This window comes from Choloepus didactylus, chromosome 5 (genome assembly GCF_015220235.1).
Source record: "Choloepus didactylus isolate mChoDid1 chromosome 5, mChoDid1.pri, whole genome shotgun sequence".
Lineage (NCBI taxonomy): Eukaryota > Metazoa > Chordata > Mammalia > Pilosa > Megalonychidae > Choloepus > Choloepus didactylus.
The window spans coordinates 19,300,748-19,372,836 of record NC_051311.1 but is presented as its reverse complement, the minus strand read 5'-3'; positions in this window follow the sequence as shown (position 1 = coordinate 19,372,836).

The following is a 72,089-nucleotide window of genomic DNA, read 5'->3' as shown; positions in this document are numbered from 1 at the left end:
ATTTCACTGCCGATTAACTTGCACTCCCTTACTCCTTTGTAGGGCCAACCATACCCAATAAGTTGAGCTGAAGGCTGTCAGTGGGTTTGTCTTCTGAGAGAACCCTCCCTGTAAAATCTCCCACAACGTCTGTCACTGGTACCTCAATTTCCACCATTAGAGATTCACTCTTTTGGTTCTAGAGGCATTTTAGTCCCTGGGGGCCCTATTAAAATGCAAAAACTCTGAGAATAACAGCCCTGAAAGCTATTATTAACTGACAGCAAGGAGGCCTTTGGGAATTGGACACAGGATAGAGCCGGAGGAATGACTACAGGAAATCAGGGCTCAAGGAGAGAGAAGGTAAGATGGTAGCAAAAATATGAACTTTGTCTAAGCCAGCCGGCCCTACTTCCAGTGTTCCCTACACTAAGGGAATTCCATCCAAGACGGAATGACAGACACAATACAAGCAGTTTATTTTCAGTTGTGCTATCATAGAAAATAAGCAGGGACACACAATATGCAGAGCTCTGGCTTTAGTTGAATATGTCTAACTAGGATGTTGCCCCTGGACTTTCTCCTGCAAAGCATTGAAGTAGTCACCTGGGCTTGTCAGTAAGGTTGTATCGAAATCACATGTTTACATGGTTAGTGTTTGTCTTAGTTTGCCCGGACTACTATAACAAATACCACCCAGTGTGTTAGTTTAAAAGACAAGAAATTTATTGTCTCACATCGTATCGGCAGATCATGTTTTCTCCAAAGTCAGTAGCATTCAGGTGGTGATTCAATCTCTGCCTCTGTCACATGGCCATATGTCTCTTTCTGTCTCCAACTCTGACTTCTTCTGTCTGATTGCATCCAAATTTCCTCGGCTTCTAAGGACTTAGATTAATTAAGACCCACCCTGATTCTCTTTAGCCTCATCTAAATAGGATCCTCGAAGATCATATTCACAAATGAGTCTACACCCCCAGGACCCAGAGCTGGGGCTTGAACGCCTCTTTGTGGTTGACATGATTCGATCCACCACAGGGCTCTGCTTTTCTATTCCCTGACCCTCCCAGGAAAACACTAGAGGCAATGCTAACAGGAGGGAATTAGCAAGATGCACAGACTACTTCTCTCCTTTTGGAAACAGCAATGTGGGATCTTTTCTTTTTCGCTTGTTTTTAAAGTTTGTATATTTCACATACACCAGGAGTGTCCCTTTAGAAAACATAGAAGGGAGTGACTTAAACTAGTAAGGTAAATCTCTCCAGAAGAGAAGAGTTTGGAATCTACTAAAGGTAGCTTTCTGAATTTCAAAAAATCCTTTCTCCATGCCACAAATTGCTGATTTGTATCAGCAGGAAATGGCCCTGTAGCAAAGAGTAACTTGGGTGGTAAAGGTTTTAAAAAGAAAATGCCAGAAAAGATTCAAACTGTGTGTTGTTCTGTGGTTGTTGTCATTTCTGTTTATGTATGCATTTTGTTTCTATAGATGTGGATGTACAGAGGAAGAATCTATAGTAGGAGGTTGAATTCCCCACCCCCCACCCCCAAAGATAATTCAAAGTAATTAAAGGTGTTATGCCTAAAGGGGAAGAGGAATAGTTTGAGGCAATAGATTTGTATGCTTTTTTCATGTACCTACAGCAAAAAGAAGTGGGGTGGGGTTGTAGTATGTCGTCATTTCTGTTGCTGTTTTTGTAGTAAGCAGATGGAAATATTTGACCTAATCCCAAACCCACTTCAAAACATGGTCCAGGCCCTGCTGCGTCTTCAGAAACCAGGCTCAAATCAGGGAACCAGGATGACCAAAGGGCTCCTCCGCAGATAAGAGAGTTATGGCTGAGGAAATAAATCCCTAGGAAAATCTACTGAGTGAGCATTAAGAAAATAGCACATCTAAGAAGAAAGAATGTAGCCCCTCCCCCAGGATAATTACCATAGGAGAGCTGAGGGCTGAGCTGATTTTTTAAACTCACACAGTTACAGTAGCACTAACCCAGGTCAACCTGACAATGGCCATGATCTTAACCACTAGACCATACTATTTCCCAAACCCAAAATGTTTTCATCTTTACCCTGATCAGCACAACTATCCATTGCTCCAAAGACTTCTGGAACTCCTCTTTGACAATTATACCCACTGTCTGTAGCACATCTTTTTTAACCTCTTTGAACTGGGTACAATAAATCCCCAAAGAGAGTCCCTGGTACCTCAGCAATAAAATAATCTCAAGCAACTAAAATAAAAGTCAGAAAAACTTCAGCACAGTATCCCAGTGGAGAGCCATGTGCAGGGAAATATTTGGAGGTCATACAGGAGACAGTAATCTTTGTTTGGGGGCCAAAACACACTTCCCTAGCAGGGCTGCAGGATACACATAAATAATACAGCCTGGAGAAAGGTCACCTCGGAGGCTGGAGCCAGGGTTAGCAGCCACAGCTTGCAAACCAATTGCTCTGAAAATCTTCCACGAGTCTGACTAAGTACCACAGGGAGAGCGGTGCTGAAAGCAGATAAGACTCAACTCCTCTGCGGGATGAGCCAGCCTTTTGCTCCGTAGATTTTATTCAGCATCACGTGGCATTCCCTGCAGCAAAGGAACCACAGGGTCGACGAGCGTGCTCCTGGAGGGACAGGAAACGCAGGCAAGGGGGCATTTGGGGAGGTCAAAAGACCACGGTGCAGCAGGCAGGAATCAATAGACTGGAGCAGAGTCCAGAGGGATCAATGACCCTTAGACGGTGGCAGTTCAACAAACTTTATTATTAGTGCACGTGGGGTTAGCCCAGGGCTGTGCAGGCAATTGCCAGAGAATCAGAAGTGTAGTGCTGAACTACACAGCAAAACGCCTCTGTGGAAGGCAGTTCATAACCAGGAAAGCCCACAAAGGTGAACGTTTGGGCACTTTGAGAGGCCCCAGGAAGACGTTCTTTCCCAGTACCTCGGGGCCTGAAATGACCAAGATCTGTTCTCTGGGTTAAATTGCTTTTCCTCCCTCTGTTGCACTATTTTTAACTGTTTTATTATGAGAAATTTCAAATATATACCGAAGTGGAGAAAATAGTATAATAAATCCCATATACCCATCACCCAACTTCAACGTTCATTTTCTCCCTACCTTTTCCTCCCCTTTCCCCAACACCCCTGCCCACCCCCACTCCACTGGATTATTATGACACAGATCCCAGACATCATAATATGATTTCATCAGTAAATACTTCTGTTTGAACTTCTAAAAGCACTCCTTTTTTAAACACATTGCACTATTATCACACCAAAAACAAATAATAATTCCTCAGTATCAACAAAGATCTCATTACTAATTCAAATTTCATCAATTATCTCAAGTGATTTTTTTTACAGTTTGTTTTTTTTTTTTTAATCAGGATTTAAACCAGGACCATACACTACAAATGGTTATGTCTCAAGTCATTTTTAATCTGTTTATTTCCCTTTCCTCTCTTTATTTATCTTTGCAGTATATTTATTTTAAAAGCTGGGTCTATGTGCTGTAAAGTCATTCAAATTCTGGATATGCTGATGGAATCCACATGATGTCAGTTAACGTATTTCTCTGCCCGTGTATTTCCAGTAAACTGTGGAGATTTGATCAAATGTAGGTTCCATTTTTTGGCAAAAATACTTTCTTTGTGGTGGTGTGTACTCCCATCAAGAGGCATTTAATGGCTGGTCATCTCTCATTTTTAATGTTAGCAGACATGGATGATTATTGTCTAGAGCCATTACTTCATATGGGGGTTGCAAAATCACATTCTACGTCTATTATTTATCTTCTAGGTGGAACACTTTTCGTAGAGACAAGTGTCCTCTCATTGAGGATTTGGTTATCCAGAGGCACAGGATAATTGTGCCTCTGGGTAAACAAATGTGCTTGACTCTTTGCCTCAATTTACTGGTTTTTATAGTAATATATTTTACCATAAACCTTCAAAATGTGCTTTTATTAGTATTTTATGTTCTCATCAATTTATTCATATTTGATGTATTTCAATCAATTGCAATTATTCTTGTAGTTGCACAGCTTGTCTTTTCAATTATTAGAGGGAGCCTCTTCAAGTTGCTTCCCAGATCCTTTTGATACAACATTTTATATAACTTTTCATAGCTTACTTACTCACTCATCTTTCCTATTTCCTGCTCCAGACTGGACTCAGCAATTTGTTTAAGGAATGCTAATTCTCTTACATGAGAAATTTTGTTAGAAACAACAATCTGGCCACCATTGGTGCTCGTTGATAATGAGCCGATCAGTATTTCAAGATCTAGAACAGAACCAGAGTATACATTTTGTTTTCAAAGAGAAAATACTGCATGAGTTCATGGCAAGGGTGTCAATTAAAATGTAAGATAACAGGATTTTTACTTACTCCCTAAAATTTTATATTGTATACCTTTTCACTTATGCAGGGATTAGTTCTTTTAAAGGCAGTTTTATTGAGATATATTCACACACCATACAATCCATCTAAAGTGTATAATCACTGGTTTGCAATATAATCACAGAATTGCACATCATCACCACAATCAATTTTAGAACATTTTCATTACTCCAAAAAGAAAACCCCATACCTGTTATATCCCCCTATTACTGACACTTAGTAGTGGTGTGTTACCTTTGTTACAACTGATGAGAGAATATTAAAATATTACTGTTAACTCTAGTCCATAGTTTGCATTAGGTGTGTTTTTTCCCATATACCACCCTATTATTAACACCTTGTAATAGTTATGTATATTTGTTCTAGTTCATGAAAGAGCATTCTTATATTTGTACAATTAACAACAGTCATCATCCACAACAGGGTTCACTATATTATACAGCCCCAAATTTTATCCTCTAGCTTTCCTTCTGGCGACATATAAGACCCTAAATGTCCCCTTTCAACCACAGTCACACCCAAAATTCAGCACGGTTAATTATACTCACAAAAATACACCTCTGTTTGCAAACATTTACAATCAACCTAATTAAAACTTCTATACAAATTAGCATCAGTTCCTCATTCTCTACCCTCAGTCTACCTCCTGGTAGCCTATATACTAGATTTTAAATCTATGAGTTTGTTTATTATAGTTAGTTAATATTAAAGAGACTATACAATATTTGTCCTTTTGTGTCTGGCTTTTTTCACTCAACATAATGTCCTCAAGGTTCATCCTTGTTGCATGCATCAGGACTTCATTCCTACTTACAGCTGAAAAATATTACTTTGTATGTATATACCACATTTTGTTTATCCATTCATCAGTTGATAGACACTTGGGTTGCTTCCATCTTTTGGCAATTGTGAATATGCCACTATGTACATCAGTGTGTAAATGTCTGTTCAAGACCCTGCTTTCAGTTCTTCTGGATTTGAACCTAGTAGCAAGATTGCCATATCATATGGCAATTCTATAGCTCCCTGAGGAACCACCAAACTGCCTTCCACAGCATCTACATCATTTTACATTCCCACCAGCAGTGAATGAGTGTTCCTATTTCTCCACATTCTCTCCAACACTTGTAATTTTCTGGGTTTTTTTTAACAGCTGCCATTCAAGTAGGGGTGAAATGAGATCTCATTTTGGTTTTGATTTGCATTTCCATAATAGCTAGTTATGTTTAGCATATTTTCATGTGCATTTTAGTCATTAATATTTCCACTTTGGAAATAGATCTATTCCAATCTTTTGCCCATTTTTTAATTGGGTTGTTTGTCTTTTTATTGTTGAGTTGTAGGATTTCTTTATATGTTCTAGATATTAAACCCTTATCAGATATGTGGTTTCTAAATATTTTCTCCCATTGAGTAGGCTGCATTTTCAATTATGTGACAAAGTCCTTTGTAGCACAAATGTACTTAATTTGGAGAGATCCCATCTATCTAATTTTTCTTTTATTGCTTGCATTTTGGGTGTAAAGTCTAAGAAACTGTTGCGTGCCACAGAATCTTGAAGATGCTTCCCTACATTTTCTTCTACAAGTTTTGTGGTCCTGGATCTTATATTTAGGTCTTTGATCTATTTTGAGTTAATTTTTGTATAAAGAGTGAGATAGGGTCCTCTTTCATTCCTCTAGATATGGTACCCAGTTCTCCCAGCTCCATTTCTTGAAGAGACTGTTCTATCCCAATTAAGTGGACTTGGCAGCCTTGTCAAAAATCAGTTGACCATAGATGTGAGGGTGTACTTCTGAATTTTCAATTTGATTCCATTGGTCAATATATCTATGTTTATGCCAGTACCATGCTGTTTCGCCCTCTATAGCTTTGTTGTATGCTTTAAAGTTCAGGAAATATGAATCCTCCAACTTTGTTCTTCTTTTCCAAGATATTTTTGGCTCTTTGGGGCTCCTTATGCTTCCTAATAAATTTGGGAATTGGCTTTTCTGTTTTGGAATTTTGATTGGGATTGCATTGAATCTGTAAATTAATTTGGGCAGAACTGGCATCTAAAAGATACTTAGTCTTATAACCATGAACACTGAATGTCCTTCCATTTTACATAGATCTTCTTTGATTTCCTTTAGCAATATTTTGTAGTTTTCTGTATACAGTTCCTTTACATTCTTGGTTAAATTTATTCCTAGATACTTGATTCTTTTAGTTGCTATTATAAATGGAATTTTTTTCTTGATTTCCTCCTCAGATTGCTCATTAGTAGTGTATAGAAACACTACTGATTTTTGTGTGTTGATCTTGTATCCCAGCACATTGCTGAACTTGTTTATTAGCTCTGGTAGCTTTGTTGTAGATTGTTCAGGATTTTTTAAATGTACGGTCATGTCATCTGCAAATAGTGAAAGTTTTACTTCTTTCTTTCCAATGTCTTTTATTTCTTTTTCTTGCCTAACTGCTCTATCTAGAACTTCTAGCACAGTGTTGAATAACAGTGGTGACAGTGGGCATCCTTGTCTTGTTACTGATCTTAGAGGGAAAGATTTCAGTCTTTCACCATTGAGTACAATGTTAGCTGTGGAATTTTCATATATACCCTTTATCATATTTAGGAATTTCCTTCTATTTCTATCTTTCAAAGTTTTTTTTATCAAGAAAGAATGCTGGATTTTGTCAAATGCCTTTTCTGTGTCAATCAAGATGATCATGTGGTTTTCCCCTTCAATTTGTTGATGTAGTGTATTACATTAATTGATTTTCTTGTGTTGAACCACCCTTGCATAACCAGGATAAAATCCACTTGATCATGGTGTATAATTCTCTAAAGTGCTGTTGTATTCAATTTGCTAGTATTTTGTTGAGGATTTTTGCATCTATATTCATTAGAGAAATTGATCTGTAATTTTCTTTTCTTGTAGTATCTTTAACTGGCTTTGGTATTAGGGTGATTTGAGCTTCATTGAATGAGTTAGGTAGTGTTCCCCCTGCTTCGATTTTTTGGAAGACTTTGCACAGGATTGGTACTAATTCTTCTTGGAATGACTGATAGAATTCACCTGTGAAGCAATCCAGTCCTGGGCTTTTCTTTCTTTGGAGGTTTTTGATGACTGATTGAGTCTCTTTACTTGTAACTGGTCTTTTGAGATCTATTTCTTCTAGAGCCAGAGTAGGTTGTTTGTGTGTTTCTAGGAATTTGTCCATTTCATCAAAGTTGTCTAATTTGTTGACATACAGTTGTTCTTAGTATCCTCTTATGGTCCTTTTTATTTCTGTGGATCAGAAGTAATGTCCCCCCTCTCATTTATGATTTATTTATTTGCACCTTCTCTATTTTTTTCTCTATCAGTCTAACTAAGGGTTTGTCAATTTTATTGGTCTACCCAAAGAACCAGCTTTTCATGGTGTTGATTCTCTTTTGGTTTTTTATTCTCAATTTCATTTATTTCTGTTCTGATCTTTGTTATTTCTTTCCTTATGCTTGCTTTGGGATTAGTTTGCTGCTCTTTTCCTAGGTCTTCCAGGAGGGTAGTTAGATCTTTCATTTTAGCTCCTTCTTCTTTCATAATGTAAGCATTTAGGGCATAAATTTTCCTCTGAGGACTGCCCTTCCTGTGTCCTATAAGTTTTTCGTATGTTGTGTTCTTATTTTCATTCATCTCAAGATATTTACTGATTTCCCTTATGATTTCTTCTTTTACTGACTGTTTAAGAGTGTGTTATTTAAAATTTCATGTATTTGTGGATCTTCTATTTCTCTGTCTATTATTGTTTCCATCTGCATTCCATTATGGTCAGACAAATGCTTTATATAATTTCAATCTTTTTTAATTTATTGAGACTTGTTTTGTGACCCAACATGTTGTCTCTCCTGGAGAATGATCCATGAGCACTTGAGAAGAATGTACATCCTGCTGTTTTGGGGTGCAATAGTCTGTACATATCTGTTACATCTAGTTCATTTAGGATATTATTCAAGTTCTCTGTTTCCTTATTGATCCCCAGTTTAGATGTTCTATCTATTGATGAGAGTGGTGTATTGAAGTCTCCAACTATTATTGTAGAGATGTCTATTTCTCCCTTCAGTTTTGCCAGTGTTTGCCTCATGTATTTTGGGGCACCCTGCTTAGGTGCATAAACATTTATGCTTATTTTTTCTTCTTGGTGGATTACCCCTTTGATTAACATATAGTGTCCTTCCTTGTCTCTTGTAACAGTTTTACATTTAAAGTATATTTTGTCTGATAATAGCTACCCCAGCTCTTTTTTCATCACTGCTTGCATGGAATAACTTGTTACAACCTTTCACTTTCAACCTATTTGTGTCCTGTGTCTAAGGTGAGTCTCTTGAAGACAGCATATAGATGGATCATAATTTTTTATCCATTCTGCCAGTCTCTGTCTTTTGATTGGTGAGTTTAATTCATTAACATTCCATGTTATTACTGTCAAGGCAGTACTTCCTTCAACCATTTTATCCTTTGGTTTTCATATGTTGTTCCATTTTGCTGATGCTGCCAGGATGCAAAACACCAGAATGGATTGGCTTTTATAAAAGGGGGTTTATTTGGTTATGCAGTTACAGTCTTAAGGCCATAAAGTGTCCATCAACAAAGGGTACCTTCACTGGAGAAAGGCCATTGACATCCAGAAAACTTCTGTTAGCTGGGAAGGCACGTGACTGGCGTCTACTTGCTCCTAGGTTGCGTTTCAAAATGGCATTCCCCAAAATGTCTGCATCAGCTTCCAACGGCCGTCTTCAAAATATCCATCTCAGCTCCAGCCAGGCATGAACTCCTTCTGTCTGAGCTTATGTAGTGCTCCAGTAAACTAAACAAAGCCCACACTGAATGGGCGGGGCCACACCTCCATGGAAATTATCCAATCAGAGTTATCACCTACAGTTGGGTGGGTCACATCTCCATGGACACTGAACCAAGGGGTTTCAACCCAATCTGAACTAATATGTTTGCCCCTACAAGAATGCATTAAAGAATATGACTTTTTCTGGGGGACATAAACATACAAAGCGGCACACATGTCATATCTTATTTTTCTCTCTCTCTGTGTTTACCCTTTTAGTTACCCTTGCTGATCATCTTCATTTCTATACTCTCCTCCAAGCCTCTCTCCCCTGTCTTTTCCTTTCAGCCTGCAGAACTCCCTTTAGTATTGCTTGTAGGGTGGGACTCTTGTTGAAGATGTATCTCAGTTTCTACTTATCTATGAATATTTTAAACTCTCCCTTATTTTTGAAGGACTGTTTTTCTGGATAAAGAATTTTTGGCTAGCAATTTTTCTCTTGCATTATCTTAAATATATACAACTGCCTTCTCACACCTCATTGTTTTTCCCTGGTATGTGACAAATCACACTTTTCTTGCTGCTTTCAAGATTCTCTTCTTATCTTTGGTATTTGGTGTTCTGATTAGTATGTGTCTCACAGTAGGCCAATTAGGATTTATTGTGTTTGGAGTACATTGTGTTCCTTGAACATGTATATTCATGTCCTTCAGAAGAGTTGGGAGATTTTCAGCCATTATTTCCTCATTATTTCCAACGGCCATCTTCAAAATATCTTTTCCCTTTTTCTTGGACACCCAAGACGTATGTTTGTGGACTTTGTGGTGCCATTCAAATCCCTGAGACCTTGCTCCATTTTTCTTCCACTCTTCTGTTCCATTTTCTCTATCTGTTTTTCTGTCTGTAATATTCCAACTGCTCTATCTTCTAGCTCACTGATTCTTTATTCCACCTGTTCAAATCTTCTGTTGTAGGCCTCCAGTGTATTTTGTTAACATTTTTTTATTGTGAAATATAATATATATACAAAAATGTGATAACTTTCAAAGAATGATTTAACAAGTAGTTATAAAGCAAATTTCAAAGAATGTCAAGGGTTACAGTTCCACAATTTCAGTTATTTTCTTATTGTGAAATATAACATATATACAGAAAGTGATAACCTTCAAAGTATGATTTAACAAGTATTATAGAGCAAATTTCAAAGAATATTATAAATTACAGTTCCACCATTTCAGTTATTTCTTTCTACCTGTTCTAATACCCTAGAGACTAAAAAAAATATATTTATATAAAGGTTCAGTATTCATAATCCTTTGTTAAATCCTATCTTGTCTGTTGCTACCCTTCCTCTCATTTAATCACTTTCTCTATCTTCAGGGGTGTCTAGGCAGTGACCACCCTAACTTATTCACATTGAAAAGGGGTGTCAGTGTTATGGGGAAAGGATGCATCTGGTTGATGTTCTTGGAGAAGCTGTTGCCTCTGGGTTTGGGAACCTATTTGGCATAGGAACACTCTGGACAATTTAAGTTTCTGAAAATAAACTCAGTGAGTGAAACCTTTACAGAGTCTTGGATAGAGACCTTGGTATTCTTTAGGATTTGAGGGACTACTGTTGATTTGGGCTTAGCATACCATGGCCTGTTGGAGTATCTAACAGAAGCTTGTGTAAGAGTAACCTCCAGGATAACCTCTCAACTCTATTTGAAATCTCTTAGCCATTTAAACCTTATTTTGTTACCTTTCTTTTCCCCCTTTTGGAAAGGAAGGCATTCTCAATCCCTCGCTGCCCGGGCCAGGCTCATTCCTGGGAGTCGTGCCCCATGTCACCAAGAGACTCACTCCCCTGGATCTAGTGTATTTTTTAATCTCTTTTATTGTGTCTTTCATTCCTATCATTTCTGTTATGTTTCTTTTTATATTTTCAAATTCTTCTTTGTGCTCACACAGTGTCTTCTTAATATCCTTTATCTCTTTACCCATCATTTCGTTCATCTCCTTGAATTGACTTAGAAGATTTGTTTGAATACCTTTGATTAGCTGTTTCAAGTTCTGTATCTCCTCTGCAGTTATAATTTGTTCATTTAACTGGACCATATCTTCCTGTTTCTTAGCATGGCTCGTAATTTTTTGCTGGTTTTCAGGCCTCTGATTATCTTGATGAATTTATGCTGCAAGTCAGTTTCTCTCTCTTGCCTAGTTAATTGGCTTTGTGCTAAGGCCCTTCTTTGACACTTGGTTCAACTTACTTTAGACCTTTAGAAAAGCTCATGTTTAATGGATCAGATTTTTTCAGTTCTTATTCATCTGGTTCTTGCCCTGGATATTTGGTACAATTTTTAATATTGCAATATTTGTGCAATTGTTTTATCCTCAGGGGAAAGCTTCCTTTCCCCTGTTCCTTCCCCAAAATGTTGATCTGTTATGGTTGTTTTTTATTTGCTTCTATGCTTCTATAGTTTTTATCACTCCTTTCATGGTCTCTAATTGCTTTTGCTAGAGGGCAAATTCTAGGAGAAGGGTCACCCTGGAGAGGCCTTTCCCAAGCCAGTATTTCCCAGTCAAAACAGAGCCAGGGACCCATGAAGACAGCATGGATCAGTTCCAAAGTGCCCTGGGGAGGAGCCTGAAAGGACGCCAAACCTCTTTGACAGCTTCCTGAATCTGTGCTTTCTTGGCTTTCCCAGCAGTTGGCACTCTTCAGCAAACTGCTCCCCTAGTCCCAAGGTGGTACTGTGACTAAATCTCAATCCACTCCATGTCTGTTGGGGTGGTGTTGAAACAGAGGCTGCCAGTTGTTTTTGTTCGGGGGGGGTTAAACTATAGCTTCCCTCAGAGCCAGGACCCAGTGATCTGAGTTTGCTAAACAAAAGCTGTGATCAATGTTCAGCAGTGCCCCCATCCTCGCCCCACCCCCATTCTTGGAGAAGAGGACTTTTATTTCTATTCCAGGGACTGGATGGCAGCCAGTTGTGAGAGCTGGGGGTGGGCACCAGCCTCTGCAATGGGGAGAGATCTTCTCACAATTCTTCACTGCAGTTTATCAGTCTTTTCCTTCTGCTCTTCCCTGGATGGTGTACGTGTGCTTCTAGTCTTCTGAGCCCCCAAAACAATTGTTTCAGACAGCTCCTGGCTTTTTACTAGCTGCCCTGGGGGACAGCCTGAGTCCTGGAGCTCCCTACTCTGTCATCTTGGAATCCAAAGGAAGAATTTGAAGGTGACACCTCTCAAGCATGCCTTTCATCATATGCAAGACTATTCCTCTTGGCACGGGGCAAGTGGGAGCACCTGTGACTGGCCAACTCTCAGAGTTGGAGAACATGTTGGAGGGAGGGACTGGCAATAAGGAACCATCATGATGGGTGATTAGCTCTTAATTGATACAATTATGTAATTGCTTTAACCTATAATATGCCTTTAATAGCTTTAGGTTAACAACAATATTATCACAAACAATATGACTACCAAAAACAGTTTAAGATTTTTTAACATTTATTTTTGTCCATAGGGCATATATCTCTAGGGATGTGTAGGCAAATTACTGTATTTAAAGCCACTTGAAATAATTCCTTTCTGTATAGTTACGCCACCAATTTGATACATGCTTATGTTCATGTGCTCATTTTATTTTCATTTTGTCTTACTTTATTTAAGGAATTGCATTTTAAATTTAATTTTGGTTTATAAATTAAAAAAAAAAACACAGTTCAAAATTGCAGTTGTAAAACAAAGTATATTCAAGGAAGTCTGACCTCTCTATCCTCTCCATCCTTTTCTTTCTTTCCTCAAGTGAATTTTTTGTTAGGTTTTCGCTTATTTTACATGTATACAGGCACACACATACATATGTATTCTTATCTCTCCTTTTTAGATTATAACGTAATATACTATTCTCAGTTTTATTTACCTTAGTTTTTCACTTGATAAAATATCCTGCAAATTACTTCAAACAAGTATGTTAAAACATTCTTCATTCCTTTGTACAGCTGTATAGTACTCCATTATATGGAAATATCCTAGTTTTTTAACTGATCCCACCTGTATGGATGGATATTTGGGCTATTTCCAATCTTTTGCTATTACAACTAATGATCCCATGACTAGCCTTATGGATATAGTTAGCTAGCTTTCCTTCCTTCCTTCCTTTCTTCCTTCCTTCTTTCCTTCCTTCCTACCTTCCTTCCTTCCTTCCTTTATCTTTTCTATGCTATTTTTAGGATGCAAATAGCCCTTAGAGAGATATACTTGTTACTGATTCTCATTTCTGGGTGAATTCACTTATCAGATCACCCAGCTCAGAATATGCTTTCAACAATGTGTTGAAATAATCAATAAATCATTTATTTCTCTGCCAAGGATTTAGGGAGAATGAGAACCCCTGGCACAAAAAAAAGGAGGTTCAGCATTGAAATTCAGGAAATAGGACTCACAAAGGAGATGTGAGTGGTGTATAACTAGCCTACTTCATAATTTTGCCTTGTCAGGGGGTTAAATGAGACCAAATTGCTTACATAAAATATGTGGATACTTTCCAAATAAAATGTAATTCATTTGCATTACCTTTCCATGATCCAGCAGAAATCAAGCACATGCTCCTTTGGCAATCACGTAGTATAGTATGAGCTGTTTTGCTGTAGTCATTATAGATAAGGTTCTATTAACTCACCTGGTGAATTTTACAGGTAAGGCTTATGACCTGCATTTCTGCTGTAACAGCTACTAAGAAGACCTCAGCAGCCTTTATAAATTGCATTTTCCCCTTTCCTAGAGAGTCAGAGCTCACCTACATTTGCACTGCAAGCATAGCAAAATAATTGGAATTTATCTGGGCATTTTTCACTTTTTTAAACTTCCCTCCAAATTCCTGTGCCATGAAGATGCAGAATTTTAAAAGCAAGCCACTTATTTTAAGAGTGAATGTCTGAAAAGAAGAGATGATGTGCAAAGCAATTGGAAAGTGATCATTGTAGCTAGAATTATTTTTTAATTCCAAATTTCAGGTCTGAAGCTAAAATACTTCTAGAAAACAACTTCAGCACTTAGAGGCATAAAACCCAGTTACTCCTCCTGATCTGTGCAGGAGATTGGAAGCATTTGGGGAATTTAACAGGACTGAATTTCATTCCAGGAAAAATAGGAGGGTGACAGATTGATAAAGATATAGAGGGCAAGTACACAAATGCACAAGGTATAGAATTACATAGTACTATAGAGAAATATATTTAGAAATAATATGTAGACAAATATGTAGAAAAAAGAGAGAGAAATAATAGAACTCTATAGAAAACATAGGAAAACTTTTAACTGAGGAGTATGACTTAGCAACTTTTACTTTCAAGGGGGAATACACCGGGAAACTGAATCCTTCACTGCTGCCCAGCAGATGCTGTCTGCCAGCCTGGTTCCTGATCCTTTATATTCGCTCAGTTGGGAGCTCTTGTTTTCCTCTCAAGGCTGACCTTAGCATGAGGTTTGTGCATAAGTTCCTCTAATTTCTGGACCACTCTGAATTGTATCTTCTCCTGGCATAGCTGGGTTTAAATTCTACTGGATAGTTCTGCTATACAGTTGTCATGGCAACCTTCACATTATAAAACTGGGCACTCAGGGACAGGGGGTTGGACATATCTGGGAGGAGGAGCATATTTCATCAGACATGTAAGGCACGAGCTCAGCCTTACAGACTGGGCAGTGAAGGTTTGGGGGGTGGGGGGGAAGGTGAAGATGGGGAAGGAGCTGAAGTGGGGGGGGGGTGGAAGAGAGGGAATAAGTACTCCCAGGATCCTCCAGGAGACAGCATCTTTAGATTTCCCCTCTGCAGAAAATCCATTACCATGCACTGGTGAGACTCTCTACCGCCCTGTCCCATGAAATCCAATGCCTCCGCACACAACCACCCCTTTCCGTTTCACTATGGCCATTTCTCTTCAGTCCCTTGGAAAGCCTCTGCTTCAACCATTGGCTCCCAGCTCTGATTACTAACCCATATGGTCAAACTTGGATCCATCTACTCATTCAGCTCATGGTACCTCCACTTCTCTCCGCACCTCACCTTCTAAACACAGAGACTGATTCATCCCCTTCGGGAAGACTGACTAACCTCATCATACCACTGGTTTTCTCCAGTCAGGAGATTACGCCTGGTACATGTGTATTTTCAGATCTCTCACATGCCCCTTTTGCCTTCCCGGGTAGGACTAGGATCTAAGAACCAAAATTCGGAGCTTTTGAGATGTGTGTGTGTCCATTCCAATGTGTGTACATGCATTTGCCTTCTGGTGTGTATCTTTAGGACTGGGATACATATTCAAGGGAAAATATTGCCCACTTTTGAATTAGCCACATTTTTAGAACGTGCACTTCAGTGTTTCTCTCCATTGGCACAGATAATCAAAATGTGGGTCTGTTTCCTCATCTGTTCTCCCCATTTCTTGTGTGGCTGGCTCCTTATCATCCAGGTTGAGGCAGAAACATCACCTCCTCACAGAAGCCTTCTCTCACCTTCCAATGGAATGAAACCTTCCAATGGTTCCAGCTGACAGCAGCCTGTTTGGTTTACATCATGTATGAAGTATTTCTTGTGTGCAATTGCATCATTTCTTTATCTCTATTTCCACACTAAAATGCAAGAAAGGATTTTCTCCTGCTTACAACTTGCCCCTGGAATAGTGCCAGTATATTTTGCATATAAATATCTCATGGTAAATCAATGGAGAGTGCCTAATTAACTCTCAGATGCAAAATGAAGCTGAATTCAAAATTTTTAATAGTCTTGTGGGTTTCTTTTTTTTTAGGGACTCTTCACAAGCTTGTCACTATGCATTTTTTTATTTGATCCTCCCAGTGATGCTAAGGGGTAGGAACAGTAACTTCCCTTGTGACAAAAAACAGAACAGGGGCTCGCAGTATTTAAATACTCAAGGTCATGAGAGTAGTAAGTTGCCAGATATGCATTCAAATCCAGGGGTTTTGATATCACATCAACCATTTGTTCCTCCAGATCTTCTAACACTGGTTTCCAACAGGCAGCCATGAAAGATCTTTAGACCAGGAGTCAGAAAATCCTTACTCATTCAAAACTTTGCTTGCCTCTTGCTGGCTATGCCACCTTGGGAAAACCTTCATCTGCAAAAATTGGAATTAAAAAAAAAAAAAAAAAAAAAACTGTCTCTGGTGATTTGCAGCCAAGTAGCCCAGAGAAACATGTTCTTAAACTTAATCCATTCTTGAGGGCATGAACCCATTGTAAGTAGGACCTTTTGATGAGGTTACTTCAGATAAGTAAGACAGTCAACATGGGTCTTAATCCTATTACTGGGGTCCTTTGTAAGCAGAATGAAATTAAGGCAGATAGAGAGGAAGCCCTGGGAAGCAAGAAGCTGAATTGTCAATGGGATCTGGAAGAGAAGGCAGAGGCCAGGGGAGCTCGCCATGTGCATTGCCATGTGACAGAGGAGCCAAGGACTAAGGATCACCAGCAGCCATCCCCAAAATGCCAGTCTTTGGAAAGAAAGGATCATCTTGACAATGCCTTGATTTGGACTTCTCCTGGCCTCAAAACTGTGAGCCAATAAATTCCAATTATTGAAGCAAACCCAATGCATGGTATTTGCCTTGGCAGCCACAAAATTAGAACGCTCTCCCTGCCAATCTCTCATGATGACTGTGATAAAGATAGGGGATGATATTCATGGAAATTCCTGTATTACAATTGATGCACAACACTCCAAGTAAAAAATGGGATTCAACTAGATTCATGTCCTGATTGCCCGTCACTCCATCCTCTTTGCTCCCAGTCTATTCCTAAGTCTGCTAAAGCAAGGGAAGAGTCAGAGGTGAAAAACTCAAAGAAGTCCTGGTTTGGCAGGGCCATAAGGGGGTAGTGGTGATGTGGAAAATTATGTTTTGGAAGAATAAAATGTACAATAGCAACTAGCACTCAGGCAGTGTTGCCATTTGAAGTGAAGTACACTGAGATAATATCAGCTTGAGTTCTGGGAAGTCCTAGAGATACATTTCATGGCGAGAAAAGGAGTTAAAGATGGCATTCTCCAGCTAGTACATTTCAGTGAGTTGAACACAACGAACCCAAAGGGAACTAAGCTCATAACCTTCCATCCCTGTAACTAACAGTTAACACTCAATATTGGGTAAACTGCTCAAGGAGATTCAGAGTTCCCATTGCTGTCCAGCTGAGGATTCAGATCTGACAGGTCAAATGAAACAAAACCACCCTTTACTCCTCCTTGATCAAGTTTTCCAGAGAAACTGCTGAAAGGACAAAAACAAATTCCTACAATAATCTTTTTCACAGACTCCTCTGCAAGACTGAAATTAAACTAAAACAAAAGCCAATAATAACAATAATAAAGCTAAAAGTTCTTCTCATTTTAGTTAAATCGGAAGGATTCATGTTTTGACCTAGATACGATGCTTTCGTATATTTTTTCTTTTTCCTTAAGACATTATTAAAATGAGACTCAATACCCTATCATGAAAAGACTTGGACCAATCTATAATTTATGTTACAATTTTTGAGAGATTTCACCTTAAGGAAGTGCCAAAACTACCAGGGAACCGCCTAGCTCTCTCTTGAAAATGCTTTCCATTACTGACAGATGGAACCCTTTTTTCTCATTATTTATACAAGGGCTTCTTTGATTTTCTGCATATGACACTTTAGCATGAAAAGTTGGTGACTGCATTAATTAAAAACAAAGATGAGATGTCTTATTTTTTTCTCCTGAAAATCCGAGTGGAAGCCCCAGTAAGCAGACCTCAGTACGTACTTGCAGTTTGCCAACCAGGGCCTGAGTTTTCCGGTTTTCATCATTTGATCTGATACAAGCTTAAGTCACTGATAAGAATCATTAATTGTAGAGCAAGATGAAGCCGTTCAGTGCTAAGTGGCTGAGACCGGGTGAGGTGGCAGTCATCATAGAATCTAAAGAGAAAAGAAAGCTCCATCTACGTCCTGCTACCTCCTGCTTCCTTCCCTTCCCCCCCCCCTCTAACCCCAATAACCAGATTGCCATGATCAGACTTGAGAAAGAAAGAACAAAAGGGTAGAAGCCGCTAAACCATCCCAGGAAGAGACTTCCTTCCACTTCCCTGCTGGATGGAGTGGGACCCGAGTGCCTGATGGGCAGCATTATCTGGATTATTCTATGAGGCCAATCACATCTTCTTCTACCTCGGAAAACCACCAGTGCATAAAGAACAACCCCTATGTATGAGAGCTATACAAAGTGCTATCATCTATGAAGGAATGGTGGACCCGCCCAAGATCCCATATCTGAGAAACAGAAGATTTGATACTAGAACATGATTTTCTCTCTGAGTCCAGTGTTCTTTCTTACCTCTCTGCCTCTTTAAAATGAGGGTCTGTTGTAAGAAGGCAAAGCAAAATAAAGAAATACTAGCCTTAGTGTCTATCATCAAAGGGCTTCCAGGCCACATTGGGAATATCAAATGTCTATTGGCCATAAGTTATGAGCTGTTGATACTATGTAAGCACCAGTTAGTTTTCACTTTAGTTCCTGTGTGCAATTAAAAACACCCAGTCTATAGTGTGTCAGCAGCACTTTATCAAAAAGGGTCACACTCTGAGGAGTGTTTCTGAAACTTCTCATCCTTCCATAACCTGGGTGTAGACGACCACCCTGCCTGTGCCCCGTCCCACTAAGGGATAGCAGTCAAAGCCTAAGTCCTGATGAATCCAGGGTTCAGCCAGGACACTTTATGGTGACCAGAAGGCACAGAATCCTACCTCGAGAAAGTGGCTGTACTCCTCTTGAAGGAACTTTTGCTGTAGACTGTGGTTGTAACCTCTAAAAGGGCAAGAGTTAGGACTTCATTGGTTTGTAGACCAGGTTGTATAAACTGCTTTGTGCTTCCTTATGATGAATATTTGGTTAATATATGACTGCATAATATCTTCATTATAACCTGGTAGCAAGGCGATGGGACCAGCTATCCCTCATCCTCCCGAATTTCTTCAGTGGCTCTTTGTCTACCAAAAAATAAGCCAGACCTGCGGGCAGGGGCAGATTTGCTGTGACTCTAATGAAGTTTCAGTTTCAAGGCCCCTAACTTGCATGTATCATTTCTAAAACTCTGAATCTAATTTTCTCTTTATAGTTTTGTAGTCTTTCTCTTAAAGAGGACCCCAAAATCGAATACATTTCAGGCCTTACAATACTTGGGTAAACTCCTGACTTGACAATGACTAAATTAGCTTAGGTCAGTTCTAACACAGGTAATCTAGACATATTTATCTGGTTGTTCTCTGTGTATTACCCCCTCCTCTCACTTTCTTCTTTGAAACCCAAGGGCCATTTTCTCTTCCCCAACCCATATGAAGATTAAAAAAAAAAAAAAAAACTGACCTAAATACCAGGCAATGACTCTCTGAAGTGTGTGCGCAGGACTACTTTTTCTCTCCAGGGACTGGATAAAACTTGGCCAGAGAAGCAAAGATGGAGAGCAGAGTGGTGCATGGAGGAAGGACAGAGAGAGGAAAAATGAGTGAGAGAGAAGATGAGAACCTTCTAGCACAAGCAGAGAGAAGCATGGTAGGGGGCTCAAAGGAGAAACCTACCTTTATTCATGGAAACCCTGGTCACCTGTACACAACTGACACATGTCAGTCATCCAAACCAGGGGCAGGCAACTTGGATGCCCATGTGGAAATGGGGGAGAAGAGAGAGAACATCACTCCTTGTCTGAGTTGAAAACAGATGGAGAATTGCCCTCTGAGCTGGACATGGTGGTGCCACTCTTATACAAAGGTCAATATGACTTTAAAAAAAAAATACTACAAAACTGCTTCACTGGGCATAGGAAAGAAATCAGAGAACGGGCAGAAATACATGTTTTAGAATCAGGTCTGAGTTCTAATCCCTATCCCATTGCTTACTAGCTGTGTTGTTTTTGGCAATCAATCAGTCTACATTTTAGAGCTTCTGTCCCCTCTTCTGTAAGTGGGGGATATAGTCATCACTTTTCAGGACTGTTTTATGTCTTGAATGGAAATCATATGTGCAAAGCACCTGCACATAGCAGCTACTCTGTAAGTAGCATGTTTACTGTCAAGATAACCTAGAATGTACCATAAAAAAATGGAACACTTTTGGGAAGATGAACCAGCAGAGACTGGTTATAGTAGGGTCATGATGGCAGATAAGACCATTTTGCTCTCACAGTTGAGTTACTCACACTCAACCCTTCCATTAGGCATTATGTCATTGTGTCACAAACCCTGAACAGTTTTTACAGGGTTGGAAAAACTCCATTAGGTATTTTTAGGTGAAAACTAGACCTCTCTGGCACCGTTATTAAATCACCACACTTGGAGTTTGGAGCCCAATGTGTGCGTCTTTCCATCAGCCTCATCTTCCCAGCTTCTGCATGCCGAGACCCCGCCCAAACCTCCTGGCCATCCCCATTTACAACCCTGTCTTCATGTGGGTAGGAATTTTATGCTAGAATTTGCTAAAGCACTATCCCTTTCCTGTCCCTATGTGTGCTTGGCCACCTGAGATTCCAAGAGGATCTTGGACAAATCTACAGTTTATCTGATAATTTTTGAAACATTTCACCTTAAGGAATTGCCAAGCCCCTCAGGTTGAGATTCCAAACAGCTGCTTGGAGCCAGGAGGTATCACCCAAGACCAGAAGGCAACAAGCCAGAGATAGAGGAGGAAAGACTTAACCTAACCTCCTCAACTACCCAAGAAGGGAGGAGAGAAGTCCCGGTAGATTTCCCCAGCCCTGAGCCCAGTCTACCTCCTCTTACCTGATAGCTCCCCAAAGGGTGAAAAAGCAGGAGCACAGACTGTGGATCCTACAGGCCTGTGTTCAACTCTCAACTGCTCCACAGAAAATCTGTGTGACTTTGATCAAGTCCCTCAATCTCTCTGAGCCCCATTTACTTTATTTGTAAAACAAAGAAAATGTTAGATTTGACATTGGATTCTAGTGAGGACCAAATAACCTGTTAATGGGCCTATTCAATACCAGGCACCTAGAGAGCACGGTATCTGTGGGAGTTTCTATTACCAGGAATGTTCTACAGTCTTCCACTGTGTCTAACTTCTGACTTGAAGTTCTCACACCAAGCAACCCGTAGCTGAGTAGGAACCTAGAAACGTGAGGAAAGGCCTAATTAGGAAACTACAGTGCCTGCCAGGAGTGACAGGGGGATGATGAGGGAGCTGTGTGGCCATGAGCATGGCACGAGGGACAACAGAAGTGGCACGGAGAGTAGGAACACAAGGCAGAATGATGAGAGAAACAGATTGTGCCTGCTGAACCCTTTTGTCTAGGATTGGTTACAGCCTCTCTGCAGCCACGCCATCCATCAAATCCTACTGGAGCAGCATGGTCAAAAATACCAACTATTTCCATTTCAGCTTGACAAGCAGTAGTTACACAACTAGCAAAACCGGCTCCATAACACAGCCCATGGAGAAAGAACCAGCCTCTATTTTTCTTCTTTGTAAAAAAAATGTGTTCTGTGCTATTTACTGATTCCAGGCAAATAACTCCAGGCAGTGCAGCTGAAGTCATGGGTTTCTGACAGATTCTGTCAGGGCTTCCTTTCCTATAACAACATAATGTTATTCCTCCTCTCCCTTTGATGCCATCCCTCATTCCAAACTCAAGTAAACAGCCAAGCAGCCTGTATTCCACCAGAGAAAGCAACAAGAATGGGAATACGCCTGGCTCACCTTTCGTATTCTCTCAATTTCAAGGCTATTTTCTTTTCCTCCCTGGCTACTTCTCGGAAATAATTTGAAAACTTCTTCCTTTTCCTTCTGCCTTTCACAGGATAAGAACTTTCCCAGTATCTGTGGAGAACAAGCATACTGAAGAGGAAAGGAAACGTGTCTGGTTTTTTCCTCTTTCGCCTGTGTGATTTCTGTTTGGGCCACAGAGGGCTTTGCAGGGGAGCTGAGATGAATTTTTTTTTTTCCAACTTCCCCCACTGAATATTCATCAGGTGCTGGATTTTACCTCAACAATCAGCAGAGGCAATAAAAATAGTTTGCAGCCAGCTCTCTGCCATGGAAAGTGCTCCAAACCATTGTAAGGTAGGGTTTTTTTTTCCTACTGGGTAAGGTTAAGACAAGCAGCTGTGATTTCCCTATACATAGAGCTGTGCTCAGAACAGATGCCTGTCATACCAGCCTCGGGTAAGTGGCAAGAGTGATCTAACTTCCTTTCCCTAAAGGTAACTGTCCTCATTACTCTCATTACTGAGCTGAACGAACCTTGGGTGCATAATAGGATTTTCTTTAAAATATTCATCATCTGACAGCTGATATTTCAACCATATTTGGCTTGAAAACTACATGGGAGATGGAGGCTGAGCAGCAGGACTCAATTAACTTAGTATTTTGCTCGCCTTCTGCAACTACTTTTCCAAGTCCGAGTCATTAAAATTCATAGGACTCTGTGACATGTTACTCTCCTGTGAGCTCTCCTAGCAGGACGGAGCTGGCCACTTGTGCACAAGCTGCCCCTTCTGCAGACAAATTGGTGCTTTTCCTGCCAAGGAGAAAGGGAAACTTTATCCTTGCCCTCCCTGCCTTTCCCGAGTGCCTCACTTAACACAAGAGGAATCAGTGTCCCTTTCTAAGGCACTTCCAAGTGGGCAGACCAGCCTTTCTGTGGTTTCCAGATAGAAAGGAAGCCGTGGGTACACAAGCACATGTCTGGAATGTGGCGAGTGGGAGAAGCTGGAGAAAAATACTCTTGGATTCACGTCAGAGTTTTGCCACTTCCTAGCGGGGCAACATGTTATTGACCTCTCTGAGCCTCAGTTACTTCATCTATAAAATACCTGCAGGGTTCTAGTGCAAGGATTGGAAACAAAACAGAGAACATGCGTTGAGCAGCACCTGGTGAGGCGTGATGCTAAACAAATGGTAGCCACCAAGATCACTTATCGAAGGGGCAGTAATTGGTGGCGTCCGAAACTGCACACATTATGCCATCTCGCCATTGTCTGACGATTTGTCTCTCTTACTAATGTATAGGCTCACTGAAGTCCATGTGTTATTCACCTCTATTCTCAATGCTCACCATTGTGTCTGGCTCATGAAAAGCACTCAATAAAACTTTTATAAGTTAATGAATGCATTATTCACCCATGAATTGCTTTAACTATTTGAATATATGAGAATTATTATGAAGTGAGCACAAGTTAGCACCAAGGTAATAATTTTAAGCAAATTTTTAACAGGATACTGACAAAAATAAGCTGCTCATTTAATTACTATTGCTATCAGGTCCTAGGCAAACTGGAATTTGACTTCAGAGGAGAGCAACTGTAAATAAAAACTGGCCCTTTGGACGTTGGTCTAAAAAAAAGGCTTGATAATTGCATCCTAGTCGCTAATAGACATTTGTCCTTAGTCCCTTAACCATCCCGTAATTTGAAAAATTTCAGTTTGTTTGTTGTTTCTTAGTTTGCTGAGGTTCAGTTTTGTCTCAGCATCCAAATGTTCAGAATCTTATTCAACCTGATCCAAACCACCCTGGTCTAGAAATAGGTCCTGAAATCTGGCCAGGCTGGGTTTTTATGCAATATTTCCAGTATGTCTGCCTTCAAAGCAAGTTGGTGGAAAGAAAACATTAGACTAGTCTTCATTGTGGTATTTCAGAACTTTCCCAGGTCAGCCTGAAAATGTTGGTCTTCTTCAGAAAATTGTTGAGATACAACCAAGAAGAATAAAAATAATGTTACTTTATATGTGTTTAACACATAACATTAGTTGATATGCAGCTAATGTTTATTCAGCACATTGAAGTTCACTTATAATATCTGTTGAAGTCTCCAAATAATCCTGCAGAAGACGAACCATTATCATCTCCTCTTGGACACTTTGTTTTTACATGGAGTTAAGTTCCAAAACCACGTTCTTGTTTTTCTGGGAGCTTCCACATTCTCATCTCATTCAATCATCTGGGAACTGCAGACAGCAGGTAATGTGAGCTCTGCTGTGAAGCAACAGGGTCAGGAAGGCGACTTTCCCAGGGTCTTACAACCAAAAAGTGGGACTCAGGTTCTGACTGCTAGGGCCAAGCTCCTTCTGCTTTAGTGGGTGTATTCTGTATATGTATTCTGTAAACGCTATTCATCATAAATGCTGTCACAAATACTACTAGTTTTAGAAAATTAATTATAGAAGTGTATGTATATCACATATCACTAAAAGAAGTAGTCTTGGTTAAGTCAACTTCTAGTGGGTTCCAAGTCTTCCCAGTAACCCCTTATCAGCACTATGCCATAAAACAAGAGTTCAGCAGTGTAGATACTCCGTCTACACCCTCAAACTGGATGACGAATAACAATTTATGTTGACTATAAATGAAAGGAGCTAGTGAGGATTGAAAGAATTGATACACGCAAGCCCTCACTAAGGCTAAACTATTATTTGAGAAGCTATACAGTACAGTGATTAGTCACAGCCTCCAGAGCCAGACTATCTGAATTTAATCCTTCCATCTATTGGCTGGCTTTGTGATGTTGGACACATTACTTAAACCCTACATATCTCCATTTCCTCAAATGTAAAATAGGGATACTAATACTAGTTAGCTCATGTAGGTATACCAATTGAATTAATACATGCAAAGTGCTTAGAATAGTCTCTGGAACATAGTAAGTGCAATATAAACTTTTTTCTATTATTATTGACTACATTGATTGTCTAAAGTGAGTAATTGCTAGCTTATCATTTTATGCCATGTAGACAGTCTCAAAATAATCTGTCCCTCATCTGTGTGTATTTTGTATCCCCAGTGAGACTGTACATTCCCAGAGAGCAGGGAAGATTTATTATTACTTTTTATTTCCTACATTGTGAAGCAGAGTGGTAGACACATAGTAGGTGATTAATAAATACCAGCAGAAGCAGTAAAATTGATTTTTAAACCCTTAGGCTACCGCACATCAACTCAGAAATATCCAGTGATTCCCCATTGCCTACAGGATCAAGTCTGACCCCTTATCCGGTCCTCCAAGTCTCCATTCCATGACCTGAAGTTTCTTTTCCACCCTATGCTGCCCTCCTGATTTGCCCACCACATCCCAGTCATGCTTTGTAGTTCACACCTGGCTGCCTTCGCTTATTTTTTGTCCTCTACCTGGAAAGCCCTCCCTTCTCTGCTTCACCCATACAAATAATATACCTCCTCCAAAGCCCGATTCAACCTCCATCTCCTCCCAGGAGTCATCTCTAATCAGCCAAGCCAAGCAATTATCTCCATCTTCTCTTGCCTCCGGCATCATCTACCTAAATGAAGTACAATTAATTTTAAATGTCTCCTATTCTGTCTTAAATTATTACTCAAAATAATTGCATGTGTGTCCCCTATTATATTTATTCTTTGATTCATTATCTCCCCTGATAGACTATAACTCTGGGAGGTCATAGACATTGTCAATCTTGCTCACCATTTTGACCCCCAGAATAATATCTGGCACAGGGTAGATGCTCAGGGAATTTATCTATTGTTGTGTAACGAATCACCCCCAAAACTTGGTTATTTAAAACAAAAACAATCATTAATCACTTCTCACCATTTCTGTGGGCCAGGCATTCCCCAGCAGCTTGTCTGGCAATTCTGGCTCAGGGCTCCCCTCAGGCTGGAGGATCCACCAACCAGGTGGCTCACCCGCATGACTGGCAGGTGGTGCAGGCTGCTGGGGGTGGGGCCTTAATTCTCCCCCACATTGGCATCTCCATCCGGCTGCTTCAGCTTGACACCGGCTCTCTCTAGATTGAGCAATCCAAGGGACCCAGGTAGAAGCTGCAAATCCTTTTATGACCAGCTTTGGAAGTCACACAGTTGTCTACGAGACTGGCTATTACATTCAATGAATAATTGCTTTTGATTGTTTTCTCCTCCAACTAGCTTATATGCTCTTTGCAGTAAGAAACTGTCATATCTTCCTTGCTTTATGTAGCCCAGGGCTTTGCATCTAGTAGGTGCTCAGTTCTTAAATGTAGTCATAATTAATCTAACAATATTTATTGGTAAATAATTTCAATATTTCCATGATCAGCCAAATCTTGACTTAATTTTTAGATTTTAATCAGCCAATTTATTTTGTTTGGATGAATAATGTTTAAGGAAATAGAATTCCCATTTTCAAAAGTCTTTAAACAAGCTGGGGATTTTGATGGACACCCATCAGGAACAGTTGGATATAATCTCCTTTTGTGTTAGGTCTACGTGTTTCAGGGTTTTATTTGCTGTTGTTGGCTTAACTCACTGTTTCTAGAACACCAGTTCTCCTAAAGACCAAAATTAATTGCTAGTTTTATAGCATTTATGTCTAAATGATGGGGATGCCAGATTGTTGCAAAATGAAAACAATCCAAATTTAATGAAGTTCAAAGGAAAAAAATGTTTATTTATGGATTAAAGTATAAAAAGATTGGCTTGTGATTTCTGAATAGTGACAACTCTTCTCAGCAGGGGAAGCAACGCAAACAGGGACGAGCAAGGGAGAAAGGCTGGAGTCCTCCTGTGAGGTGGATTGTGAATCAACAATCCAGGCAACGAATGAAAGGCTCCTGGGTCTTTTGACACCAGTGGAGAACCCAGTGGATGTACACGTGGCGCCTGAAGAAGGGAGGGGTGTGCCCCGCGAAAGGGCGGAGGTGCGGCTCTGTCAGTTCATCACACATCTGCAGAGGGACGCCTCGGCTTGTCTGGAGTAACAGAGCACACTGCTTCCCTTTGGGGCACAGCTCTGCTAGTTGTTGAAGTTCAGGGATGTTATTAAACATTCTCAGAATTGTTGGAATGGAAGGCATCGAGAATCTGAACTTCAAGAGCACAAAAGAGACTTATTTCCATTCTTTGTGGCTACCAAGTCCCCATCCACACATGACTTAAAATCGCATCATTGGGTATCTTGTTTGGTGAAGCAGAAAGAACCGGCCAGCTTTCGTAATTGAGCAGAAGTCCTGAACTGGCCTCTAAAACCTCACTGATTCAAAGGACTTCAGAGCATCTTCACAAATATGTTAGTGCATCAAAAAAGGAAAATAGATCAATATTCTAATTACATTTATTTTACTCAGCAAGATATTCAAACTGTTACGCTCTTCGTTTTTGATCAGTCTGAACTTACACTAATTTTAGAATTTGTGAAATTGCATAATGCATCATAATTTAATATTTTGATAAGTAATTTCTGTAAATTTACTTTTAAATCATACAAACTCAGCATCAGCTTTCTTTGAAATGAACTACAGATTTAGATATAGTAGAAAGAATATTTGATTTGGAGTCAGAAAACCCAAGTCCAAATCCCCAGTTTGCTGTAAGTTTTTTGTGTGATCATGAATAAGTCACTTAATCTTTCAGAGTTTCATCTCAGTTTCATCATATGTATAATAAGGATAATCCTATGGCCCTCTGCACTTCACAGGGTTGCTGTGAAAACCGAAAGCACTGATGTATGTAAAAGCCCTAGAGAAGAGAAGAATTTCACAAGAGTGATTTCTTGCACAAAAAATACACAAGCATAATATTTCCACTAACAGTCACCATGAACTCGTTTCACTTTCTACAGCTGCCACCCTCCACTCCAAATGGCTAAGTTGTCATATTACCTGATCTATTATAAGCTTCTGATTTCATAGATAGAAAGTGCCCATGTGTCCAACTATATGCTCTTGGTATAGATTGCCAGCTGTTAATGTCTCTTCAAAACCTTGACCACAATATTTTTCTAACAATTTGAGGGGGCAGAAATGATTTTCTCATAGATCAGATTTTAATGCCAAATGGCATGTCATGAGGCTGTTTTCCAGCCCCCTGCTTCCTAATCCATGTCTAAATAATTTGATGCATCTTTTAGATGGATGAGAAACATGGTTTTATTATCATGAATAAGAAATGATATCAAGAAAAAAAAATGGGCCTGCTGTTTAATTACTGCCAGAAAGAAAAACACGACAAAAACTATGCTGGGATCAAAAACCATGATTTAGGGCAAACCATCTTCATTGTTCAAATAAAAGATATTAAATAACTCCACCCTAGAGGCTAATTTGGTCACTCAGTGGTACATGGCATAGCTAATTCCCAGTGTAGGGAGGCAGGAGTACTTGAGATCAATTGTTCCACAAGAGTTTTAGTAAGTTTCCTTCCCGGTCACCCTGGCCAACTGGCCATGCCTGCCCTTGACATCTTCCAGAATCCAATCATCTCTTCCATGATCTATGGCGTGAAACACTGGAGTGTTAACGAGTAGTCACTGAGGCAGATCCAAAGACTATCCAAAGCTACTACATCAGAAAAATGTCTTCCCAGCCCAGTTCCACACTGAGGTGAGAATGGCTTTCCCAACAAGAAAGTATTCAGCTTGGGCTCCTTAACTTTCACAGAGAAATGTCAGCGTTACCACCTGTGTGTCTGGTATCTGGTGAATTCAGATGTCCCTTCAATCAACAGAGAGGCTCTGCCCTGCAGGCACTGGCCAAAGAATACAGGCTTGAATTCTCCCCTGTTCAGTGTTGCTAAAAGCCCATGAAGACAAATGATATTTCAGAAACCCACACAATACATTACTTTGAGAATTTAGTACCAAGAAAAAGTCTGTTTCTCTTGATGAACTTCCATGTTTTATTAGACTTACAGAAATATAAAAACATACCTCTGTGTTGGCTGTTTGGAAGTAAATTTAATATTGAATTATAATATCTCTGTTAACCTAGAATTTCTACTCCATCACACCTTCTTAGTCTATGGGGTGTAGCTTTCATTTAAATTTTCCTAGTGTATATAAATGTGCACATGCATCATCATCATCATCATCCACCTCAGGTAATTTTTGGAAGTAGGTTAACCATAAATTAAAGATTTTAAATGAATGAATCTTACCAATTCTACACACAGTACAGTGAAGCCTGAAAATGTAAGTATAATGTATGTATTCATTATTTGGGCTAAAAATGCCCTCAGGATCTCCTAATCCTAACCTGACTAATTCCTACTCATTAATCAAAAATCATCTCTAGAGTTATAGGCTCCAAGAAGCCTTCCTAACGCTGCTGAGCTCCAGCCTCAGTTGGAACTCCTCCCCTCCAGGCCGCGGAGTCTTCTATCCGAGCCCTGACCTGAGCTTCCTGAGATCAGGAATCAAGTTTCTTATGTCTGAGGCCCCAGCACTTAACATAAGGTCTGGCATATATTAATGACATAAAAATTGTTTATAGAATAAATATGAAAATAATTACACCCCTTCTCTAAACAATAAGAAGCAATTTTGCTGAGATCGGAAAACAGAAATCTGGTTTTAAAACTTAAATTACTAAATTAACACACTGAAATAAATCAGCCCTTGTGTATATTGTTCAAATGTCAATCTCAATCTTGGCCATTTGGAAAAGGAGAGTTGGCACGAATATTAAATGGCAAACTCCTAAAATGTTTCTATACAGATGCTATCACTGTACCCATCTGCATTAGTAAAAGACATAAATTAAGAACCTTCCAAGTAGAAAAAAAAATGCATTTTAAACATGATGTTCTTTTTAATTTAGAAAATATTATGAAATTAGCCTTCTGCCAAAACCAAATGAAAATGCTCATACTGGGTTCTTTGAGACAAATTGAACCTCCCCATGCTGAGGGTTTTAAAATACCCCATCTTAGCCAAAAGTAGACTAAGTTCTGATGTAGAATTGCCCAAGTAATTTCAATATAACCAGAAAATCAGAAGAATATTTGATCATTGGGGGAAAAAAACATAAGTAATTGGGCCATGGGAGAAGTAACCAAGTTAAAGTGAGATGGTTAATAAAATGAGCAGCTGAAATGTTAAGATTCTTTTTATTGTTCCAAGCTTTTGAAATTGGATAGTAAGAATGTCAACAGACACATATACCAACACATGAATATACATACGCAAAAGCGTGTGCCCGTTTCCCCCTGTATGTGAAAGCTCACGTTGCCCTTTTTTGAGACCTAGTTTCTAGTCCCACAACTTCAGTGCTCCTAAAGAAGCTCAAGTGCACAGCATAAGAGAAATTGAAGAGAAGATAATTTTTCTGCCATCTCAGTTACTATTTTTCCAACGTAGCCGTCAAACATGCTCACCCTGTGGAAGGATTAGGGAGACTGGCACCTGGTCTGTCTGACATCTGCTAAGGGAGGGGTGTCAGCACTCAGGGCAGATGAGAGAGGGAAGTGGTGGCAGGAGCAGGGCAACCATAAAGCCCACGTGTGGCATGTCAAAATGCTCCCCAGAGCAGCCCACTGTTGACAGCTCTGAGGTCCAAGTTATATACTTACTAAGCTATTTGGCATAAACATGCATACATTGTAGGTATGCCCAGTTGTCTATGTGAAAAGAGTTCTAATGTGACAGCTCTAGCAAGCTGAGGAGAAGATGAGTTGAATCAGAGATGGCCATGAAAATGGCACAGAGATTTGTCCTCCTGACTTTGATCCCTTATCCCTAAAACGAAATAGGGGAACTCCATGCTCCTCACACATCCTGGCTGTGACAATGTTGCCTTTTCTCTTTTTTCTCTTGCTGTATCTCTTTGTCCTTCCTGTCTCCCCTCAGCACCCACCACCACCACCACATACACACATATTTCACTAAAAAGAGTTACACATTTTGTCAGCCTGCTGGGTGTCCTGTCAAATTGTGGGGTGGCCTTCCTTCAGTCTCCAGGGAATAAACAGCATGGAGGTGCCTGTGAAAATCTACATGAGCTTCAGGAAATGAGGCTAGAAGAAGACCACCATGTATGTATGTGCTGTGTGCATGTGTGCACAAGTGTGTACGTGTGTGTGTGTGTGTGTGTGTGTGTGTGTGTGTGTGTGCACGTGTTGGGGGAGGGGCAAGATCAGAAGGGAGGGAGGAAGAGGGAGCGAGAGAAAGAGATGATCTACATACCTAAGGACTTACTGACTAAAACGGAATCAGCTCTTTCGATGCACCCACCAGCCACCACCCACCACCCCAAAACAAAGTAAAACACAATTATGGATGGAGGAATGCCTTGTTGTCTAAAAGGGGAGGGGGGTGGAATAAAACTAAAAGCAAGCAAGCTAAGAAAATTAGTTTGAGCTCTCCCTCAATTTTTTCCCCATCTTTACCAAATCCAAAATGCACTGCCTATAACATTGGCAGTTTACGATGGCAATTAACATCAATCCGAGGGTCTAATTAACCTCAATCAACAAGTCTAAGTAGGTTAATTAAATAGGATTTGGCTGAGCAGGAAGCACAAAAATACAGCTGTCTCATTTAAATATGATGTACTAAGGAAAGACACCATTTGCCAGAGTTTTTCCATTTCTTTTCGGGCAGCAGAGCATATCTTTTCGGGCAGTGGGGTGGAGGGGTCGTTCAGGGAACCTGTCTCGGTGGGCCTCTTTGGGGGTTTCTTTGGTAATAGCCTGTCCCACATAACTCAAATATTATTACCTCCTGATTACCCACATTCATCTCAATCTAATCTTCATGAAGCTTCGCTCATCCCTTTGTTGTTTATTATTTTCCTGTCTCACCCACACACCCCCAACCCCATTTTATTATAAATTCCTTTAGGGCACAGAGCCCAGTTGATTCATCATCTCTTTAAAACCATCAAGCATAGTGTTTTGTGAGTAGTAAATGCCCAATTAATTGTTCTTTTAATTGGATTTTCATCAAAATGGACCTTTTTCTCATCACACCTCCAATCATAATTTGGATTCCTGGGCTTTAGGATAAAACGGTGCAGACCATCTGTGGGAGGTAGCACCCTGAGCTGTGGCTGCCGGTCCTGCCCTTAACCTAGTACCCTGTTTGGCTCCGTATGATTGTTCTACCCCGAGTCCCCTGCCATTCACCATGCAGGCAATGAGGCCAATCTAGTCAGTCTTGGCTCTAGAGCTTCTGAATTTACTACTTTCAAAATGACTCATGAGTATCTGAATTAGGAGTTCTAGAACAGAGGCTGCTGTTACAGCTTCATTCACAAGACCAAACCTACTGATTATTATCCTGCAAAGGTTCTGCCATTAGTGAACGTCTATAAGCTAATATGTTTAGATGAATATGTGATTTTTTTCTTTTTAATAGAGTCATTTCAAGTTGCATGTGCATAGCTGCCTTCTAAAACTGTAAGATCCAAATAGACAGCTGATCTGAGCACTGAGATTATGTAATGTAGATTGGAAGGGACCTTAGAAATTAGCCAACTTAACCTTTACTGGTGCAGAAAAAAACAAGTGGCGTGGCCACACTGCCAGGGAGTGTGGTTCCAGAATCAGAAGCCAGAATCACCTACGATGCCCTGCCCAGAGCTTTCTCTGTCCCTACTGTTCCTCTGGCTGGCAGGAGCTGCTTTCACTCCTATCAGGAACGAGGGCCCAGTGTCACACGGCCTTTCTACAGCCACGCTGTAAGCATGATTGCAGAATCCAGCTGACTTGGTGTGAATTCATTGGGGATTTGGTGTTATCTATAGCCATGCTAAAGAAGGAGAGAAAATCCAATTAGAAGAACAATTAATTGGGTATTTACTACTCACAAATGGATTTCCTACTCTGGCCAAGGTGGTGGTAGGCACTTGATGGAATTTATTACATTTTAATCTTAAGAAAATTAAAAAAAAAAAAGTCATTTTAATCCTCACTTGAGGTTGGAAACTGAGGCTCAGATTTTTTTTCAACCCCAGCTCTCCAAATCCTACATGTTTAACACCAGTCAAGCTGGGAACTCAGGCAAGTTAGGCTAAAGAAGACATGGGCAATCCTGTCTAACACTCTGGAGCCAATTATCCCTGACAACATAGGCATTCTTTTCAACTTACATTTTGCAAGGACATTTTACCCAGGAGAACTTTGCAAATAAATGATTCCCAGATATTTATCTACAAACCTGGTCTCTATCTCTCATTTCAATCTATGTTCTCCACTGTCTATGAGACATTTATACTTGCTTTTTTGTTTGCTTTTAAATAGGATCAATCTAAAACTATTCTCATCATATGACTCCTAAAACTGGTTCCTCCTCTTAACTCCCCAATGCCTACTTATGATGATTTCATTCTCTGATCACTCAGTCTAGAAAATCAGAGTCATCAGTGGCTGCTGTTCTCACATGTGATTCTGTCCATCTGCCTCCTGGAAGATTCTTCTCCATTCATACAGCTACCATCCTGATTAAGACACCTCTTTAGCTCCTCCCCCATATGCAGTCAGTCCACTGAGATCAGGTTATTCATCTTAAAGACAACTGTCAACTTAATATTACATTCTAGGCCAGTGCTGCCCAAGAGAATATTCTGTGATGGGAATGTTCTATATCTGTGCTGTCCAATACAGCAGCCACTGTCCAATATGGCAGTCACTGGCCTTGAAATATAGCTGGTGTGACTGAGGAACTGATTTTTTTTCCTATTTTCTTTTCTTTTCATGATTTTAAATTTAAATAGATATGTGTGCATATATCTCAAAATTGCATTTTAAAAATGTGGCTAGTTGCTACCATATTGGATAGCACAGCTCTAGGAAAGTGATGTAACTACTGTCTTGGAATATGATATATATTTCCTTATCCTCACATGTCCATAAAAGCAGGAACATGCCTGTTTTGTCCATTGCTGCATCCCCAGTGTCTAGATGAGGGCTTGGAATATGGTAGGATCCCAAGAAACACTTTTTTATGAATAAATCCAACTCTTCCACCTACTCAAATCTCCCCTATTGTTCAACACTTTGCTGAAATGTACATTTTCTAGCACATCAATAGCACATGGTGTGGTTAATTTATTTAGTATGTAAAATATAGTAGAATGTATATTGTTAAATTTATTCTCATGTGCATTGTCTTCTGTTCTTCAAGCCCCTTGAGGGCAGAGACCAAATCACATGCCTTTGGATCCCCACAGCACCAAATACCAGATGGCATGCAGAGCTGGTGCTTGCTAACGACTGGTGGGATGGACAGGCTGTTTTCCTAACCTGGTTCTCCCACCAAGGTCTCAGAGCACCAGCATACCACTTTCTTCCCAGCTCAGGCTCTGGCTCATTCTAATTTTCTCCTCCTGAGGAAACTGGAGCTCCCTCTACCAATAAGTCTTCTATCTCAGACTCCAAAAACTGAATCTCAGCTGGCATCAATCCAGCACTGATTTCTCCCTCATTGCAGCCGGAGATGTGCTTGGTCACTTTGCCCTGGTGCGCAGAAGTGGTGTAAATACCAGAATGGTGCAGGGAGGAGACCAACGAAGAGGGAATCTCAGGAGTCATGTTCCCATCTCTTGTTAACTATGTGACCCTAACTGCATTTCCTCATCTGCAGAATAAAAACAATCACAGTTGCCACACCTAACTACCTGGGTTGCTGCGAGCTAATACATGTGAAAATTATCTTATAAAGTATAAAACCTGTGCCGGTTTGAATGTATTATGTCCCCCAGAAAAAGCCATATTCTTTGATGCAATCTTGTGGGGCAGATATAATAGTGGGGATTAAGTTGGAATATTTGGATTCGGAGATACGCCCCACTCAACTGTAGATGATAACTGATGGGATATTTCCATGGAGGTGTGGCCCCGCCCATTCGGGGTGGGCCTTGATCAGTGGAGCCATATAAATATGCTGACTCAAAGAGACTGAACGGAGTGCAGCTATGAGTGACGTTTTTAAGAGGAGCAAGCTTGCTAGAGAGGAACATCCCGGGAGAAAGCCATTTTGAAACCAGAACTTTGGAGCAGACGCCAGCCATGTGCCTTCCTAGCTAACAGAGGTTTTCCGGACGCCATTGGCCATCTCCAGTGAAGGTACCCGATTACTGATGTGTTACCTTGGACATTTTGTGGCCTTAAGACTGTAACTGTGTAGTGAAATAAACCTCCATTTTATAAAAGCCTATCCATCTCTGGTGTTTTGCATTCTGCAGCATTAGCAAACTAGAACAAACCCGATGCAAATGCAAACTGTCAGCACATAGTTGAGGCATGGAGATTTTACACAAATTATATTGTAAACCATTTACTTCATTTTTTTTACTGAGCTAGACTTTAAGGAAGCAATGATGACTAAGACCCACACATGGTTCTGCACTCGAACAGTGTCATTCCACTACTAGGAACACTTATTTTGGAAATAAAGTTTTCTTGGAATACAACCAAGTCCATTAAATATTAGACATAATAAATTATGTAATATTTTGACTATGAGGATGTGCAAAATGTTATGAGTATATGAGTGTAGGAAGGGAACTAAGCAGGTGAAGATGGAAGGGGAGAACATTTCAGGCAGACAGCACAGCAAGCAGAAAAAAAAAAAGGATAAAAGGAGTCAAGGGAAGCCAGTGTTGCAAGCAGAGGGAGTGGGCAACTGTGTTCAATGTTGCTTAAGGATAAAGTAGGATTATTGAAAAGTATCCACTGGACTTCACAACATGGAGATGATTGGGAAATTAGGTGATTGGTAGTCAATGCGGGGTTGGGGCTGGAAGCTAGATTGGAGTGGCTTAAGGGAAAGAAAGAAGTGAGAAAGTAGAAGATGATATATAAGCAGCTCCATCCAGAAGCAAGGCTCTAAAATAGAGCAAGCAAACAAGGCAGTAGCTAAAAGAGATGAGAACAGATAGATATTCAGGTGAAATCAGACAAGTTTTATTCTAAGTCCTAAAACTGATTAATCAATCATCTTGCAATTAAAACAAGCTTCTCAATTTCTGTAAGTGTATTAACTCTACACCCGTTTCCAAAAATTTCTCACTTTGCAATTGATGTGGGAAATTCTGTTTCAGTTGAGTGCAAATATAGAATTTCACTCAGTGAATTTGAAATCATGATCATTAGTTTATAATTATACCTACTGATAGTGTTTATAGTTCTTTAGTGTTTGCCCTGTGCCAATCGCTGATCTAAGGGCTTTACATTCATTTGAGACTCACAATAATCCAAGGACGGGTGAATTGTTATCTCCCTCATCGTATGGATAAGGAATTTGAGACATAGAGAAGTCAAGTGACTTACCCAAGGTTAAATAGTATTCAGTTAAAGAGTGAGAGGTCAAGCTCAGCCCATCTCTACTACACTTCCCCTCTAGTAAATAAATGAGATAGACTTCATATATTTGACTGAGTTTAAATTTTACCTGCCTTTTACATCACATTTTACAGTTCTCAGAGCACTTGCATATTTAACCTTCACACAATTTTATGAGGGAAGACTAGATCCATAATGTTATTTCTCTCCACCCACAAATGCCTCTTGAATGTACAACTTGCTCCTCTCTATTTAATTTCAGGTTCAAAGATACAATAACAACTTCAGAGACACAGTAACAAACTTCGATTTCAAAGTCTAGCAATAAGCTTAGCAAAATGTGTGCCAAGACCCATATGAAAAAAATTATTTTCCAAACTTTACTGAAAGACTTGAAATTAAACAGAAAAAAAATGGAGAGCATATCAGGTTCTAGGTGAGAAGACTTAACATTTTAAATGTATCTGTTTTCTCCAAATTTAGAGATAAAGTCTACATATTGAAAAAGATACCTGCATTTGCACAGCAGTTTATAGCTCTGAAAGCACATGCATGTTTAATCTTCAAGTATCTATAGGAACAGGCTAACTGGATGTTGTGATCCTCTTATTATCTTCATTTTACAAATGAAGAAACTGAGACTCAGAATGCTATTTAACTTGCCTAAAGTCAAAAAAATCAATGAGATACAACCAAAATGAAGATAAAATATTCTTATCAAAAGCCCCCAAACTGTGTTGTGATTTTTGTTGGTTGGTTAGTTTGGTTTTACTTGCCTAAGTGATTATAAAATTCATTTAGGAAAAAAAATAGCCTAGAAACTTTTGGAAAGCAAAAATGAGAAAGGGTTTCCTAAAACATACCAGAATATTATAGTAATTAAAACAGTGTGATACTGCTTCAGGATAGAATTATAACTACATGCAATGGAACAGAAAGTCCACAAACAGGTAATTATGACATTTTCATATCATAGTAGCATCATTTAAAATTAGTGAGAAAAGGATGAATTCATTATTCCACTGGGCTTGGGAATATGGAATAGCCATAGAAAAAACAAGACAGATTATTATTCATAAAAATACCAAACTAAATTAAAGATTTAAATGTAAAACACAAAATTATAGGAATGCTAGAAGAAAATTTGGGAGAAATATTTGATAGCTTTTGGACTGGGGAGGATTTTCTTAGCATGCACCAAAGCCAGAAACCATTAAAAAAAAAAAAAAAATCCACTAGGAATAATTGCAAAACTGTGAAAAGATATTGGTTCAAAGATGTCAGTTGCCAAATCATTTTAATGTTAATGATATGGAAAATGCTTAGCATATGATTTTGTGGATTTTTAAAAAGCAGCATACAAAATTGTATACTCTATATTTTATATTATTTTGACTATGTAAATTAAAATGTCTTAAAGAGGAAACTAGACAAGCACATCATCAGTAGTTATCTCTGGGTAATGAAGTTATGAATGACTTTTATTCTCCTATCTATGTCTGTATCTTTCAAGATTTCTTATATAAGTTTGTAGTATTTTTATACCCAGAGAACTATACAATAAATAAAACAGCATTAATAATTGTTAAAATTAATTTCAGAATTTGCTCTCATGTAAAATACTTATTTTGTAAATAATATTGATTTGTCCCCATCCAAACATGTAGTGTTCAACTTTGACATCATCCTTCTGCTTTGTCTTGCCACTGTAGCTTCTCTCCAAACCAGCAGTTGTAAACATTCTGTATTAACTTTCTCAATTAGACTGCAGATCAGTTTTTAAATGCATATAAGCTGTGAATATCTGTGATCTCCTAAGAAAGTCTTGATGTTATCTGTGTATTCTCCATATCAAGAGGAAACAAAACATCCCTTTCAGCCATCAACATCAGATGAGCATTCTTAAACATTCAGAACTAAAATTTAAAAGAGAGAATTGGCCTTTCTTTCAGGTAAAGATGGTGCAGACACTGTAGGACTTTATGTCTTCACCTTCTGTAAAATAACTAAAATGAAAATAAAAGAATGAAAAAGATAACACTTAAAGCAGGAGAGGGGACATTCATGGATGAGAAATTTCAACAATTTTTTTAGATAGAATGGAAGAGTGAAAATTGCCAAAGCACGATAACTGACTTGGGAAAGCAGACGAAGCCACGCTCTAGTGGGCATGTAGTTAGCAATACCATTCAGGAATTAATTGTCCTGTTCAGAGAGCCTCAGACTCAGGAATTGGCGGCATCAAAAAACAAGGGTGAGCAGTGTTGGGGCTGAATTCTCCACCCTCTGCCTAAAACTCTTAACATCCAAGTGCTGCCCAAGTCACACTGCCACGCCCAGATGAGAACATGGAGGCTGTTTTTTTGTTTGTTTTTAATCCTGGGGAAGTTGAATGAGAAAAGCTTGGAATTCGGAAGCACCAGCCTTAGCAGAAGACAGGGGTGGGCCATAGGACTACAAGCAGGGGTGTTTTTGAAAACATGCACATGGCATGGCTAATCCCCTGACAAAGTCAACTCTCTGGTTGCCCAGAAATTTTTGCAGAAACGTAATAGTTACAGAAGAAAGACCTCCACATTCTGACTTGCATGATGCTGCCTCAATGAAACACCCTGCTCCCCACCAGTTACTCCAAAGTGAAGCTCTCTGGTTGATAATCCTGACCCAGATCTGCAGCAGATATCAAGAAAAAGCTCAGCATGAGGAAGAAGCCAAAAGACACAAAAAAAAAAAAAAAAAAAAAATGAAGCCAAATGAAACAGAGATAAGTCAGAAGGTAAAAGAAAATTTCAAAGATACATATATCCTCAGAAAAATACAAGGCATTATATTACATCAATAAAACAAAAACAAAATGTTATAGAAAAGATGAAAAAGTTCTTGAAAAGTAAAAATATGGCAGAAATTTTAAAAATCCAATAGATGAGTAGAAGGTAAAATTGAAGAAATCTACTAGATAAAGAACCAAAAGAGAATATCCAATATATACTTATTAAATACTTCCCATGTTCCAGTCATTTTTCCAGGTGGTGGGAATATAAAAGTGAACAAGAGCTGGCAGATATCTCTGCCCCCATCAAACTTATATTCTATAAGGAAATTAAATATCTGAGAGGAATAAAGGGTGGGGGGTTGGGAAGACACAAATGCTCATGCCAGGGAATCCAACAACCAACTAATATGAGTTCCAGAAAAAGTATACAGAGAAAAGAAATGGTGATGAGATGAAATTATCAAAGACGTAATACTAGAAATTTTCTAGAACAAAAAATATAATTCTTTAGATTAAAGGGACTGAATAAATGTCCAGCACAAAAAGAGAAAAAAGGTGTGTATCATAGTGACAGGTCAGAAAACTAAAGATGGAGATCCCTAAAAGTGTCTAGATCTAAAAAAAAAAAAAAAAACAGGTTATAGCCAAAGGAAAAAAGAATCAAAATTCTCAAAAGAAACAAAAAACACTGGAAGGCTCTAGATTAATGACTAAAAAATTATGGAGAAAATTGTAACAGCCAAATGATCAAGTCAATTGTGATCCCAGAATAAAAATATATTCAGATAGTCAAGAATTCAGAAAATTTATCTCAAACTCTTTAGTACATTGCCACTGAAGATATTCTCCAGGAAAAAAACAGGCAAGAAATTCAGGCAATAGAAGAGTTTCAAGACAAAGTTCAAGGCTGAATTTTTTTAAAAACATCTAAATTGAAGCAAGAAGGTGAAGGACCCAAAAAATGCAATTGTGAATGTTACAATGTAGACCTTGAATGTGAATCAAACGTCAGGAAGGACAGCCATAAATTTCCAGCAATAATTCACAGAGCATAGCAAAACTCAAACCTGCCCTGAAGAAGACAAACCAACTAAAACAGGTCACTATTATATAACAACCTGGAAAATGTGAAGCTGAAAGTGATCTGCTCGACTATATTCTATCCATCACATAGAACTCCGCAGTTTTAAAAAGAATGAAGTAGATCCACACTCATGGCTATGGAACAATCTCCAGAGATACTGATAAGGGAAAAAAAGCAAGGTGACAACCCCGATTTTCAGTATGCCAACATTCATGTTATAAAACTGAAAAGGCACATTTGGAAATATGCTGATATCTACAGAAAATTCTCTGAAATGAAAATGTAAGGAAACAGGTAGAGTTGTTTTCTCTGGGGAGGGAATCAAAGGACTGGGAGATAGGAGTAGAAGAGAATTTCATTGATTTTCTTTTTTTCTAATTATTTTTTTTTACTACACACATATGGTTTCTAAACAAGAACTGATTAATTAAATTTTTAAAAGAGTTAAAACCTACAATATTTAAAAAGTGCAAAAGACTGAGGGGGTATAGTCTTAGAGATTCCTCTGGTAAATCCTGAGAATTCTTAAAATTTCTCTTACACTTCAAAATTACCCACTAAAGCTCATATTGCTTTCCAAGAACAAAGACAAACTTTGTATGTAAGACATAACGCACCATTAATTTTAAACATTCTTGAATTTAAAATTTACAATAAAAGCACATAGATTAAGACAAGAAGCAATCATAGATTCACCTGAAATGATCACAAGTCTAAATATATTTACGAGTTTGGGGGGAAAGCACTGATCTGTGGAGCAGAGAGCTGGGTTCACTATTTGACCTCAGGCAACTAATTAGCTATTTGGCCTCATGCAACTGAGCCCATTTCTTCATCCCAATAAGAAGGTACAAAGTGTAAGGTCACTTTCAACCTCATAAATTTACTAATTTTGGAAACATTCAAACCTTTTAGCTAAAGGTATGGTAAAATAATCTTATTTCAGCATTTGTCAGTGTAAACCAATTTGGAAAGTAAATAGTATTGCCAGCCAAGGCAATGTTGTTTTACTCATGCCATCTAAAAAACATTCAAAGTCTATGGGGCAATTTTGCAGGAACAACTTTAATATCATTTATTTTCTTTTTTAGAATAAGTAAACCAAGTTGTGGGAAACCCTGGACATGTGATACTAAGATCCGATGCCAATAAGAACGTTTTCATTGTGACTGTAAGCTTAAATCACCCTCAAGTCATGTAAGCTGCCCTTGAGGGTACACAGGAAGCATTATACAGTGATGCAATCCCGGGAATTCACAAACATTGCAGGCATGTTAACTTCTGCACTTCTGCCCTTGGTGAGGTTGTTCAATATACTTAATCTACTGTATTAATTTGGAGGAAGTTGCACTTGACAAATGTACCTGTACAACTTATGTTTGGAGAGGGGTCAATTTGGGTAATAGGCAAAAATAAAATGGCCTTTTCCTCTCTATATTACCTATAAAGAATTATAAATTAACAGGCTTAATCCACAATGAAAAATGTTTGGCTTCTATCTAAAATAGTTACCTGATTTAAAAAAAAAAAACTATTTAGCCCACCTTAAAAACTCTTGAGCCAAACCTTCTTGTGGCAAACAAGGAACAGTGGGAGGATTTCTAACCTTTACCTGGAGGAGCTTTATTTCCAGCTGCTTTCCTCTGCCACAGCCATTTCCTTTGACATCCCTGACAGACTTCCATCACTACTGCAGGGAGAACTCACGAAGTGCCATCCAAAGAGATTGGGGAAGTGCAAAGTGACAGCAGGGGGAGCAAAAGTTGTCACACAGGCCCAGAAAGGCAACAAACTCAGCGGGAGTGGAGTTACTAGAAACTCCTCCACGTTTGAGTGGCACACATGCCATAACTCGGCAGTACTGACTTCATTAGGAATTAAGTTATTCCTTCCACTGTTCTGCTCCTTCAGGCCACAGTAACATTGGAGGATTATTTTGAAAGTTTACTTCAACAGCTAACTCCGGGGAAGTAAATATGTAGGAGAGAGTGGCTCCCTCAAGAATTTGCTCTGTCAATAAGAAAAAGAGAGAGCAGAAGTTGGGAGCCATTTCAGGGAGAAATTCATTTAAGAGTGGGACTAGGACAAGAAATCTAAATCTCATATAAATAACTAGATTTCAGCAAATGAAGTAAGAAGAAACTCTGAGATTTGGGTGAGAGGGACCAGAGAAGATAAAGACCTTCAGAACAGAATGTCTCCAAATGTCCCAGGAGATTTTTTGCCTCTTGAGACCTAGGAGTAACACATATCCAGAGTTCAAAATTTTAAAATCACATAGAACATAGTAAAGTAGAATACTCTAGAGCTTTTGGCATTAAAACAGGCCAGGGTTCGAATCTTTCCTCCAAACTGTGTAAACCTTGACACATCTCTTATCTCTATGAGCCTCAGCTTCCAGATCTGTAAAATGACAGTCATAATTCCCACCTTTTAGATCTGATGGGCACTAAAGAAAACGGGCCTAGAACATGCTTTCCTCAAATAGCTACTATTACTTTAGTCTTGTAATAGCCAGAGGAGTGCAAAGTCCTCGTGAGGAAGGGCACATTCGCCTCAGCTGAAGCTCTCTGGTGATGTGCACAAAGCCTGTCAGATTTGAAGGATGCCACCCCGGTGCCTGGCAGACATGAGAACCACCCCCGAGCCCAATGGGTCCAGCAAACTGTCTCCTCCTTTCGTTGCTCAAAATATCATTTTGCCTTCACCCCGCAGAACCTACAACTGTGTATCAGTTTCCTGCAAGTTGAGTCATGGTAACATGAGAACATTTAGAAACCAGAATACAACAGAAATTATGTAAACTACATTTCCTTCTCCAAAACGGATTAGGAGGCGCAGTTGCATGGAGCTATTCAGATGAACCGTTCGTGCTGAACATCACACACAAGCTGAGTAATACCTGAGGGAGCCGGCCAGTTTCCCTGGTCTGCCTCCCTCACTCTCCTGACCTCCTGCAGCCTTTAAAGGGAAATGCAGGCCGGGCTGTTATTCCACAAAAGGACCCCTTTGTTTTCCTTATCAAGTCAGAGCCTGCTGTCCTGCTTTCTCCCGCTGTACTTCATTTTTGTCTCTCACGAATCTATTCTCCTGTGGATGGTCGTGTGAAACTCTCCTGCATGGGAATAAGAGCTTGCAGCACAGAGAGACTAACGGACAAACCTTCCTGAAAAACTGCCAGCTGCATCTGGGGCTTTGATGCTAGATTATGAGGCTGGACGCAGAGAGCCTGAAAGCTGATCGCAACTGGTTTCACCGAGATGGGCATCTCTCCAAGCCCCGCTATTCTAAGAACGGTGTCCATTCAGTCAAGCAGGAGGTTACTTTCAAATAATCCTTCCCACGACCTCTATAGGATCTCCAGGCACAAGCCCTGCAGAGGTAGCTTCCAGAGGCCTAATGGGCCCTGGGGTTCATCTGCAGCAGCCTCTCCGCATCCAGTGCTGAAAGCACCCACTGTTGACTTTGCTTCCTTTTATCTGAGATTGGGGCTGGAAGAGGGGCCGAGAAGGAGAACTGCCTGTCATCCGTTCTCTGCTCTGCCAATGGAGAATTGCCTTTGGATTTGTAGAAATGATTTGCCGCAACAGCCAGCCCCTTCACAGGTAGACATCCGATGGCAACCTCTTGCTCTTGTGGCAACCCTCGATCTTGCCAGCGTCCACGTTGCTTCCCCAGATGCCGGACTCCTGTCCATCATGGCGACCCCAGCTTCAAGGCCTCCCTTCAGGAAACCTTCCCTAGCCCATCCCCACGCCAGGTGGGCTCCCTCCTCAGTACTCCTTCAAACCTCCTTACATCCTACTACAGCTCTGCCCCCTTTAAGACAATGGTTCCCAGAGGCAGGATCCAAATCAGATTTTCCTCTGAAATGTCTTGCACTTGACATAGTGTCTGAATTAAAATTCAAGATTTATGGGGCATCTAACATGCAATTGACATTCTATACATTCCAAGCATTTAATTCTCACAATGATTGTTTAAATGTTATCATCACCATTTTACAACTTGGGAAGATAAGACCTGGAGCCATTAAGTAATTTATCCAAGAGCTTCCAGTTATTTAGAGGCTGAACCAGTATTGAAGCAATGACCAATTATTTCCATTAATACCAATAATTACACATATTAGGCATCCAATAAATGTCTGTTAAATTAATAAATTGATGCACAAATGCTTTTAAGTGTTATGATATACCACACTGTGTTTCATGTAATATAACTTTTTCTTAAATATAAGGGAAATGTATGAGAAATGGAATTGCTCCAATGTACTTAAATAATGGCTTTTTAATCATTTCAAGTAGGAGAGTGTTTCCTTATGGCAATGTTGATGAATAACTCCCTCTCTCACAGAGGAATAAAAAAAAATGGGAACAATTGTTGATTGAAGTGGGAAAAAACTTCTCTACTATCAAAGTGCTCAACAACAAAAAAGAAATATTGAAGCCAAGCGGATATTTGGAGTCTCCATTTCAGGAGATTTTCGAAGAAGACGATGGAGCAACCACCTGTCCTAGATGGATCAGTCCTCAGTCAAGGTGTCTGTGTCCACCGTGCTTGACAGTTGTTCTCATAAACGCCCCCTGCGAGAGTTAGCCATTCATCCTTCTTGCAAAAGTGGCTATTTGGAGCTGGAGTTTCACACTCGACCATAAACAACACCTGGTTACCATTATGCAGGTTGACTCTGGACAAAATTGAGATGGAGTATTCTGAATTTGTCTTAAAATTTCAGCCTTCCCTTTCCTCACCAGCCATTCCTATCATCTCCTCTCACTCACCCTTTTCCTAATTCTTTCATTTGATCAAATTCTTCCCCTCAAGCAGTTTGGGCCCCATCTACGCACTTAAAGTATTTGTAATTTGCCCCAGTATCTGCCTTTTCACTATCTCACTTCCAGAACCCCTCCAACCTTGCAGTAACCTATGACATCTGCTGTTAACACCAGCAAACCTCCCCTGTGACACTGGATTCCTACAGTGAACACTTCTATTGAAGATGCTGTGTCAATTTAGTGGGCCTTCTTGTGATGAAGCAGTACAAGCAGGCTTACATCAGCTTTATGCCCAACACACTCTGCCTCTAAGTAATCCTGTTACACTGTGAGAAAAAACGAAGGCATTCTCTTTCTCTCTCTGATAATAATTTCATTTTCAAGGCAATTGTCTTTCATTTAATCTTTACTTTTGTGAATAGTACCTTACACGAATCCTCATGTAGAATCGGTAATCAGATTTATAGGGGAGTATACAAAGACTTCGTCAGAAGCTTTTATCCTGAGCTGAGATCATAATTAAGCTCTGTCACAGAAGTGAGTAGTTTGAGACTGATCTGGTAACAACTGTGCTCCCATTTTGAAGCGAATTTATCTAATGATGAATGGTTATGTTTTTAAAGTGGGAAAGATAAGAGGCATATCGGCTGCTGCCAGCAGAAACCACACTCCTAAGAGAGAACCATGTTTCCCTTCTGGCAAATGCGTGAGAAACTCCAATAAACGACGCTGGGCCGGATGTGTGTACTCGAATTGTATAGGACCTTACTGAAATATAAATTAGATTCAGCTACGAAAAATCTCACTGTAGCTGACCCATCTGTAGGTCCATTTATGAGAAACCAATGCAATTGTTTCTCTTGCTCTCTGCATCTCCCCATCTCCTGCCATGGGCTCTTTGCCACCACAAATGACCCCAGGACTCAACAACAAGCCAGACAAGTTGCAACACAAACACAGAAGCCGGTGGTTGTTAGACTCAGCAATGATAAATCACTGGCTCTACTGTCCCTGCTATAGCTTTGAATTTGTAACATCTTTATACTGGCAAGTCCCAGCCAGGATAAGTTTAATTATTTATAGCTGCTGCTAGATTCAATTTTTATAAGACTTGAGCATATGTATAAGTATTCTATATTCAGTGCAGTGAATAAGGTAATAGCAGGTTGAACATAATGCAAAGGGGCTTTATTGCAGTTTACAGAGAAAAAAGCATTCCCCATATTTAACCAGTCCATCCTGTCTGCTATGAACTACAGAGTTTTTCAATGCTCATCTTCCCAGTACCGCAATGACACAACATGAAACAGAGTTAGAACAAGCACCTGGTAGCATGAGTAAAACGAAGCACACATACTTGCAGCAAAGCCAAGTACAGAATTTTAACTACAGCAAGACTGGTAATACCCTCCTGGGTCACAGTTACTGCCTGAAATGGTGAAACTGAATCTTTCAACCAAGTTGATCTGCCCCGTTCCAATGTCAAAATGATGGGTTCAGGGTTTTTGTTCTTTTATTAATGTGCTGCAAAACATTGCTGTTTGAAACTTTGGTATTGTTTTCAGTCATAACTGAACACTCCTGATTAAGCCCTGTCCATATTCTAGTATATCTAAAAACAAGTTTTTAAAAAGGGCCGCATCATTTGATTTAGAAGTTCTACTTTGAAAACAAGGAGAACGTGATGAGTTATACTGACCTGGAGTTTCTTACTCTAATTTGGCAGGTACCTAACTTTAAAATGTTATTTATCGTTTCATTTTTATTTGTTTATAATTCACACTTTCTAAAATTAGAAGTTGTGGGTTTACAGAATAATCAAGTGTAAGCATAAAATAAAAGATTCCTATATACTACCCTCTTCTTAACACCTTGCATTGGTGTGGAACATTTGTTACAATTGAAGATTTAACCACATTCAAATATATAATTCAGTAATTCAGTGCTGTTGATTATGTTCACAATGTTGTGCGACCATTGTCAAAACTTTTCTATAGTATGATTCACTTTTTAAAATTATATTTACTATTTTTCCAATCTGACCAAAGACCTAGGAAAAAGAGAAACACCCTATTAATTGAATCATTCATTCCTTTCATCAACGAACATGCATCAAGCACTTACTATGTGTTAGACACTGGTGGTTCAATAATGAGTCAAGACTTGTTATATATCTTCGACAAATTATAAATACATAATTTATACAATAAATTATTATACTCATTGTTATAGATGCATGTACAAGGTTCAGGAAGGCCAAGAGGAGAAAGCAGTCAGCTCCACCCATGGTGTTAACAGGAGCTTCAGACAGGAGGTTACCTACTGGATAAACCCTGAGGTATGAGTAGGAGTTCACCTACAGATGAGGGTTGGGGAGAATCATTCCAGTAGAAGGAGCAACACAAAGAAAGACACAGAGGCTAGGGGTCAGAACATACCCTGAAGAGCTGAAAGGTGTGTGTTCCCATTGTGTTGTGTTCACAAGATGAAGTAGCAAGAGATGAGAGAGGCAGGGCCAGCTCTGTAGGGCCTTTTCATACCAGGCCCGAGATTTGGGCCTTAATCCTGAACATGAGGGAGAAGCTTCAATGGATTGCAAGCAAGGAGTCACAAACTCACCCGTGCACTTTAGGAAGGAGGGTCTGACAGTACTGTGCAGGTTGCATTAGAGGGGCACGAGATCAGAGAGGAAGGCAGGTTAGGAAGCTATCGCCATAAGCTAGGTTGAAACTGAGAAGGGTAGAAACCAAGTCCAAACAGAAGTGAAGGCAAGAAGGGGTGGAATCGAGGGACTCAGTATTACTCAAATGTGCCAAGAAATTGGAGTTCCTCTATTCTTTTCTATATCTGAAATAATATACCTTATGAGTTCCCAACTGAGTAGGTGGAAAAATAAACTTTCTAATCAAAAATGCCACAGTCCCTTAAAATTTTAATACTGTCTTTAGGATAAGTGTTTAATCAACTCAAGATTCAACTCCCTCTCAACACCAGCCAAAATTGTCTCATTTAGAGAACTCCATCACTTTGGGTAAATGTCCAGCCTTTCACATCTCCAAGTAGGGACTGGGTAGAAGAGGGAGACCTTGCCTTTGAAGGAAGACAATGTATCTTTGGAGCCACATGTTCTCTGCACCCTTGCCAGCCTCTGCTGGGTGGGTGAGGTGTGATGGGTCCCATCTGGTTTTCTGAGGCATCCTGCCGGCTCCCACCACTGGAGTCCCAGTCAAATTGTCTCTGGTCACAAAGTGCTCAGATAATGCAGCTTCTTTTTTCCAACCTCCAGCTTCCACTGGCCTCAGTGGGACACAACTACTTCTAGAATCAGCTGCATGCACATGTAGGCTATAGGAAATCAGAAGTGTGTCAGTCCATAAATCTAGTTACCTCCCTTCACCACTATACGGCTGTCAACCCACCATTGGGCATGGAGCAGGCACACATTGCTCTCTGTTAGGGGTTGAATTGTGTCCCCCAAAAAGGCACATTGAAGCCCTAAGCCCCAGCACCTCAGAATGTGACCTTATTTGGAAATAGGGTTGTTGCAAATGGGATTAGTTAAAATGAGGTCACACTGGAGTAGAACAAGTCCCTAATCCAGGATGACTGCTGTCCTTATAAGAAGAGAAAAAGAGACAGACAAGACAATAGAGAGAAGATGGCCATGTGAAGGAGACATAGAAACCAGAGTTCACTTCCAGAAGCCAAGCAATGCCCAGGACTGCCAAAGCCAGGAGAGTCATGGAACAGATACTCTCCTAGAGCCTTCAGAGGGAGTGTGTCCCCTGAGAACTCCTCAATTTTGTACATTTAGTCTCCAGGACTGTGAGACAATAAATTTCTGTTGTTTTAGGCCACTTCATTCGCAATACTTTGCCATGGCAGCCCTAGGAATCTAGTACAGTCTCTCTCCAAGTTTCCAACAAGAAAGAGTGGGGCAAGTTCCTCTGTTTTTAGCTTTCCCACCAGCCTATCCATGTGTTCATGTCTATAGATTGCAGCACAGGGTTCATCCTTAGCAGAAGGAAAGATATGGCATGTGGGCACTGATACAGGTAGGTGTGTAGACAACGCAGGGGATATGGAAGTTCCCTTATGATCACCTCTGCTTTCTCAGTTAAATAGGAAGCAAGATCACCAGCAAAGAGTGAAGGGGAAAGAGGAGAAGGAGTCACAGGGGTGTGGGAAGGACTGCATGGACCCCAGAAATATAGTATGACTGCCCCATGCATCAAAGGCCCACTTGAGGCTTGTGGTCATAAACTAAAGTTAGAACACCACTCAGCCTGGCCTTGTGCTCTTCTCTGGCCACATTCAGCTATGTGGTACAGGCACAAAGTGGGTGGAGTATGGATTTAACCAACCTTAGGGTTCTGCAAGGTAAGACTGATGAAGAGAGCTGGGCAAAGGAATGGAGAGTGATACAAGGGCATGAGTATAATGATGAAGCTGGAATCTGAACGGGGTGTGGGGAGAAGAGAAGACAGGAAGGGAATGAGGTCCATGAAATGGTAATCGTTGGGTTAAAGCATTGTTGGGATCAGGATAATAAAGGAAGTGAGTGTGAGTGGAAGGGGGCTGGGGCTGGGATGGGAATGGCTGAAATGGAGATTCCAAATGGTTTGCAGCTATCGGCAATTATAAGGTTTACAGTATGACCGTGGGGTATGTCTCGGGTGTGAGGTGGTGTCGAGAATGAGAACTTTGAAGAAGATGTCAAGGAACTGAGAGATTCGAATATTGAAAAGATCAGGCACATAAATATTTAACTCACCAAGAATTAGGGCAATAGTTGTTTTTGAAAGTTCAACAGTGAGCCAGGAACTAAAATCCTCTAGGAATAAGGAGGAGTGGGTGGGGGTTGGTACGTCTGCAACGAGGGTGGATGATGGATGGTAGTCTGACATGAGATTCAAGTCTGCGGGTTCTAGAGGGGAGGAAAGAGACAGGAGAGAATGGTCTGGAAGAAGCAATGCAAAGAGGAACAAGGTGGTCACCTCCCCCTCCCCCACGCCCACCACCTATAGGCTCAATATTAGGAGATTAAAAAAACAAACAATAACCAAAAAAACAGCTTTTTGAAAAGGCAGAAGGAAATGAAGCATTAGCCTGGGTTCCAAGAAATACGGTATCTATTTGAGACATTTCTTCCCTCTCACCAGGCTGCCTTATTCACTATTTGTAAAGATGTTTAAAAAAAAAAAAAAGTTATGATTCTGAGGCTAGAAGAAAATGTGTTGGATGTGGGCTTTGTGGAGGAGGGCATTATCCTAGCTTATAACAAATGTGAGCATCTGTTACTACTGAACTGTACCTACTGTATTTGACTTGAAAAAGCAATAAATCTAGAGCCACAGACCTGAGTTTTCCATTACCATTCACTTTAGTCTTTGTCCCAAGGAAACATAATAGGCAGCTTGGAACAGTGAACTATTGTTCTGATTATATGGGTGGGAAGATTAAGCTCTTAATTAATCAGGGAATGGGTAATTGATAATTGTAAGTCCCTGAAAGTAGTCACGATCACATAGGAGACCATGAAATTGATAATTGTCCTTTTCTCTGAAAACGGTCATGATTGCTTATGAGTCATTTCGTAATGAAAGCTCAATCATTGTTCCCTCGCCTGGGGATGGTGATTAGCAGTTTTGTGGAGCTCAGGATTTTCTCCATGTGGAAGCCTTCCCATTATTTATATCAGCCTCTTTTGAGAGGGAGATTTACAGATTTAAATACACCTGGAAGAGTAAAGGAGCAATAAAAAAAAAATTTAACAGCAAGAAAACAAACTTTTCAGACAAAAGTGATTTGAATTCAATGCCCAAGGAAACCTGGTGGCAAAGCTACGTTAAAGATAAGAATTCAGAATCACAGTATTAAACCTTGTTCTCCATTCTTCTCCCACTGGCACCATTTTTGTGGAAAGGAAAGAGAGGATGGAGAGGAGAGGAAGGGGAATTAATTACAAGTATGAGTACAGAATAACTGCGAACAAGATTTTTAAATTCACCTCCATTTCCTGGCTTTAATAGTCTCAAGTTAAGGATTAACTTTATCTGTGTTCTTCAAGTTACTGTTTTCCCAAAAACCTTTTTCCTCTGCTATGTTGAGTTAAAGAAAGAATCAAAGGGGTTCTTTCAAGTCCTGTCATCCATGGTGCATCTTCAGCAAACAAGTTGCTATTTCCTTCTGCCAGACCTGATGTTACCGTGGTGCGAGGAGCATCCATATAAATAAACATGAATTGATGCAAGCATGGAGCTGCATTTTGCAAACACAGACAATACTTCATGGCGATGTCATGGTGTGAACGGCAAAAATGAAAGGTTCACCAGCAGACTATTCCTGAAGAGGTTATGTAAATCATCAGTGCTGGACATGGTGGTTAACACAGAGTGCCTTGATCAGCCATTGTGCAAATGTTTATTCAGACAGATTTAGAAGGGAAATTATTTATTCAGCCAGCTACCATGGCCTGTTCGGTCAGGCAGCGGTTGCCTCAGATTGTGTGAGAAATTCAAGAGTGGCTCAGACAACTCCGATCTGCCCGACTAGAACCCCGTCACAAGCGCTCAGCAGGTCACCGTGCTGGACGGGAGTTCACGCAGGAGCGCGCAACAAACCAGATACGAGGCAATAAAAATTCACAGAGCAGATGCAATACAGGGATTATCCCATTAACCGTGAGACAACAGTGAAAGGTTGTTTGCTTTATCAAAAACGAGGCCACCTCAAGATTTCTTTGCATAGCAACTCCTCCGAAAGCAATTGTGAAAATTCGAGTTATGGATTGAACTGGGTCCGCCAAAAAGATATGCTGAAGTCCCACTCCCCGGGACCTCAGAATGTGGCCTTACTTGGGAAGGACCTCAGAATGTGGCCTTACTTGTTACATATGGAATTAGGCAAGTTAAAATGAGGTCCTACTGGAATAAGGTGGGCCCTTAACCCAAAGGGACTGGTGGCCTTATAAAAGGAAATTTGGGTGCAAACAGGAGAGAATGCCACATGGCAACCGAGGCAGAGGACAGCGTGCATGGCTGGCAAGCCCCGGCCAGAACCCTACAGATTCAGAGGGAGCATGGCCCTGATTTCAGACTGTTAGCCCCCAGGACAGTGAGACAATACATTTTACTGTTTTGAGCCACCCAGTTTGTGGTACTTTGTTTCAGCAGCCCTAGGAAACCAAGACAATCAGCTTTTATTGAGAAGCTTTTATTTACTATTGTGCAAACTGAAGCATCCCTATCCTGTAAATAAAGACCGGTCTGCCTTATACTCCCAGCCCCACCTCATCCCTCCAGGATAAGGCTAAGTGAGTTGAAAGGAAGTTGAATTTCATTGTCTCACCTTTCTGCAAATAAATACAAATTCTTCATTTGTACAAACACTTACCCAGTTAAGACCAGTTAAGCTTATCAAACAGGGTTTATTCAAGCACAAATCTGAAAAGAGGAAATGTTGGGTTTAGGCATCTCTTCTGCCTCTCCTCTCTTGCTCTTCTTTCTTTTGTCAACTCTTCCTTGAGCTCTCCCAGCTGCCTTGGCTGCCCCACCAAGCAGCAGGGACTCGCCACCCATCCCTGCCCCCCTTCCCTCCCTGCCAGGACCCATGCTGGCCCATCAAGACTTATCACTCCCTTCTCATTCTTCCAGCCCCACAGTTTACATTTTGGGGAACAACTCCATGGCTAGGTATTAATGGATAATAGTTTTTCATATTATTGCCCCTTTTATATAATATATTTGCATTTACATTTGACTTCAAGTTAAAGAATCAGAAATGCAAATCCCTCCATACAGACGTTGCCTTCTCTCTTCCTGCTCCCAGGACTTATGAAGACACCTATCCATAAACCAGGAGGACACTCCCTACAGATCATGAGCTCCAAAAAAGAAACCTAACTTGCCAGGCAAATTTTCTAAAATTGTCACATTCAGTGGTTTCACAACACCTGTATTCATTGATGCCCACTGTGCTGGTTTGAAACTGTTATGTACCCCAGGAAAGCCGTGCTCTTTTCATCCAATCTTGTGGGGGCAGACTTATTGTGGGTGGGATCTTTTGATTAGATTGTTTCCATGGAGATGAGACCCACCCAAGTGTGGGTGGGACCTTTTGCTTGGATTATTTCTATGGAGATGTGGCCTCCCCTCCCATTCAAGGTGGGTCTTAATTGTCTTTACTGGCGTCCTCTATGAGAGGAAAAAAGGCAGAGACATTTTGAAGAGAACTCAGAGACTCTTAGAGAGAAAGCATCCAAAGACATTTTGGAAATAGCTGTTGAAACCAGAACTAGGAGAAAAGCTGAGAGATGAAATCTGGAGTTTGCCAGGGGAGAGCTAAGAGAGGAAACCCCAAATGCTTAGAGAGAAACGCCCTGGGAGAAATAAGCAAGGATGCACAAGAGCTGACAGAGAGAAGCTAAGACAGAAGCCCAGGGACATTTTGAAGAAAGCCATAGAAACCTAGAACCTAAACCTGGCAGAGGCTCAGCAGACTCCAGCCATGTGCCTTCCCATGTGACAGATGAACCCCAGATGCCATTGGCCTTTCTTCAAAGAAGGTATAGTCCTATTGATGCCTTCATTGGGACATTTTCATGGCCTTAGAACTATAAATTTGTGAACTAATAGACCCCCATTTTAAAAGTCAATCCATTTCTGGTATTTTGCATTCCAGCAGCTTTAGCAAACCTGAACATCCACTGGACTGTGAGTTCTCCTACTTGTGACTCCAGTCCAGATGGATAAGGGTTAATTATTTCAGAAGCAGCCAACCCACAACCTCTATCCTCAAAACAGATTCTCAATATCTAACGTTAGGATAGAACAGAACAATTTCAGAAAGATGTATAGAAAAACGCTTATAAGGAAAAGATGAATGAAAATCAGAAATGTGGACATATAGTTGGATCTGATCAAGGTGGTTCTAAGTGGAAGAAAGGAGATGCTGGAGGATGACATAAAGACTCTCCCTGGATGGGGGAGTCCTGGTTGAGGGACAGTGTCATGAGAACCACAGTAAGACAATGGATCAGGGGCCTTTTACCTGAGGCAGGTGAAAGTCAGAATGGGACAGTCAACAGAAGTCATTCCCAAGAGGACTTCTGACATCAGAAACGAGAATTCGAGTTCATACTATCCAGTAAACGGACTCAGTCAACAACAGGAACTGAGATGCAGAGTCAAAATAGGGAGAGAGAGGAGTCAGGAAGTCTAACAAGGATTAGAAAAGCTTATTCATTCATTCTTGTATTCAACAAATATCTATTAGCACCTACTACGTATCATAAATAGCTTTAGTAGGGCTTGGGGTATAATGATGAGCAAGATATAGATAGGCCTTTCTTTCATGAAACTCAGAATCTATCTGTGAAGATAAATAATAAAACAAGCAGTAATGATAAAGGAGAAATACAGAATGCTCCATGGAAAACAAAGCAAGAGTCCCTCACCCACCAACACGGGTGGTAGGTAAGTGGGGGAAGGGGGTGTTAACAGCAATTTCCTAGAGGAAGTAACACATAGCTCAGAGATCTAGATCAGTGGTTCTCAACCCAGTCAGAGCCAAGGCCCTCTTTTGGTTACAAATATTTTATGACATGCCCCTTACTTTACTGAAATGAAATTATTAGGTCATATAACCTTCCTATCTACATAATGTAATCAGTATTACACCTTAACTCTAATAAAGTAAAAAGGAAAATAATTTTTACTAATACATATTTCGGTATGTAAACATATTACTCATTCAGTCAGTCAGATGATTGCAACTTTAGATAAAATCACCACAAAAGTCACCAAAATAGCAATCATCAGTCTACAAACACACACTGAAATCAGTATTAGTAATACAAATACCGTAAAGGCATTGCCATTACTGAAGTGATTTTCATAGATGATGAGCAACTCTCAGTAAAGTTCAAAATAAAAACCAAATTCAACATTCCCTTGATTTATAAAGCAGTCATATTCCTGGAAATTCAATGTATATTGAAGTGGTGCCAAATAGACTTGGTGTTCATCTATAAAATGGAGGCTCATAAAGGAGAACAAGGGACATTCAAAAGTCATGCAAATATACAACAACTCTTTGCTGGGCAGGCTCGTCCCATAATTACAGTGCCTGGAATCCCTGACCCCTGTCCACTCCATGCTAGTAGTGCCCCCCAATCACTGAAAAACACATATATCCTCACAATTTTCCAAAATGTTCCCCATCCCAATTAAAACCACTGATCTTAAACACTGTAATTGCAAAATCAGATTGTATAAACCTGTGGCAGGTTGGTCTGTAGACCCAGAAAAGACTATATAGGGGCAGGCTGTTCTAGAAAATCCAAGCCCAGGCAGTTCAGGAAGGACTTAGTTCCCCTACCCCCATTCTGAACCTATGGGGAGCACATGACCGAGACTTGACCGATCAGAGCATCCCTTCCCACCAGCCACAGCGATTGACCCAAGCATCGTATCTGATGGCCCAAAGAAGACCCGATAGCATCCTCCCCATTCCTGTGCTGAGACGGCCAGGATAACAGTGCTCCCTTTTCTCCAGGCATATGAGTTGTAAGCAAAATGCAAAACATTCCCATGCAACAGAAAATATGCTTACATTTGTGACAAATTTTAGTGCCTTGAACATAGATTCTCTTTAATGTTTGTTAAATTGAATGTTCAGTGGATACTGAAATGGTGGCAAGAAGGAAGTATGATTTTTCTTCCCTCTTGATTCTCCTTTGAAGGAGGCGGAAACTCCACCAGTCGACCCTCCTGGCCTCTATCCGAGTCTTTGCTCACTTTGTTCCTGGGAGAGGACAGTGCTGCTTAACTGATGGTTAAATCTGAGGCAAATAACTGGGCATGCACAGCTCTATACTGTGGGGAGAAAAGCCTGTGCTCTGAGGTCAGCTTTCTCCTCTGTGGAGTGAGTTGCTACAACGGTGTATTGTGAGAACACAGGTTCAGGGCACAACAGAAACTTTCAGCAAATGATCCCTTTATTACTTGCACAGTATAAAGACTCCAGAAAGGGCAACCAATCTCTTTGACATTTGCATAGCACAAAGAATCCAAAAGAGCAGGAGAAGAAGTCTCACCCCAGCCGGGCTCCCAGGGAGGCTGAAAACTGCCCCTGGTGGGGTCAATGGATGACAGCTCAGCAAGTGCCACTTTGGGCCAGAGAAGAGAAACTGATCTGTACTACTAGAGTGTGTTTATAATGTCTCTGCCAAGAGGTGGAATAGCACACAATAGAAAAGGAGGTGGAGGAAGCAGAAGGCCGGAGGATGGCTGCTTAGCTGTCTCAGTAACTTCCCCAGAGAAGGGAAGGAGGAGCAGGGAGGTAAGTTCTAGGTGTTGGCTGCTTAACAGGTAGGTGTCTGTGACTTTCCTGACACCCACCCTCCAAGGGAAGCCTGCTCTGGCCAGCAGTGCCCCGAGGGAGTGGGCAGGTCTACCTGCCTCTGGGTTCAGTGCTAGCAAGCCCACTTGGCTACCAGACCTAAAGCCATGTCCTCCAACTTTGCTCTTTGGTGCTCACTATTCTGGCCCCTACCTCTCCCTCCTAATTTTAATTTTTGAATCCTTTAAATCCCAAGCAAGGAGGAGTGGTGACATTTACTGGGAACCCTCCACAAATATCAATATCACATAGCTAAATGAGGTATACCACAAATCTCCAAACTGCCGAAAATCTCTTTGGAGACAAAAATTATCTTTTCAAGAACACATTTCTTGTTGTCGTATAATTCCCCTAGGTATTCCATATATTTTTCCAACAACACTACTAAATGAGAAGTTGTTGAAATAAAGAAATATAGGCATTGGAAGAAAGAAGTTGTTGAAAGAAAGAAGTTGTTGAAAGAAAGAATGCCAACTGTGAATATCATGGTATGAGAAAACAAACTAATTTTTAGACTAAATATGTTATTACAATTGGCCTTAGGATTGCAAGAACTGGGAATTTTCAAAATGAGAGCGAACATTCAGGCCCATGGTCAACGCACTGAGAAGACCACAGAGCAAGCGGCAGCATTAGAGGGGGCGCAAGGCATTCCTGTAATCCTATCTAATACTCGCAGTTTAGACTCCAGGGCATGGGGTATGTTGGAGACTAAATCATTGAATCATTTCCCCCACCAAAGACACAGTCAAGCCTTCATCCACATTCCTGTTATTAGTTACCATGAGGCCAAATTGAATCAAGGTGAGCCTTAATCCCAAATGGCTGAAATCCTAAATTAGCAAAGGACATGTGAGTAGAAGCCAGAAGTCATCAGAAGCCAGAAGAGCAGGTCCAAGGAGAGAGAGCCAGCCATGAGACAGAGGATTGCTGGAGACAATAAATTCCTGTTGTCTAAGCCAACCGGTATGTGGTATTTGTCTTGGCAATGATGGCAAACTAAGATAGGGTCACCAAAGTAGCAAAGAGTAGAGCTTGTCTTCTGATCCCAAGTCCAGTCATCTTTCCAGCACACCAGCTTGTTGTAGTGAGAATGTTTAGTGACTTTCACGGAAAGCATTTCTAAATTGTATATGGTATGTGGCTTCTTCCCAAATGGTTGCCTCCCAGTTCTTCTTGCAGCTTCAAAAATATGAGAATTGGAAAATTCAGGCTGTTGATAAACCAAAGTGTCACAAAAGACACAGAAGAGATAGCAGGAACTGAGCATCCACTTTCTACACTGACCACAGGGAAAGAAATCAAAGAGGAAATCTGAATCCTTTTGTTTTCTGCTGATTTTTAAGATGGTGCCCACTCCTTCTTCAGAAGCACCCTTCTTAGGAAACTGCTGTGATCACAGCAGCCTACAATATCCACTGCCTCTCTGACATCAGAAGCCAGGCTGTCTAGCATTTTCCATCTTGCTGCAGGCTGGGTGAAGTGTGAACAGCTGGAGAACAATTCCACTTACCTTCCAGAAGCTGCTCTGCTGCCAACAGAACTACAGCACTATGAAGCTTCTGGGAAGGCAGAGCAAATGCATTTCCCTACTTTTCCATTTCCACTGTAAAGAATTATTTGCAACACAACATATACAATTATATTTCATTTTCAGAGGTGTATGTAGTTCACAAATCAGTTGAGGACACATCTTCTGTATTCTGAATACTTCAGCTTTTAAAAGCAGACATCCCTCCAATAAAATAGTTGTTTCCTCAACTATTTGGGAATACCCACTATCTTGAAAGGAAATGCACCTGTAATTAAAGTTTAAAAAATGCATTTTGCATCCTTCGCTGCTCCCATCAGTCCCTAAAACCAGCAGAGATCTGGGAGAACCGAATGCTTTCTTTAATAAGCCCATGGCCAAGGCCTCTTAATTGTCAGCTGGTTCTGATAAGGACTTATCATAGTCAATAACTCATCTTCAGACAGAGCCCAGCTGGGAGGTAATACAATGCGGTAAAAAAAAAAAGCACAGGCTTTGAATTCAGACACATCTAGGTGTGAATCCAGCCTCCACCAACTGTTAGCTGTTTGATGTGATATTTAAGCTTTCTGATCATCAGATTTTTCATCTCTAAAATGCAAATAGTAATATGTATCTCTGGGGACCATTATGAAACTAAATAAAATGTGTATAAAGCACCTACTCTCTGAGAATGAGTCTTCCAAATGCAACTTTTGTTTTCCCAGGCCATAGCATCCCTGGAGAACAATTAAAAACAGGTGTGATGATAATGAAGACGATGACGGTGTTAGCTAATGCTTATGTGACATTTAGAACAGTGCCAAGTACTGTTTTAAACTCTCATGCCTTGCTTCTCTTAATCCTTGAGATAGCCCTATACCGCATTCTACAGATAAATCCACAACCCAGGGAGGTTAAGAAACTCGCCCAAGGTCACACAGCAACACAGCCAGTAATGGCAGAGCCAGGATTCCATTCCAGGCAGTCGCTCCAGGGTCCATCCTACTCTTTACCACGCACTACTGCCTCTTGCTGTGTGATGATAATGGGGGTCATCTTTGACGTCGTCTCCCCTTCTAACGAACATCATTTAACCTCCCAGCTCCTCTTGGATTGGAGGAGGCTCACCTGCCCTCCCGAGATGCTGCAGCAATTCCCATGTCAGCTGCGATCATTGGTCTCTCCAGCCTGCCTTTGCACTTCTTCTGGTAGAACATGCCCTTCCTCTCTGTGCTCCAGCCAACCAGCCTCCTTTTGGTTCCTCACACACACTGTCCTCCCTCCTCTGCATGGAGCACTCTTTTCTCCTCTCTTCACCTAGGATACCTTCCGCATCCTGCAGATCTGAGCCCACCTGTCACCTCCCCAGAGAAGTTTTCCCAGAACTCCCTGTCCAGGCGAGCTTCCCATGAACATAGCACCATGGAACCTCTCCCGCACAGCACTGGCCTCTGATCAGTGCTGTCTCTCCCACTTGACAGTGAGCACCGTGAGAGCAAGGACCATGTACCTTTCTTGCTTACTTTGTGCCCATAAAGCCCAGACAAGTGCCACACATGTAGCTGGAGCTCAATAAATAGTTGCTAAATGAATGAATGAACTTTGCTCTGTGGTTGGAAGTGGCTGGCGATGTCATCCTTCACACAAGGACGGCATCTCCTAACTCCCTCCTAAGTCCCCTTTGCTCTCCCATTGGGCTCAGGGAAAGTCCTTGGAGATTCAGAAAATGTCTCAGGGGTAACTCAAGGGTCATCTTTATTTCATCATTCAAAATAAAACTCAAATTATTGTTAGTTGCAACCCTAAAAGCCTTGTAAATATGTAATAAACATTTACAAGGCAATATATCCACACTTACCTGAGGCCACATTGTGAGTAGTCAACAAATCGTTGCCCAACATGCAATAAATAACAATTGTGCTGATTCAAAATTAATTGAATATTTGCAAATCTTTTACAGAAGAGTTTGCTGGAGGGTTGTGTTTCTCCCAGACTTGTACTGGAACACTATCAGATTTCAGATCTCCTGAGAATGGTTTAACTTATAGCATACAGCAGATTTCCATTCAGGTCTAATTTTTCAAATACATGGAAAGAAATGAAATTCCAGTTAAGGAATTATTATTAACTCTTTTCCTTCTTTTATTTGCCATTCTCTCAACTTGAGCATCTTCAACTTGAAAGCTTCATAAACAAGTTGTTCTTAAGGTCTATTTCATTTTTTTATTTTATTCTTTGTGACTATCCCCTTCCTTACAGTATGGTGAGTTACTCTCATATTCTATCATAGGGAATGTAGCATAAAAATATCTTATCATTTTAACTAATTTTATTTTTATGGTTGTGTCCTGAGGCTCCATAGGCTAAGAGTAAAACGTATCAAGTCTAAGACGGAAAGACACTGACTTCAATTAGTTCCTAAGTAGGATCAGTTTCAGTTTTAGACTGAAGAATCTGCTTTATTGTGACAGGGTGGCAGAGATAGACTTTGTGAGGCACGCTCTAATGATATTCAAGGCTGTTGTCTCAAATTAGCAACGCACATCCAACACACACAAATGCACACGTATACACACACATACTTACACATATGCATACCACCCCCACACACACATGCATATAGAGTACATACACATACACACACATATAAGCACCCCAAGACACACACGCACACATACATACATAATACAACACACACATACACTACACACATAATATAGCACACACATACATGCACACACTCAGAGTCACCGCCTGTTATTGTTCTGTTCCTTTAGCTCTCAGAAGGTTCCCAGCCTTTTAAAATACCACTTGAGGGGATTAGCCTTATCAGTTCATGGCTTCGTTATCAGCCAACACCTTAGCTGACAACCAGCTGAGAGTGACACCTTGTCAGGAATGCACCACACAAGCTTAGGTGCTAGGTTTGGGGAAGGTGCTGGGCTTGGGAAAGGCCGGGGGTGGGGGGGCTGTCAGGGGAGAGGAGTGGGGAGGGCAGAGCTAGAGTCCCCTCCGGCTGGGGACAGCTGGCCCTTCACCATTAGGCACGTTTTGCTCAGTTCTAGCCTTCAGCTTCCTGGGGAGAAACACCACGGCCATCCATCCCATGAGCTCAGGAGCAGACGACTGAGGGAAGAAGGGTTTCCATTCCTTCCCCTCCGTTCTCTGCCCTCCAGAGGCAGACCTGGTTGACAAACAGTCACTCAGCTTCCCCGCTGCAGTCCCCAGACGTACAATAAGCCACACTGCTTGGACTATTCGCACAAATCCTCTCACCATCTTGACACAGCAACAATCTATAGCATCACCATAAACTAGCTAGCAGTTCTCCAACACTCACTGCGCCTCAAACACCATTCTGAATGCTTTACCCACATCATCTCATTTAATCCTCCCTGCAATGTAATGGGCCGGTGAGTATGGATCACCGTCTTCTACAGATTAGAACTGAGATTTACAAAAGTAAAGTCACTCGCCCAAGAGTGCACAACTAGTCAACAGGAGAAGCAGGATTCAAACCCAGATTTGTCTGGTTCCAGAGCCTGGGATTCTAACCACTATCCATACCTTTTTATTTCTTTATGCTAATAAACTGCTTTTAAAAAGCTGTTATTTGACTAGACATCCTGGGAAATTCAAACAATATGCATGTTTTGTTATTTCCATTTTGAAGATTCAAAAGCAAAGACGCTGGCGGAGAGCTTGGTAAAATCAGTGGCAGAGACTGGGCTGATAGAAACCCCAGTCTCCCAGCCCCCCCACCCCCAAGACTTTTTGTAGGAGGCAGCAGTTTTTCTTTATCTCCCTCAAAACTGTAAAGCCTGTTTTAATTTGTTTGCTTCTGTTTTAGCTTCCATTCAGTATCTACCATTAAGAATGTATATTTGCCAGAGAACAACCTCATATCAAAACTTAATCTGTTCCTGGACCCACTTCTGTGCTTTTGAATACCGTTTAGGTAAAAGTCATTTAATTAGAAAGTTTTAATCAGGGTAAACTGCCATGATTATCCTATGCATTCCTGAGAAAACCTTCCCTTGATCATTTAGACTTGGGATAGTCCCCTGAAGAAATGTAATATAGAGCCCCAAAGGTGGCAGCCAACAAAGCTTTTTTAAAGTTTTTAACGAGCAGTGATAGTTTTTTATTGACTTTAAGGGAAATGGAGTCGAGAGAGAAATTCCAATAAAATTGCAGGTAAGTCAAAGGTTTATTTTTGTTTCTAGGGATTAGTGCTCACACATTTCCTGTTACTAGGCTTTCTTTTGGTAATGTGTAATTTTAACCACAAACCTAGCTTTAAGCAAAGAGCACTAAAGTCTATTTCCTGATTAACTTGAGAAAGGTCAGAGGTTAATTGAGCCATGACTGGTTAAAATGTCATAAGCTTAAAGGTATAATTTCTCACCTCAACCAAGTGTCCTAGAACATTGTGAGAATCAGGGAGGGTCCAGTGGTTTTAAGGCATGTGAATATCTTAGTTTTAGAAAAACCAATCTAATTTTGTCTTAATTGCGCTACATTAAATAAACTCTTTGGACTTCCTGAAACCTTAGGAAAACACAAAAGACCTGGTCTTTTGGAGTTGAGGCCTCATCGATAAGACCTTACATCCCTGCCCACGCAGCAGAGAACATAAGTCACCGAAACATATACTCATCATCAATTATATAGAACGAAATCTGTCACCAGGCTCCAGAGCTGAAGTTTCCTGGAGAAAATGAATTGCATATATTAGCAAAAAGTCTAAAGGGAATTTAGAAGAGGGGAGAGGAAATTCCAGAAAAGAGCTACAAAAGGTGCTGTGTGTGACAGACTCACATTGAAAAGTGAATTCCAAATCAGACATAAACTTGCTGCCTAAATAAATATTCAATCAAGGCAACTAAAGAATCAAAGAGAACAGTTTCTCTGAAACCCAATTATTGATTTCCATTTACAGTTTCAGTGAGAAATAGTGAGACTTGCCATCGGAAGCTGAGATAAAATGGAAAGAACAACTCAACTTCTAGATATTCTTTCCAAGATTTTCTCTCCTAAATCAATAAAACAGATTAGGGTATGATGACAAACAGTTATGTGAAAGTAGTGCCAAAGTCCAAAATCTTAATAGCCCAATGATGCTGGGGACAAGGTGTCTATGGATAATTTTGCTAAGAAGGTAAGCCACTTTGCTAAGAAGACTGCTATACAGTCTTCAAATGATAATTGTATTTGCAATTAATTGCTCAAATTCCTTGTTTCAGCCACATATTTTTTAAGAAGCATTTGTCCTATATGCATTGGGCTACTGGGAACTTTAAAACTTCTCTAGAATCAACTCACCATATTCCTGAGCCCCACATTCCTGGGACAAGAGAAAAATGTGTCAACAGAGAAGACTTGTGAACTAATTTCTCACAGGGACAAACTACTAAAATGTCTTTGCCAGAAGAGAGCTACAGCTGAAGGAAGATTTTACATTACTGCACTTTCTCTGACTAAAGTCTGGCCTACTCGTTCAGAGCTTTGGGTCATTCTTTCAAACAAAATAAAGGTTTACTTTTCTAACTGAGAGTCTGAATATTTTGAATTATTTGAATCATCTAGTCTAAAAAAATTCCTTTTTAACACACAAGTTCAAAAATGCTTTTTATTGGGATAAGGTGAAGTTTTTCATAACTGGAGGTGTGATGGTTTGATGCTGGATGTACCCTAGAAAAGTATGTTCTGAAAGTTCATCCATTCCTGTGGGTGTGGACCCATGTAAGTACGCTCTTTTGGTGAGTAGGATCTTAAGTTAAGATGAAAACCTCTGCATTCAGGGTGGGTCTGAATCCTCTTACTGGAGTCCTTTATAAGAATGAAATTCAGACAAAGCGAAAGAAAGTCTATGAAGCAAGAAGCTGGAAGCAACGAAACCCAGAAGAGAAGGGAGGAATTAGCCATGTGCCTTGCCATGTCACAGAAGAATCCAGGGTCGCTGGCAGCCTGTCTTCAGGAAAAAGGAATCATCTTGATGATGCCTTGATTTGGACATTTTCATGGCCTCAGTACTGTAAACTTATAAGCTAATAAATTCCCATTACTAAAAGCCAATCCATTTTATCTTATCTGCTTTCAGCAGCCTAGCAAACTAGAACAGGAGGATAAACCAAAAGTTACAAAACAAAATTTTTCTTGGTCTATATCTTTCCATATTTTTACTCCAAGAATCTAAATTTCTGACTCTGAATGGCAGTATAGTGTTTAAAATGTTGCCTTTTTGGCTCATATACTAGAATATGTTTTTCTAAGAAAGACCTGTGCTTAGCCAGATTCTCTTGGTAAGTGAATTACAGAAAAGAAGGCACTTCTGGAAGCCCCTCTAGGAAAGACCTTCTACCAATAGCTTCAAAGAAAGAACAACACTATCTGAAACAACATTCTTGAATTGCTGTCATATACAGTCAAACAGAGAAAGGCCCAGAAAAACTGTTGTGGTCATCTGAATATTCAGGTCTATCACCAGCTGTGGCAGATTCATACAAAATAAATGATATCACCAAGATGAACCATGTACCCTGCTGTGTGTCTTTCTTACAAATAAAGTCTCCCTCTCCCTGATAAAATTCTATTTAAATAGGACTTTTAAAACTAAAAGAAAGTGCCCATAGGTTATGCCAAAAAATAGAATGCAACAGTGTATCTTAAGAAAATAAAAGGAAAAAAAAAACACTGAAGGGGAAAAAAGGCAAGAAGAAAATACGCCAAAATGTTATCAGTGATTTCCCCAGGGTTGGACAACTTTTTCTTAACACTTTTTTCAAATTCCTGAATTTCATACAGTGAGTAAGTTATGCTTGGAAAGTCATAAAAAAATAAAATAAAATAAAAAACAAATCCAGAACTTCTAGTCCAAGATGGCGTTGCAAGGACATGGTTCGAAAAACTCCCTCTATTCAATATATATATATACAGCAATCAGAGATCCAATTTTTAAAAATGAGAAAATTAGAAAGACATAGCAATACTCCAAAACAATAAAGGATTAGTAATCATAATATAGAAAGAACCCAACATGCTATTAAGGAAAAAAGATAAGCAATCCATAGAGAAGTGGATAAAGAATACAAACAGGAAATTCACAAGAAGATATCCATTCTCTCTAATAATGAGGTATTGCAGGTTGAAACAAGGTAACATTCCAGATCTATAATGTTAGCAAAATTTTAAAGTATGAAAATTCCAGGAATTGGCAAGGACACAAGGAAATGGAAACTCTCTCCTGTTGCTAATGGTTGCGTATGTTGCTATACCACTTTGGAGAAGAACTGGGTGCTATCAGGTAAAAGTGAAAATATACATTCTCTCACTGTCAACAGCGTTACAAAGTATAACTTCTCCACAACTGCACAGCAGACATGTACTAGAATGTTTATTGTAGCATTGCATGAAATATTGAAAAATTGGAAAAAATCTGAGTGTTTTTCAATGAAAGAAAGGATAAATGAATATTATTGTCTGAATAAAATCAAACACTGTAGAGAAGTTAAAATAAACAAGTTAGAGAGAACCTAAGATGGCGGCTAGGTGAGACAGGGCAAAAAAACACCTCCATGAAAAACACTAGATAAAAACCAGAAAGTGACCCATAATACTAGTTCCAGCGTAGCACCAGCCAGACAAGGTCTGCTAAATCCACAGGGACCATGCATTTGGTGAAACCAGGAGTCTGCATTCTGAAACCAGTGAGTGAGCCAGCTGAAAGTCCAGCAGCCGAACTGCAGTGTAGGGAAACAGTGGGCTGGCATTTGGAGATGGACTAGTTCTTTAAAAAAAAAGAAAGAAAGCCCAGGAGCGGCTGCAGATACAACCGGGACAGCTGCGCAATGAAGCACGGCGGGAGCAGGCTGGGCTAACACCTCGGCGTCTGGCATGGAGGATACCCCTTCCCACACCTGCTGCTGATTGTCTCAAGACCAGGGGAGCAGAGGGGGGCCAAAAAGAGAAAAAAGCCACACCCCTTGCAGCCATCTCCCCGGCGAGCAGGGGACACTCTTGCCTGGGGCCGGACCCACAGCCCAGAGCCACACCAAGAAACCCAGTGTGATGGGGAGTCTTTCCTGCAGTACCACACACATGCCACAATTTTGGCCGTGGACAGTGGCTTTTAATGCACCCATGGCTGATTGTCCCGGAGCTGGGAGGGTGGAGCTGTGCAGAAAGGGGGAAGTTAACACATCCCATTCAACCATCTTTGAAGCAGGCTGGAAGCGCCCCTGCACAGCCCAGTCTTCCCTGGCAGGCCAGCACGCACTTGTGACGTGGCGCAGCCCTCCCTCAGCAGAGGTCCTGAAAGAGCACAGCTGGGAAGGGGGAACTGCTCGGAAATCCCAGGAACCCTATGTGAATACCAAGGACTTGTGTGTCAGTGGCAGAGACGATCTGCGGCAAGGCTGAAATGAAGGCTTAGACTCTTGCAACATTAAATCTCCAGGAACACCTGGGAGGCTTGATTATTATAGCTGCCCTGCCTCCCTAACCACCCAGACACACTCCCCACATTCAGGGTGGACAGCACCAACAACACACCCAAATTTGGTGCACTAATTGAACCCCACAAGAATCAGATCCCCACACACCACAAAGACAAAGTTGGGGAGAACTGACTTGAGGGGTATAGGTGACTCACGGGTGCCATCTGCTGGTTAGTTAGAGAAAGTATACGCCACCAAGCTTCAGTTCTGACAAATTAGAGATCAAGTAAAGCAAATGCCAACAGACTAAAAACAACAGAAAATCTTAAAACATATGATAACACCAGACGATATGGAGAACCCATACCCAAACACCCAGATCAAAAGATCAGAAGACACACAGTACTTGGCGCAAATAATCAAAGAACTAGACAGGCAATGAGAGCACGGCACAGGATATAAAGGACATGAAGAAGACCCTAGAAGAGCATAAAGAAGAAATTGCAAGAGTAAGTAAAAAAATAGAAGATCTTATGGAAATAAAAAAAACTGTAGGCCAAATTAAAAATACTCTGGATACTCATAATACAAGATTAGAGGAAGCTGAATGACAACTCAGCCTCCTCGAGGACCACAGAACAGAAAATGAAAGAACAAAAGAAAGAATGGGGAAAAAAATCAAAAAAATCAAAATGGATCTCAGGGATATGATAGATAAAATAAAACATCCAAATTTAAGACTCACTGGTGTCCCAGAAGGGGAAGAGAAGGGTAAAGGTCTAGAAAGAGTATTCAAAGAAATTGTTGGGTAAAACTTACCAAACCTTCTACACAATATAAATACACAAAGCACAAATGCCCAGTGAACTCCAAATAGAATAAATCCAAATAAACCCACTCCAAGATATATTCTGATCAGACTGTCAAATACTGAAAAGAAGGAGCAAGTTCTGAAATCAGCAAAAGAAAAGCAATTCACCACATACAAAGGAAACAACATAAGACTAAGTAGTGACTACTCAATGGCCACCATGGAGGCGAGAAGGCAGTGGCATGACATATTTAAAATTCTGAGAGAGAAAAATTTCCAACCAAGTATACTTTATCCCACAAAACTCTCCTTCAAATTTGAGGGAGATCTTAAGTTTTTCACAGACAAACAAATGCAGAGAGATTTTGCTAATAAAAGACCTGCCCTACTTCAGATACTAAAGGGAGCCCTACCAACAGAGAAACAAAGAAAGGAGAGAGAGATATAGAGAATTTTAACAGACCTATATAGAATATTACATCCCGGGTCACCAGGACACACATTCTTCTCTAGTGATCATGGATCTTTCTCCAGAATGGACTGTATGCTAGGACATAAAAACAAGCCTCAATAAATTTAAAAAAAAAAAAAAAAAAAGGATTTGTTCAAAGCACATTCTCTGACCACAATGGAACACAAATAGAAGTCAATAACTATCAGAGACTTGGAGAATTCACAAACACCTGGAGGTTAAAAATGAGGGGGAGATGAAAACATTCCCGGATAATCAAAAGCTGAGGGACTTCATCACCAGTAGATCAGTCCTATAAGAAATGCTAAAGGGAGTTGAGCAGGCTGAAAGGAAGGGACACTAAACAATTGACTGAAACTATATGAAGAAATAAAGATTTCCAGTAAAGATCACATGGTAAATATAAATACCAATACTACTGTATTTTTGATTTATAACTCCACTATTTACTTCCTACAGGATCTAAAATACATAAATTGCAATGATAAATCAGTGGTTTTGGACTCAATGTAAAATATGTAATTTTTGACAAGAACTACATAAAGGTGGGAGAATGAGGGAGTATAGGAACATAGTTTATGTGTCATACTGAAGTTAAGTTGGTATCAAAGAAAAACAAGATTGTTATAGATTTAAGATGTTAAATTTAAGCCCCACAGTAAACAAAAAGAAAGTATCAGAGAATATGACCACCGAGATGAAAAGTAGAATAGGGGTTCTGAGAAATGGGGGAAGGGGCAATGGGAAGTTAAGAAATGAGTGTAGGGTTTCTGTTTGGGGTGAAGGGAAACTTCTAGAAATGGATGGTGGGAAGGTGATAGCATTGCAACATTCTAAATGTGATTAATCCCACTAATGGAATGCTAGGGAGGGGGTAGAATGGGAAGACTTAGGCTGTATATATGTTTCCACAATTGAAAAAAAGACAGTCTAAATAGATGACAATTAAATGCCAAGGATGATCCGGAATGGGATCTGAGGATGGAGGAGAGGAGGCTCAAAGGGACACAGATGGGACATAAGAAAAAAAAAAAAAAGGAAATATAGAATGTAAGCTTTGTATCAATGTTGAATTTCTTGAACTTTTTAGCAGCGTTTAATGAGATTGCATAAAAGAATGTTCTTGTCCATGGGAAAGGTATATGTGAATTATATTGTTTGTTCAAGGATGTGTGCAGCTTGCTCTCATATGTTCAGAGGACAGAGCAATAGATGATGGATGATAGATAGGGTGGGAGGGAGGGAGAGAGGGAAAGAAATGGTGGTGTGACAGGATGTTAAAGGTGGTGAATCAGGGGAGGGGGGTCAGGGTATAATGAAGTTCTATGTGTGGGGTTTGTAGTGTTTTTGCAACTGTTCCTGTAAGTTTGAATTTATTTCAAAATAAAATTTATTAAAAAATGAATAAAAAATAAACAAGTTATCATTGCATCAACATGGAGAAAATACTGAACATATAATTTGAATGAGAAAAGCAAGTACAGAATAATGTGCTAGATATATCATTCTGTCCCTTGTTTTTAGTATGCAGTACATTACTATTTGTGTGGGTTTTTTTTTTTTTTAGTATGGAAACCTCTGTAATTCATATCTTTATGACAAATCTTAGTGACTCAATACAAAAGAATAATTTTTCTAGAATTAAATCCAGTCTTTGTGTGGGTTTTTACAACATAAAATAGCACTGCATATTGAATAAATTCCACCTTAATAATATTAACTATAATAAATATAATATGTAATATAATATAATAATATATTAATAATAATAATAATAATATAGTATTGTAATAATATTATATTATTATTAATATTAATAATATTAACTGGCAGGGAGAGAAAAGGAATAGAATGAAGAAGGAATAAAAAGAAATTCTTCAAATGTATCCCTGTAACACTTTAATACTAAAAAACACATAAATAAATAAATACTTCAATAAATAGAGTGTTTGTTATATCTGGGTGCTGTACTGTGTCCTATTATTATCAAAATGTTTGTTACATTTCATAATTTTAAAAATTGTCCACGGGATTTGTCAATTTAGAGGGCAAAATCCATATTTCCGAGGCTAGAGAGGGAGACAGAGTTGAGAAAAAGGTTTATTATTAAAATGGATAAAACCTGAGCTTGTATATACCGACACTGTGTCCTTAAGGAGCTGCTGGGGAAGGGAAGGTAAAGCAGAGTGAAGCAGTGATCGCCCCTGCAGCTCCTGCAGGAGACTGAGACCTAGAGGCTAATGGGAGGAGTGAGGGTCCTGAAAGCGTTTGGAGTGGGAGACCATGGAGTCTAGACTACACAGTGAAAAAGACCGAGGCCATGGGGGGTGGGGATGGGACTAGAATTGAGAAAACGAAGGATCCAAGAGCTTGGGAATTGTTCGACAATGTCAAGGAGCAGGGCTCACCCGACTAAGATAAGGACAGAGTGGGAAGGTAGGAAATTGTGGTCAGAAAGCAGAGCAGCTCCGGATGAGATCAAGGTCCTGGAAAACCCAGCAGGAAACGGGGTCAGCTGAGGGCGCCGGGAAGAAGTGTTGCTGAGGAAGGCGGGCTGAGCAGCCGGGGGTGAGGGAGGGACCAAGCCGGACTCCGGTGTCACCAAGAAACGCCAGGACCTGGGAGAGGGAGGGGAGCGGAGGATGACAAGACTGTGAGCCAAAATGCCATACACACCTCGACGCAGGTGAATGGCGGTGGAAGGAGAGGGACACAGAGAAGGACATGGAGGAGCTTCCAAAAGAGGGCTGTCGGGCATGACTGCTGCCAAAATAAAACTGATATTAAGAAAACTAAATGTTATTAGTGGAGGTGGATTTACCATCACTCAAAGGTTCTGGGAGGAGGCTCAGCACTATGCCCACAGGGGCATACGTTTTCATGTAACTTACAGAAGTAAGGTATTTTAACTGCAATCAGTGGAAACTTCTCTCTCTTTCCACTCCAACTTCCCCTCTGTCACAGTTCCTATAGTGTCAGGTGGAGGTGGAGAGCCCAGGGGCACTTTTGTATGGTGGTTAAGGAGAAGATGAGTTGGGAGCATGTTAAGTTTGGAATTAGAGGACATATTTACGCAGTTTGCAGTCACTTCCATGTATCATTGCCATCCGAGGGACAGAATGACACCAGGAAAATACCCGCCTGCCCTCCCTGCCCACTCACTTGACATCCTGATATAAGGGTTGGGGCCAGAGGGTTCTTGTTACAAGAATGAGTCCCTGAGTGCCCAGGGATAGAAGCATAATGAATGAGAAAGAATAGTGTTTGAAACAGATGGAGGCAGAAGCCGGTCTGTGGAAAATTCAGCCTATTGCATGTGTAAAATTAGAAGTCAAAGGAATAAAGTAGGATAAAAAGTATTTTAGAGGTGTGTTGTCAATTAATCTAATAAATGCATTGTTGTTTTCTGCCTTTTGTAATGTTTGTGGTATTTGTCAGCTTTTATAAATTTGCAATTTGTTGTGGTGCTTCTTTTATCATTTTAAATAAATATTTGATTTCTTACCTAACTTTATATTTGTAATTTAAAAAGGGTCCCTCAAATCACATAGCTTTTGGGTGCCCCAAAAGTTGGATCTGTTCCTTGTTGTTAAAAGGTAGACTCAAAACGACAGGAAGGGGTATTTAAGAATTGAGTTTGCTCCTCCATATTCAGCTCCCAGGGTTTTGCCTTTTCCCCAAAGTAATTCAAGTTAAGACTTAGCCAAACATCACTTGCTGTATTGAAATTTATGTAATCAGTTTTCTTAAAATGTAATCCAAAAGCCAAGGAATGAGACCAAAATTTTGAATATAGCACTTCTTGCCAAGTTTAATGAACTCTTAATAGTATGAGAGTTTCCATGATTTTAAATCTCTAATTGCTGTTTTATTATTGTTTGGAAGAAACCCTGTGGAGCAAAAAATATATACTACTAGTGATAATCATAGTTTTGTGTTTTTTTTTAAACAAGCACCTCGGAATTCTATTCGTTATGTAATAACTTCAAACAATTAATCCTGTAAAACACCATGTCCATTTGGAAACAATCCAGAAGCAAGAGTCACCAGATCCCACAGAGACTACCTAGAGTGGACTTGTAGGAAATTAGTTCTGTCCATACAAGAAAAGAAGAGAACAGCTGCAAAACCACAAGTGATAGAAAATCACTCGATTCTGTACATTCCCAAGCAGAAAATGGAAATGGCCTCTGCAAATGACACTCATCTGACTTGTAGAAATGTTCGTTTCAAATCTCTTAGCCATTCCAGCCACAAATTTTTATTAGAATATCCTATGTACCCAAACCTTCAAATGATTTATTTACTACAAGCCATCAAACAGTAGATCTTGCCTTCCCAACAAACATCCCTGCAGGTTTCAAATCTTTTGAGATGGGCTGGCCTTTCTTTGTAACATATTTTTAATTCTGTATCCCCCCCCCCCCCACTTTTTATTGTTATAACATATTTACAACTCAAATTTTACCTTTTTAACCACTTTCAAGTGTACAATTCAGTGATGGTAATTAAATTCAAAATATTGTGTCACCATCACCATCATCCATTACTCCGGTTTCTTTAATTCTGTTTTGTTTTGTTTTTCAAGATTAAGTAAAGAC